The sequence below is a fragment of the Natator depressus genome, chromosome 1, assembly GCF_965152275.1.
Source record: "Natator depressus isolate rNatDep1 chromosome 1, rNatDep2.hap1, whole genome shotgun sequence".
Lineage (NCBI taxonomy): Eukaryota > Metazoa > Chordata > Testudines > Cheloniidae > Natator > Natator depressus.
In genome coordinates, this window is record NC_134234.1 from 288,390,590 (window position 1) to 288,462,678 (window position 72,089).

Below are 72,089 nucleotides of genomic sequence, written 5' to 3' on the forward strand. Positions count from 1 at the left end.
ATTTGCCGCTCCTGTGATGAACAGGCCTGTGAGTTATACTATTTTTCAGAGAGGTATGAGTGCAGACAGAATAAACGGCATTCAAATACTCTGAAAAGGATTGTGCATGTGCATGGAAATGCAATTGCTTTGTGTGAATGTGACAAGAGGCAACTGAATGTAAAGTATGCTATACAAAGCCAATATAACTAGTTTCCGGTGGGTTATACATCTTTCTCTAAATCTCCCATAAGCTGGAAGAAACCCAGGTGTTTTTTAGGTCTGGGATCCATATACCTCGCCAAAATATAATACTTTTTCTTGAGGAAAAGAAAGACAAGGTTGAAAATATCTAATTAAATCACCTAGGGCTGCTACTTCTTCCTACCTGCAACACTTCCATCCTCTGCCTGAGAGAATCAAAGTCCCAACAAGTTGTTGAGGCATGCATCCTGATTAGAAACATACACCAAGGAAAGAAGCCAATACCAGGTGGCCAACTGTGACCAATTGCACAGCCTGAAAGTGAATTCCAACTATCAAATACTCCAAGCAGTCCTCTCAACCAACAGTTCTTAAGCAATCCATAGGCTGAAATTTCTCCAGAGAATATTGTTGAACACATTTGAATAATGAACAAATACATAAAAATTATGATCGGCTCACAAGCAATTTAGATATTTGTGAGGATCTGGGGAGATTTTCAAAAGTGCCCAGCATTGGCATAACTCAGCTCCCCACTGAAGTATAGGGCAAAACTCTCATTGACTTCAATAAGAGCAGTATCAGACCAACAAACCTGGGCTTGGTTTGTGCCACAGGTCAGGTTTATCAAAGCACACCTCTCTATACTATATATTTCAAGAGGGTGCCTCAGCTCTCCAAGTGAGATAAATATGCACATTATGCTGTTTATTGTTGTGAAGCCTTTAAGTTGAATTTTTTTTAAAAATGAGGTCCTTTCTGCTTTGAATAGACTCAAAGGGCTTTGTGTATATGAACACTCAGTTTGTGGTAAGCTGGAGTGTAAATCTACTCCACACTAGCCTGTTGTGCACCACATATCCATGGAGACCCTGCTGCTGTGGACTAACAGATCCATAATGTTCTTTGCTCTACCCCACATGGGGGCACAGTTAATGCACGGCATGCTAGTGCAAGGTAGATTTATACCCCAGTTTGCCATAAACTAAATGTTTGTATAGACAGATCCAAATATGCCATTGCATTTTCAGAAGAGGAGGGTTTTCATCCAGTGGATCTGGCCAAAAAATCTCCCCACCTCATTTGTTGAACTGTGAGTTGCACTCCAGTTTGTAGATACCCTGAGCCCCAGAGGTAGCCGCATTTCAGGGCTGAAGTAACTATACATTTGTGAAGTTTTTTGGAATGTTCTCTGTTGAAAGGAGCTTTATAAATGGAAAGTAATAATCTCTCTCTCTCTCTCTATGTACATTTACCCATGTTCACATGCACTTTTAAAAAATTCCAGACATCAACACTTTTGTGTTTTTATTTAATGAGAAATATTGTGCTACTTTCATTCAGCACCTGTTCTTAACTCCGAGTGTTGATAACATCATGCTGGAGGTCATAAATGACTCCAGATAGATATACTCTAGTGGCTTATGAAAATGTGAAATGGTCTCAGAATATTTGGTTCCTGCACACATCACTGAGCTGTCCTTTTAAGTTAGTAACATCCTGTGACTGAAGACCTGGCAAGAATTAGGCTTGCTCCTCCATGTACTGGGGACAGACATCAAATTGTTCCCTTGAATTTCCCTCACAATTGAACTCTGCTAGTCTGAAAGATCTGGATTAGGAGTATGTATTAGATGTTAAATAATTACTTGGACCAATCCTACTAAAATGTAACTTCCCATTCTAAGAATGCATTACCCATTGGCATGAAGAAAAATTGCATTGGACGTGTGACATGCAGTAGATCAGCAACTAGAAAGATTTACTGTGCTATCACCTGATATATATGTATTGCAGTTGTATCGGGTGGGTCACAGGTATTGGAACAGAACAGCCTCATTAAGAGGTAAATTTCACCCTCAGTACATATGCATATATCCAACGATTATTACTGTGACTTACGTGCACACAACAAGAGGACAGTACATCTATTAGTTTCCCGAAGAGAGAAGTAAGCAGTGCTGACAGGGAGCTGGAGTGAGCTTCTCTATATTATTAATGCTGTGGTGCTTCCAGGACTGATAGTAAATTCCAATATTCCAGTTTCTTTCTAACAGGAATGAATATAATTATGAACTCTCTTTCTGGCACTGTCTGTTGTAAAGATAGCTCCCTGCCTGGGCAGTGCATATGCTTTTGCATTTTGAATATTCTTTCCACAGCTGTTTTGCAAAATAAAATATTTAACAAAATCAATTTATTTTAGTTCAGATATGCCAGTCAGAAAGGCTGCAGATATCATCAACATTCTCCCCCTCCATCCCTGAACAGTGGTAATATGCTGTAGTCATCTTAAGCTAGGGCATAGCTCATTGGTGTCTGACCATTTAAGAGTGTAAGAATCTATCTTGTCTGATTCAGTACGTTTCTGAGCTCTGAAATGGAACCATACCACCACAGTATTATTACTCTCTTCCCTGAATTACCCAGTGTTCAAGCATTATGCAATATATTGTTATGATACTGGAGTTTCAATTGAGGAAATCAAATGTATATAGCAATTTAATGGGAAACCGAGGTGTTTAAAAATGCTGAAATAGGTCTATTCAGACATGGCTTAGAGTAGAATGAAACGGTAGCAGTTTTCAAAATGGGATTCTCACTCTATTAAAATGCAAATAAACAATGTTTTTTTCTTCGGACATCCCTGTCTATGTATAAAATAATAACGGTAGGAGAAACCTGTGTATTGGCATCTCTGACATTTTTGTATATACTTAATTTGTTCATGAATTAGAACATCCTACCATTGTTGTTACATGTGTGAGGTGAATCAGATATTGCTTATAAAATATACTTTTAAAGCATTAATAAATCTGGCACATGTTCAGTGGAATATGCAAGAAAAGAAATGGGTGAGGAGAGTATCATTTCATTAATGTGTGGGTGTGCATGTATTTACATATGTATATAGAGAGACTTATGTGATATAGCACTAGAACAGGTTGAAATGTTTTGAAATATAGTTTTTTGAGGAAATTCCATATTTAAACAAAAAACTGATTTTTTTCACATAAATTTTCCCTTTTTTTTACCATCTCTATAGATCATATTCACGTTTTGAGCATATATTTGTAGTTACACTTGGATGCGCTGATCCTAATTAAATTTTATAAAGGGTGCAATTTACCCATGGTGCAGAGTGGCCATTCACAAAAGCCTTTGCATCCCTGTGTACTAGAAAAGAGGCCTTGAACAGGCTGATATGGAGGGTACCTTTCAGATCCACAATTCCATGAATCTAACACCCTGCATACTGCGTATGAAGTCGCACAGGATACTATTGCACCCAGAATAGCCGCTATAAAAGGGATGTCTTCTAGAGCAGCTGCTGGCACAGGAGTTGAGGGACAAATTTGGTTTCCCCTCCTCCTGTTTAGTGCCACACACAGAGACCTTTTGTTTGGGAAGGCAGATGGATTGGCAGCCTCAAAGACTGAAATTCAATATTTATCCATAGAAGAGGTATAGCATTGATAATGGCAGGATAAGCGTTTCTAGCTCTGCCCTGTCAATGTGCTTCAACCCTCATCTGAGTGAAGCTCAACTCTTCTGCCAAGATTGCCAAAAGGGCTAACAATTAGTGCCAATGGTCATAGTGTATAGGAACTGGGTAGTATCCCTTTAAATAATTTGTGAGCCCTCTAGGGGGTTTCCTTGTCTTCTGCTGTTGTAGCCACTACAGATACATCTACACAGCAGCTGGGAATGTGCTTCCCAGCTCAAGAATCCAGATGGACTAACTCTGCTCTTGCCAACATTCTAATAAAAGCCGTGTAGCTCGGGGTGGTAAGGGTGAGCGTCAGGCTTGCCATCTAAGTACAAATCCACCCAGACCCTCTGTGTACATAACTGGGTGGCTAGCCTAAGCCGCCACCCATGCCACCGCTGACTACACTGGTATGTTTAGAGTGCTAGCTCAAGCAGATGTAGTGTGTGTCTGTCTACCTAAGCTGGGAAGCATTCAGTGTAGATATACCGTATAACCCTGCAGTGTACATATGTAGCTAGGCCGGTATATTTGTATATAGTTAGTAAACACTATTATTTAGACCCCAATGGTGTCTGTTTGGTTTATGATCATTATTAATGTGCAGAAAGCAATAACATAACAATAGAGACTGTACTTTTTGTGGATGCTTGCTCACTAAGAAATTAGAAACTGAAATGAGACTTCAAACTCCTTTCACTGAGATCAAGAAACCCATCATTTATTTTTAATAATTCAGGGCCTTTCATCAGTGTAATCATAATGAAAATAACTTCCATGAAACTCCAAGGAGGGAAGAGCAAATTACATTTACATGTGTGCATACATGGGTGGCTGGTGACCCAGCCATTGGGGGACGCTAGGCACTGGCTCCTCCCCTTCTGCCTGAGGCCCTACCCTTCCCCTGTGACTCCCCACCCCCACAGAATCCCAGAGCACCCAGCCTCAGCCCTGGTGTGCCGGGCAGCCTGGTGGCGCAGCTGCAGCATCCCCAGTCCTGGAGCTCCAGGCAGCCGGGTGGTGTGGTCCAAACGCTGGGCAGGCAGTGCAGCCCTAGCAGCAGCCAGGAAAGGGCAGGGCAGAGCATTGCGAACTGCAGGAGGGGGCCTCCTGGGGACAGAGCACGGGCAGGGTCACTCCAAGCTGTTTGGGGAGGTAGAGCCTCCCCTGGCCTATGATACCTCAAGATAGGGCTTATGTGGTGCATGGGCCTTTTTGCACAGAGGGGAATTTCACCCCTCTGCACAGAATGGAGTTGTGCTCCATGGGGCTCTATCAGCAATACTGCAAATGGCATTTGGGGAGGCCGCTCAGGAGAAAGGGGCATAGTGACTCAGTGGCACTAGCCAAACATCCCTGAGGATGAGGCTATGCAGTGGCTCACAGAGGCTAATATGTCAAGTTCATTGTCTGTAGTAACAAGCAGAGTAAGTTTGCTAGGGCTCCACAGCCTGGAGACCAGCCTCGGGCCCAGTGGAGAATCATTGCACTGAGTCTGCTTACTCCGGTTTACCACAGGGAAGGTGGATTTACCTGTCAGTTACTCTCTGTGGCCTTAACTGTTTTGATCTTTCTTACCTTGCTATAGAATGGACATATTAATACACAGTGACATATCCTTATCTTCACCCTTATCACGTGGGCACCATTTTAGACCATACTCTGTACTCTGACCTGCAGCAGAGAGGAATTGGTTTGTTCAAACTGAAGAAGAACAACTTTAATCATAGTTTTGATGTTAGTCAGTGGACAAATGTGCTAGTCTGAGTTAATTTAAAGGCCAAAGTCAATACCGAAGGTATGAATGAACTATTGATTTCAAAGATTCTGGGAAATTACATTGGTAAGATAAACCTAAATGCATCTCCCAACCTTTTGATGTTAGAGACGTGGAAGATCCAGATAAGATTTTTATTTTCTTTACATGAAAGCAAATTTAGACTAATAGGATTGACACCAAGCCTGAAATCTTAATAAAACATCTAAAGACTGCAGGTGAAATCTTGGCTCCAGTGAAATCAAAGGGACTTTGCCATTGAATTCAAACAGTCAAGGACTTCTCTCAGTGTTCCAAGCTAGGTAACAAAAATTTGGCAGCCACATTCTGACCTGAACTGTGGCCTGGGTGTCCACCTCTATAGCCCCATCAATAGTTTCAAAATATAATTTTGGATCTTTTCAGTGTGGGCATAATTGTCTATACTTCCTATCTATGCTCCATTTAAAATGTGGGCAGGATTCTCTTCTCGGATCTGAACAGTGGTGCTTGAATCCAGTATTCTGTTCTCCATTGGTAAATCTGTGCAATGTTGAGACCACCAGATGGATCTGAGAAACAAATTTTACCATGCACATTTTTAGCCCTATAAAACTTGGGTCCTGGGTATAAATTTCTCCCAGTATTATTATAACTAAGCTTTAAAATGCCATTTACAAACTAAGTATTAAATGGAGTGCTTAGGAAGATGTATATATCTTCAGTCTCCAGAAGATTAATTAATTTAGTAAGATATAAGCTTGGTTCAAGATGGTTCCTCACTTATATTCAGTTTTGAGAGACTTCAGCCCCCCCCCCCCCATCTTCTTTGGTTGAAGGATCCGTCTTTCTCAGCTTGCAAGAGCTCTGTTCCCTTGTGTCTGTATAGTGATGGAGGCCAAAGATGGCTCTTTCTTTCCTTCTATCTTCCAAAGTTCACTTACTTTGTTTCAAGAGGCAGGATGACCTCATGCTGTTCTTCTCATCCCCCTGCATGTGACTGGGACTTCTATTGTTTTTGGTCACAACTTTCTTAGGAGACAGGTAAATACAGTAACTCGTCACTTAAAGTCATCCCAGTTAACGTTGTTTCATTGTTATGTTGCTGATCAATTAGGGAACATGCTCGTTTAAGTTGCGCAATGCTTCCTTATAACGTTGTTTGGCAGCCACCTGCTTTGCCCACTGCTTGCAGGAAGAGCAGCCCGTTGCAGCTAGCTGGTGGGGGCGTGAAACTAGGGTGGATCAGCAGCCCCCCATCAGCTCCCTGCTCCCCTAAGTTCCCTGTGCAGCTGCTGCCCAACAGGCTACCAATTGCTGGCAGTTCAGCTGTCCCGCCCCTCACTGCCATGTGCTGCTCCTGCCCTCTGCCTTGGAGCTGCTCTCCAGAGCCTCCTGCTTGCTGTGCAGGGGAGGGGGGTAAGAGGGGGACTAATGTCAGGGTGTCCTCCTCCCCTGCTTATCCCATCTCTATAGAGCTGGGGGGAGAGGGATAGCTCAAGTGGTTTAAGCATTGGCCTGCTAAACCCAGGGTTGTGAGTTCAATCCTTGAGGGGGCCATTTAGAAATCTGGGGCAAAAATTGGGGATTGGTCCTGCTTTGAGCAGGGGGTTGGACTAGATGATCTCCTGAGGTCCCTTCCAACCCTGATATTCTGACAAGGTTCCTTTCCCACTCTGAACTCTAGGGTACAGATGTGGGGACCTGCATGAAAACCTCCTAAGCTTACTTTTACCAGCTTAGGTTAAAACTTCCCCAAGGTACAAACTATTTTACCCTTTTGCCCCTGGACTTCCACTGCCACCACCAAACTTTATCTGGGTTCCTGAAAAAAACGTAGTTTGGACACGTCTTTCCCCCCAAAATCCTCCCAACCCTTGCACCCCACTTCCTGGGGAAGGTTTGGTAAAAATCCTCACCAATTTGCATAGGTGACCACAGACCCAAACTCTTGGATCTTAGAACAATGAAAAAGCATTCAGTTTTCTTACAAGAAGACTTAATAGAAGTAAAAAGGAATCACTTCTGTAAAATCAGGATGGTAGATACCTTACAGGGTAATTAGATTCAAACATAGAGAATCCCTCTAGGCAAAACCTTAAGTTACAAAAAAGACACACAGACAGAAATATTCATTCTATTTAGCACAGCTATTTTCTCAGCCATTTAAAGAAATCATAATCTAACACATACCTAGCTAGATTACTTACTAAGTTCTAAGACTCCATTCCTGTTCTGTCTCCGGCAAAAGCATCACACAGACAGATACAGACCCTTTGTTTTCCTCCCTCCTCCCAGCTTTTGAAAGTATCTTGTCTCCTCATTGGTCATTTTGGTCAGGTGCCAGCGAGGTTACCTTTAGCTTCTTAACCCTTTACAGGTGAGATTACAGGATTTTTCCTCTGGCCAGGAGGGATTTTAAAGGTGTTTACCGTTCCCTTTGAGCAGGGGGTTGGACTTGATGATCTCCTGAGGTCCCTTCCAACCCTGATATTCTATGATTCTATGAGACACAACAGGGCTCAGGATGGAGAGAGTTGGCGGCAGCTGCTGTCTCAACTTCCTGATCTTTTTAAAGGCAATGTACTTAGAATGTGGTGTCAGCATACTTAAAGGGGCAATGCACATCTCTCTCTCTCTCTCCCACACACAGGGTGTGTGTGTCTGTCTCTGTCTGCCATGCTATCTCCTCTCCCTCCATTCATGCTGCCTTGTAGAGTGTGAAGCTACATTAACAACATGTGTTAACCCTTGAGGGCTCAGCCAAATGCTAGTTCATCATTTAGCAGTAAGGCATTCCCTGAGAAATATTCCACCCTCTTTCACCCTCTCACTTCACCACCTCAACCAAGCTTCACAATCATCATTTCTGTGTACAGTTTTAAATTGTTTGTTTAAAACTTAAACTGTGTGTGTGTGTGTGTATATATATATATATATATATAGTTTTTTGTCTGGTGAAAAAAATTCCCTGGAACCTAACCCACCCCCATTTACATTAATTCTTATGGGGAAATTGGATTCACTTAACATTGTTTTGCTTAAAGTCGCATTTTTCAGGAACATAACTACAACGTTAAGTGAGGAGTTACTGTAGCTGCCTTCTTTTCTGTCTGGGCGGGAACCTATTTCTCCATGTTTGGCCACAGACTTTAAAACATAATTTAATTAAATACCCATATTTCCTCATTTAGCATTAATACAAGCATTTCCCAATGATATTAATCACCAGTGTGTCGTTAGATTTCAGAAACGATCTCACTTGATATACTTTTATAATACACTAGTATTGTATACAATCAGTTGATTCATCTGGTTATTACCTGAGGTTCAGAACCCCCTGTCTTTGTATACCAGTAAATGTTTGAAAAGGTAAAGTTTATTCGAACTGTGAGGAAGATGACATGGAGTCTGGCTCTGAAGAAAACTTCATGCTCTTTCTTCTCTCATTTGTTATTTAAATGCAAATTGTTCTGTTTCCTGCCATCTCCTCCTACTGCTGTCTTGATGGTCCTGTTTACTGCTTACATGCAAATATGGGCCTTCATTGTCTTTGCCTGAAGATTGGGCTGGCCAAAGAATCAAATACACATTTCTTTGTCTAAAGCAGATGTGTTTACCAATGCCTCCTAACATAAGAATGGCCATACTGGATCAGACCAAAGGTCCATCTAGCCCAGTACTCCGTCTTCTGACAGTGGTCAATTCCAGGTGCCCCAGAGGGAATGAACAGAACAGGTAATCATCAAGGGATCCATCCCCTATCGCTCATTCTCAGCCTCTGGCAAACAGAGGCTAGGGACACCATCCCTGCCCATCCTGGCTAATAGTCATTGATCGACCTATCCTCCACAAATTTATCTAGTTCTTTTTTTAACCCCATTATAGTCTTCGGGCTTCACAACATCCTCTGGCAAGGGGTTCCACAGGTTGACTGTGTGTTGTGTGAAAAAATACTTCCTTTTGTTTAAACATACTTTAGTCATAATTCTAGTACATATCCATAACCCTTAATATCCACTGAGTACATACATCACACAAGAATGTTAATGATTAGTTATTAGTTTTCAAATGATACATTACAAGGCATATTTTGTACAAAGATTATTACAATAGTGTGTAGGGTGTGAGTACAAGGCTATTTAGTGTCACATTGGCCTCATCCATAACAATTTTACATTCCACAGCAAACATTTTTTCTAAACCATGGGAACAGGATGGCTCCCTAATATCCCAACCTCTTCATGGGCCACCTCAAGGCGGAATTTTTGGACAACTGCATCACAAAACTGATGATATTTTTATATCCTCTGGACAGATGACCTGAACTCCCTCATAAATTTCCACCACAACCATCACCACCCACCCATTAAACTCTAGACGATTCCCATACTAGCAGCTTCATCAGTGGAACCCTACAAACATCTACATACAAGAAACTAATGGATAAAATCACACCTATCTTCGCAGATCCTATAACTATGCCAAACACACCGAGAAATCCGTCATCTATAGCCAGGCACTCAGCTACCACAGAATATGCTCTGAGGAGAAAGCTAGACACTCCACCAGAGAAGCAGATTGCATCACGGAACAGGCCACGCAACTACCCCAAGAGAACCTGCTTCAATACTGATACTGAAATAAAACTGCCTCTGACCACATACCCCTAGTTGTCACCTATTACTCCATACAGGGTATCATTAAACAATTACAACTCATACTCAGGACCACATCCTGAAAAAAAACTTTCCTGAAACCCCTCTTCTGGCCCCCACCCCAATTTCACCAAACTCATCATCAGAAGGAAGCTCCCCATAGACTAGGACACACCAACTCTAAGTGGCACCAGACCCTATCAGAACAACAGATGCAAAACCTGCAAATGTACCTCCACTGCTACAATGATCAACACCCCCCCCCCCCACTTAACACCTTTCATGATGCATGATCCTACACGGGCCGATCACAACATGTGGTGGAACACATCCAGTGCACTAACTGCCCCACCAATTATGTTGGTGAAAGGAGACAATCAATACACTCTTGAATGAACTCACACAGAAAAATGTTAAAAGACAAAAACACTGTTATCACCTGTGGGTGAACACTTTTCACAAAGTAATCACTCTATATCTAACCTATCAGTCCTTGTCCTCAAGGGAAACTTGCCAACACCTTCAAAAGACAAGCTTGGAATTTTAAATTCATAACTCTGCTAGACACCAAAAATCATTGACTGAACAGAGACACTGGATTTATGGCTCATTACTACAATCTATAACCTACTGACCCCCATCCCTGCTTTTTTCTCTCTCTTCTTTCCCCCTATTATTGGAGAAGTGTTAACTGGCCACTTCACCTTGAATGGTCCCTTGAATTATGAGTTAACTACTTACGCTTAACAATCTCCTTCTTCCTTGCATTTACCCGTGCCACTCTGAGGGCAGGTCTATGCTGCAAAATTAAGTCAACTTAAGTTACGTCAACCTTCAGCCACTGGAGTAATTAAATTGGTTTTGCATGTCCATAATAGCTCCTTTTGTTGGTGGTGCATGTGCTTACCAGGAGCTCTTGAACCAATTTAATTGTGGGGCACTGACAGCCAGAGCCCTACTTCCCGGGACTGATAGCCTGAGCCCCACTGGACTGACAGTTGGAGCCCCACCACCTGGGGATGACAGCTGGAGCTCCGCTGCCTGGGGTGACAGTAGATTTCCCTGGCCTATAGAAGAGCTCTGTGAAAGCTTGTCTCTCTCACAACCCTCCCACCTCGAGGGATCCCAGAACTCAAGCCTGAACTTCTACATTACAAGTTGATAGCCCCGCAGCCTGAGCCCTGCAAGCCCAAGTCAGCTGACACAGGTTAGATGTGTATGTTTCATTACAGTGTAGATGTACTCCTAAAAAAAGAAGTTTAGGCCCTGATTCAGGAAAGCACTGAAGAATGCGTTTAACTATAAGTATGTGCTTTAGACCCAATAGGACTTATGCACATGCTTAAAGTTAAGCACATGCCTTAGTGCTGTCCAAAACAGGGATGTTTTCCTAAATCAGAGCCTTAATAGTTATGAGTATGCCCATACGCAGGCACTTTCTATTTCTTCTTTTTTTCCTGCTTCCTCTCATTCATTCTCATAATCCATTCCAACGCTTCTCTGAATTTACTTTCACTCACCAGAAACAGAATTCGAAGAGTTAGATGAATCCAGTTAGAGACGTGAAGGATACCATGTGACCAATGTGACTAATTAAAACTAACCTGTCAGCTGGGATATCAACCATCAAATACTCATAATGTACCACCTGCGATCAATCTACAGGCCAAGAATTATTTGGTGAAACTATTTTGAGTAATTAATAAATCTAAGGAAATCCTGATCTTCTGGTAGATTTTTTTTTTGCAAAGAGAAAATGGGGTGAAATTTGTTGAATAAATTATTCAGTATATTTTATGAATGTAAATCCATTCTCCACAGGCTTTGAAATAACTATCAGTACAGCTTTTTCAATAGAGCACACAGAGAACATCTTTCACCTGAGGATCTCAAAACATTTCTCAAACATCCATTAATCTTCACTATATCCTTGTGAGGTAGGTAAGTACATACACAGCAGCTAGTGTGAAGAAGGAACCTATGAGACTTGTATCACCAACTGCTAATTATGATTTAAATGGTACTGAGATTCTTCTGTCAGGAGCCCTAATTATATGGCTGCATCTTTTACACATTAGAAAAGATAATACCAGTGTTCATGACAATCATGGTGCCTGTGACACAGCTCTAAGTGTTGGTATCACAATGCTTAGCCCCAGCACCCCTGGCTTCCCACAGAAACATGCCATCATGCATGTCTACCAATCCTCCCATCTGTGCTTCCTGGGGATATCCCCTCTGGTCTCCTGGCTAAGACTTCGGAACTTTTGAAGACTTCCCCACAAAGAATTAATTCTCAGCCTTCACACTGAACCCAGTACACTCTATGGGTGAAGTCCTGGCCCCATTGACTTCAATGACAATGACATTGAGTTTCTGGAGGCCAGGAGTTCAGGGTTCTCATTCTCCGCTGCCTTGCAGCTTACATAATCATTTATGCTTTTGGAAAAGTTGGTGTAAAGCACTGCATTTCTGACTGTAGCCTTTTAAGGTTGTGTAAACAACTACACAAGGAATAAGATGGTGGAGAACCAGGTCAATACTGTATGAATTCTCATATGTAACAATATAGTGCAGCCTTGATCGATAGAGCTCTTATCTTATTATTTCCCTACTGTGTCACAGCACTTTGATTTAAGGAATTCCTCTGTAATCTGAGACACAGGACTGCCCTCCATATTAGCTCTGCTGGGATGGTCAGGACTAGCAAGTGCTCTTTGGTACCAGTGCTCGGGATTACTGCTGCAGTTTAAGATAAGGAACAGGAGGGAGTTTGAACTCCACTTAGCAGCGGTGCCAATTACAGGAGACTGGGGGAGAGGAGGGTAAATGCCCCCTCCAAGGTTTTTGCACTTACTCAAAGTTCTATAGGCTGTGGAGTCAGGGTGTGTGTATGGGGGGCGGGAGGAATGGTGGAGATGGCCTGATCATTTTAAAGCATTGTTCCCTTACTAAATCAGAACAGCTGCTTCCGGAGTGGTCCAGAGAATTACCCTGGTGGCATGATTGCAATGCCACTGAGATGTGATCTGGTCGCCCTTCGGTACCCATGGACTGGCAGCAGGACAAAATTTCAGTGAGTGGTGTTGTGACTTGGTGTACGGGGTTGTAACATCATGCAAATTAGGCCCACCTGCCCCTCTGTCCAGAGGGAGGAGTGGAGGGGCTAAATGGTATTGCGACCAGGCAAACAGGGAATCTGTTCCTGTACAGCAGACAACAGGGGAGCCAGCTGAGAACTCAACACCTGGTGGCACCAGTTCATGCACTCTGTGGGAAAGACAGAAGGGGAGACTCCCCAGACAAGGAGAGAGAGGATTGGGAAGATGAGCAGGAGTTAGATGGCGTCCCTGTTGGGGATGGGGACTCCAAGAAATACCTGAATTGGTGCCTCTGGGTCCAACCTCTTAAATGAAAATAAATGAGAGGTTGTTTACTATGTGTTTCATTGGTAACTTGCACTTTTTGATTTTGGTTAAAAGCACCGCAGGATAGTAAAGGGCCGGGGGGCAGGAAGGGGAAAGACATCTGCTATCACATCTTGCCTTTGTGTAAATATATCAAACAAAGAAAAGGAAAGAACAAAAATTACAAAGCTACCATTAAACTACAAAATAAATAATCCCTATTAGTTTAACTCTTGATCAAATTCTTTACTATTCTATATAAAACAAAATTACTTGGCAATTATGTAGGGCCTTTCATCCAGGATATTAGTGCACTTTATAAACATTCATTAAGACCCACAATATCTCTTGTATTATTATCCTCATTGTACAGATGTGGAAATGGAGGTACAGAGAGGCCAAAAGTCACATAAGCTGAAAACAGACAATCCTTGATCCCTAGCCAGTGCTCAAACTAATATAGCATGGTCCTTCCCCAGTACTACTGCTGTACTATCCTTAGCATTACCCCTCCAGAGCTCTTGCTATCCTTGTGCCTCTAGTGGATGTAGGGAATAACAGTTATGTAAGTATTTGCAGGGGCTAGGAGTTCACCACTCAAGCACCATGATGTTTATGTTCTGTGCTACTTCGTGATTAATATCTCATGCAGATTTACAGACACACATTGAACACTAGTATAATTACAAATATGATGTTAATGATCATTTCCTAATTCCAGCTGGCTATAGGCTTCCAGCTTCCCTACAAATTCAGGACTAGGAACCTTATGCTATAAAGTAGTGGCCATGTAGCAAGTAAATATTACCCTGCCAGAACATTACATAGTTTAGTAAAAAATACAAACATGGGTTATAGTGGTGGTATGCAACACACAGGACCAGCATCTTCACCAGCAGGGCCTTCCTTGATAACTGCCTGTTCCCTATAAGCCTTCCTTACTACAGATTTGCTGCCTTATACAAATTTTGTAACACATACGTTTTGGGGGCTGGCCCTTTAAATTTGGCAAAGAAGAGCAGCTGCAGCTCTAGAGTAGCCATTTTACAACTGACTGTTGCTTGCTAGATATCCTCTTTCAGTCAGTAAGAAATACTCCTCATATTTCCCCCTTATTTTCCCTGTATTATTCCTGAGGACAAAACCCTTTCTCATAGTATGGAAAGTCTGAAGTTAAAGAGGGTTTTTATCTACAGTCTACAAAACTGAGGAGCAGCACAGCTATGGTATGTGTGAAAATTTATTGAATGTAAGTCATATAAATATAGTGTTTGCTTGTGATTATTATTATTACTGATGAAAAATATGGGGGAAGGAAATGATAGAGATAAGTCAGAGTTTCATACACATATGGGCTCCCAGCAAAAAACAAAATTTGAAAAAAAAAAAGCGAGCCTAGGGGTATTGGGTCAAAGTTGTTCCCACATTCAGCTGCATTGTTTCAATTAATATTCTCTGATTCTTCCCAGTACTTTTATATGAAATGCTGTAAGTGATACTAATGCCGACAATGGCCTTTTTGTTTTAATGTGTTCCTTGTTGGTATGTCCTGCAGAGGTGGATTATTTCCCTGTAGAGCTTGTTACCCTCCTTGTCTTGTATTTGTATTGACTGTGCTAATATTCTTTTGCTATTGTTTTCTTTCTACTGGTGTATTATTTTACTTTATAAGCAAAAAAGATATAAAAAGTACCTAACTGTGGTTCTAGGTGTCCCTCACCATGATTAAAATATATTTTTATATGGTAATTTACAACTCCATGCATTCACCAGACCACTCTGTGACCAACAATGGCTAGATAAGAAAAGACCACATCACTCACTGCTTTCATTATTTTCTCCTTTTATAAATACAGTATAAATTAGGAATAATATCACACAAGTGATTCCACCAGAGCAGAAGTTGCTGTAATTGAGAAGTTAATGGGAATACCAATGTGAGGAAGCATTTTATAGGATCAGACTTGTCTTTAGATAAGCAACCTCTGGAATTCAGACCTAAAAACGAAGTTTGTCACCTCCGTAATATGCACATGCAAAGGCAGTTTGCATGACAAATTTGGCTGTTTGTATATGCAGAACCTTGGAACTGAAAACTTGTAGAAGCACAATTTTGAATGTGAAGTTTTAGAGATTGCATTTGACTATATGACAGATTTAATAGAATAGAAAAAGTGCCCACACAAAAGTCACTGTTTCAATTCTACTACCATAAATTCCCTCTATTTGCTCACATATCCATCTCTGTTTTATTTCCCTGAAAAACAGAAACAGCTGGAAACACCTGGGTGAAATTATCTGCACGTTATCAGTTTCCTGATCTTTACTTTTGTCACTGGGGTTGCCATATCACTTGGTCTTTGTGACAGACACTTCCCTTTTGTCACTGTCAGCATTGGTACTGGTGCCAGAAACTCTAATGCAGTGCAGCGAGGGAGTGGCATTGCTGTTCAGATAAGAAACTTTTAAATCCTGAGCTGTCAAGTACGTCTTGTTTTCCCCCTATACAGTTTCACTCCCTATGAAATATAACGTTTAGTTCCTTGGCACGTACCTAGAATCATTGACGCCAATGCAGTTCACTATAAAAACACAAGAAATAAATCAGTGCAACTCATTCATATTATAAACACAAAATAAAAGTGTTTCCTAACTTTTTGCTTCCTGCCTTTAACACTTCTTAGTCTTCCACTTCTGTCACTCCTAACATTTCGGTTTTTGTTATTCATTCTTGTATCCATCTTTTTCTAGGCTTCCCTCCATCTTTTTAACATTCTATTTCTCTCTTTTACATTAACTTACTTTAGTCTGTTCTGTTCTTTGCTTGTATACTGCATTCTGAATTTGCCCAACTTTCCCCTGTTAAATCCACAGCAATGCAGAAAAATACCGCTCTCCAGTGAGAAAAAATAATTAATACTCAGTGTAAATTAATAAGAAAAAACAAACAAATGAGGTCTCTTTTATGAGCAGGGAAATAGCTTTCCTTGTGAGGGTGCTCACAACCTGTTCTTAGATGCTGACAACTCGGAGTCTTTTGGAAGCACTGTAAGCCCAACAAAATGGGAGTAAGTGGTAGTATACTAAAAATGAATTGAAATGCAAATTTCTTTTAGTGCATGATAAAAATGTAATAAGCAGACATAAACATGAAAAAGACTAAGTTATATTTTTATGCTATTACAGTAGGAATGGTATTTAGCATACACCAAGAGGCAGATTTTGCTATTGGTTTTATCAGTTATGGCCTTTCTGTTTAACTTTACTTTTCCTTTTTCTGCTTTTCATTATTTTACCTCTTACATTATCTGATTTCTATTTTTTGTTTAATTTTCTCTCTCTCACTTTCTCTAGCTTTTTTGTTTGTTCATTTCTCTATTGCGTCTCTGTTCTTTCTGTCTGTATGGTGTCTGGTCTGGTCTCAAAAAATGCATACTTGATCTGTGCAAATCTCCTGTTGCCTTCAGTGGCAATTTTGTGTGAGTAACAGGAGCAGGATTTGCCACGGTAGTTGTTCAATTTCTTATTTCAGGAACATAACCGCATGCTTATTTTAACATAACAAGGTAGGGAGAAATGAAAGAAAGGCGATCCTGATTTTAATCAGAATTGTGCCCTCGCCCCTAGTTTACAGTATAGACACATTTGTGATGAGGACAAGGTGACCTCTCCCATTTCTGAGAGGGTTAATGTTTCAGAAGGATGTATGGCCCCCAAGTAGACATAGAAATAAAATTTCCATAACTCCACCTTGATGCTTATATGCTGGAGATCTGTGAGTACAGAATACATTTTCTATGTATATTCAGAGACCTTTGACAGCCAGTTTGGCTGGTACATAAATCTGAGCCCGGTGAAAGGCCCACATCTATGTTTCTAGCTACCCTTCATCCCAGGAGAAGGGACCTGCATTTTTGGTTACTGCAAACAACTCTCCTCACTTGTGTATGCCCTTAATCTAGTCAGCAATGACTCCCAATGACATTTTAGGTGGAGCGCAATAAATGGTATATATGCTCTTTGATGGCATGATCCTCTGAAGTGCTGTGCACCCTCAGCTACTGCTAAAGTCAATGCAAGTTGAGAGCATGCACTGACTTGCAGGATTGCACCCAATGCAGGGCACTTATTCATAACTATCAATGCATCTTGCATGACATACTAGCAGCCCTTTATCTAGTGTTTCCAGCACTCATGATTTTATTGTGAGAATCATGAAATTCAGTGGTTTTCTCTGGGAGTCAAGTGGTTTTATGACTATCTCGGCATTCCTTTTCAAAAAAAGCAGATTTCTAGCAAGCATGGCTGTGGAGAAAAAATTGATTAATGTGACGTGGGAGAACCTTGAAACCAGAAGCCAAATAAAAAGAACCCATAATTGATTATTTTTATAAAAGCTCATAGAGTTTTAAGACAACCTCCTGATTTGGATTTATGAATGGTTGGGTTAGCAATACTGCCTATCACACCTCCTGTCTGGATTTTCATACAGTTAATGGGGCTGCAGGGAAATTTTCCCCACAGAGTTGTCTTTCAGCCATCAGGGGCTGCTATGATGGGAACTGTGGGAAAGCACAGTCTACCTCTGCTCTTACAGTACTGTAGAGGTGCAAACTGGAGAGAGCTGGAAGTCATAGGAGACCAGGGGTCAGCAATGTGTCCATAAATGGACAGAAGTCTCCATGGTAAAAATGTTGAGGTCCGTGGTCATTTTAAAAAAAAACATTGAATGACATAACACCCTTGCCCCCAATGCCTAAACGATACTTTTCTTAAGTGTCTGTCGTGCAACATGGTGAGTGCCGACGCCCATAGGAGACAGTCAGCTTACCCAGAGCACTACTTCTCTGATGAGGAGAGAGAGATATGCCTGAGATAGTACTGGGAAATGAAAGGGACAGGAACTGAAGGGGGAAAAAAGCAGCGGGCAGAACATAGAAGGCTGCTACAGGCTCTCCTCAAGGCTTCTACATATAAGTCCCTGCCTCTAGTAACTGTCCCACACTAGTCCCCACTAGTTACTCCCTCAAGCTTCTTGGTGGTCCATGGCTTCCTTACTTCTTCCACCTTCTTTTAAAGCAGTGCAGACTAAAAGGCACCTCCCTCCCCCACCCCCTAGTTCCCATTGTATGAGGGACACAGAAATACTGGCAAGAAATGCCACATTCAGAGCTGCACCAGCCAGAGCAGTTATGCTTCTGAAAGTTGTTAGAGAGCTTATTCCTTCACTCTCCCACTTCCCTGGTCCTTCTCGCATGAACAGAGAGCAACAATACCCGAAGTCCGAAGGTGCAAACAATTCGATGTTTATTGGGGTGAACTTCCAGCAAGCTTAAATACAAGTTCCTTTTTCCTTATTTTCGAATCCCAACTTACTTCCTGTTTGCCCCTAATTTATATAGTAATATTCTTAGCTATACCTTAACCAAACATTCTACTGAAATTTAACTAACCAATCCTAACATATTGTAACATGATTAGCTAACCAATTATATCCCACCACCTTAATTAGATTACACCCAGCAAAAATTAATTATACAGCAGACAGAAGCAATCACAGAACCAGACAGAGATTATACAGACAAACAATAGCAAAGTGGGAACTATAATGACAAAACAATACAGAAGTGAGGATTTCACATCCCAGCTATTGATAAGTGAGTTCTTGCCAGAGAGGATGCTATCAAACTAAGTTTCCTTTTACATTTTCTAGGCACTTCCCTTTCTCTGGAGGTGATAGGAATTATCAGGACAGGATTGTATTCAGGACAGGATTGTATTCCTAACAGCCCAATAGCACCTTCTTTCAATGTGACTAGTTTGGAATGTGAGGATGTGACTGTTCGCTTCCTGGCTTATGGCTGCCTCTGCTGCTTAGCCAAAGGCCTTAGCCTAAGCACAGGGCCTCAAACTGTCACAGTAAGAGAAGGCCCTTACACCAGCAGACAGTGATTTTGATTCTTTCTTTTATACCTCTAACTAGCCAAGTAATAAGAATACCCCTAAATTCTTAAAGTACAGGCCTTTACAGACAGGCCTGAATATCTATATCCTAACAAAAGTGTCTCTTAGCCTTTGCTGAGGCTGCCATGTCAATGCTGCTGCAGGTTTGGAACCCCCTGGTGAGATATGGATGAAATAATTTGGAGACCTGGAATCTAGGACCAATTCAGCCCTGGTACAAGAGGTCACATCACAATAAGGCCGGTTGGGAAATGATGGTTATACATGCCAGAAGTTTAATCTAAAGCAATTATTTGTCTTCAATATTTTGTCTTAATTTGGTGGCATTTGTTGGAAAACTGGAATAAAAACCCAGCAAAACCAAAATATTTCTTTTTAAAATCAGCAAGATGTCCTAGTAAAAAGTTGAACTGTGAGATGAAAAGAAAAACAACTAAAACCCTGTAACCCATAAAGATGAACAAGCAGTGAAGAACCAGAGCAAACAAATTAGTTTAGCTTGGTGTATAATAGCAATAATATTAATAGCATCGAGTGTACTTGCAATTAACAGCTTTTGTAATTCATCAAAAACCTCAGCTTTGCGCTGGCATTTAACGAAATCAAAGAGCCATTTACTGCTATGTATGCTCTAATACCATGAGCATTATCCCTTACATAATTCTCTTATTAAATCTAAATGGGTATCTGGGAAACTGAATTTAAAGCATTAATGAAAAAGATATTACATTTTTGCTATACAAGTACTTAATTTAATGGGTCTGTAGATTATACTCAGTGGGTTATCTATACTACTTAATCGAGATGTTCCATGGGTATGTTAATAAATTGCTAGGTGCTATGTTGTTCTGCCTCAGACACTGGTGGCAAGATCCTTCACCCCATCCTGCAGAAAGAACTGATGGGGTTCTGAGTAATGGGGAAAAGTCTATGACATTCCTCACTGTGAAGTTTTTCTCGGATCAATCTTGTTGAGGGTGTTGAGCTTGCATCCACGCTTGGAAACTTGAGTGGTGGGGCCTTGAAACATGTGACCCTTTAGATCCCAAGATCTGTGTGGGGCTCAATACTTCAGTGCCCGAGGGGGCACCGACTCCTCCACTCCATCAGCAATGTGCTTCCAAAAAGATGCTGCTGCCAGGCAGCCATTCACTGCTTGATGTCCCTGGAAAACATCTCTATAACGATGGAAGGATCCATGGTAAAGAATAAGATGGGTGCTATGCAAAAGGTGAATGGCACTAGGCTCCCAAAAGGCACTGGAAGTAATAGAGTGAGGATGGACCCATCACTCCAGTCCTGCTCTTACAAGCAATGCTGGCTGAGAGCAGGGTAGTGTGTGCTGCCGCTCTAGCATGTGCTCTTTCATTGCCCCAAGGGCTCAGTCAGCAAATTGCTTACTCTTTTGGCTCTTGTTACATCACGGACTTTCTGTGCACCTATTAACCCTCCAAATACAGGAGTGTGACTTGAAGGGTATGTCTACACTACGGAATAAGGTCAAATTTATAGAAGTCGGTTTTTTAGAAATCGGTTTTATATATTTGAGTGTGTCCCCCCACAGAAAATGCTCTAAGTGCATTAAGTGAATTAACTTGGCGGAGTGCTTCCACAGTACCGAGGCTAGCGTCAACTTCCGGAGCGTTGCACTGTGGGTAGCTATCCCACAGTTCCCGCAGTCTCCGCTGCCCATTGGAATTCTGGGTTGAGATCCCAATGCCTGATGGAGCTAAAACATTTTCGCAGGTGGTTCTGGGTACATATCGTCAGGCCCCCCTTACCTCCCTCCCTCTGTGAAAGCAAGGGCAGACAATCGTTTCGCGCCTTTTTTCCTGAGTTACCTGTGCAGAAGCCATACCACCGCAAGCATGGAGCCCGCTCAGGTAACCGTCACCGTATGTCTCCTGGATGCTGGCAGACGCGGTACTGCATTGCTACACAGTAGCAGCAACCCCTTGCCTTGTGGCAGCAGACGGTACAGTACGACTGGTAGCCGTCATCGTCATGTCCGAGGTGCTCCTGGCCGCGTCGGCTGGGAGCGCCTGGGCAGACATGGGCGCAGGGACTAAATTTGGAGTGACTTTACCAGGTCATTCTCTTTAGTCCTGCAGTCAGTCCTATTGAACCGTCTTATGGTGAGCAGGCAGGCAATACGGATTGCTAGCAGTCGTACTGTACCATCTTCTGCCGGGCAGGCAAGAGATGACGATGGCTAGCAGTCGTATTGTACCATCTTCTGCCGGGCAGGCAAGAGATGTGGATGGCATGCAGTCCTTCTGCACCGTCTGCTGCCAGCCAAAGATGTAAAAGATAGATGGAGTGGATCAAAACAAGAAATAGACCAGATTTGTTTTGTACTCATTTGCAAACCCCACCCACCGCCCCCCATCTAGGGGACTCATTCCTCTAGGTCACACTGCAGTCACTCACAGAGAAGGTGCAGCGAGGTAAATCTAGCCATGTATCAATCAGAGGCCAGGCTAACCTCCTTGTTCCAATAAGAACAATAACTTAGGTGCACCATTTCTTATTGGAACCCTCCGTGAAGTCCTGCCTGAAATACTCCTTGATGTAAAGCCACCCCCTTTGTGGATTTTAGCCCCCTGAAGCCAACCCTGTAAGCCGTGTCGTCAGTCGCTCCTCCCTCCGTCAGAGCAATGGCAGACAATCATTCCGCGCCTTTTTTCTGTGCGGACGTCATACCAAGGCAAGCATGGAGGCCGCTCAGCTCACTTTGGCAATTAGGAGCACATTAAACACCACACGCATTATCCAGCAGTATATGCAGCACCAGAACCTGGCAAAGCGATACCGGGCGAGGAGGCGATGTCAGTGCGGTCACGTGAGTGATCAGGACATGGACACAGATTTCTCTGAAAGCATGGGCCCTGCCAATGCATGCATCATGGTGCTAATGGGGCAGGTTCATGCTGTGGAACGCCGATTCTGGGCTCGGGAAACAAGCACAGACTGGTGGGACCGCATAGTGTTGCAGGTCTGGGACGATTCCCAGTGGCTGCGAAACTTTTGCATGCGTAAGGGCACTTTCATGGAACTTTGTGACTTGCTTTCCCCTGCCCTGAAGCGCATGAATACCAAGATGAGAGCAGCCCTCACAGTTGAGAAGTGAGTGGCGATAGCCCTGTGGAAGCTTGCAACGTCAGACAGCTACCGGTCAGTTGGAAATCAATTTGGAGTGGGCAAATCTACTGCTGGGGCTGCTGTGATGCAAGTAGCCCACGCAATCAAAGATCTGCTGATATCAAGGGTAGTGACCCTGGGAAATGTGCAGGTCATAGTGGATGGCTTTGCTGCAATGGGATTCCCTAACTGTGGTGGGGCCATAGACGGAACCCATATCCCTATCTTGGCACCGGAGCACCAAGCCGGCGAGTACATAAACCGCAAGGGGTACTTTTCAATAGTGCTGCAAGCTCTGGTGGATCACAAGGGACGTTTCACCAACTTCATCGTGGGATGGCCGGGAAAGGTACATGACGCTCACATCTTCAGGAACTCTGGTCTGTTTCAAAAGCTGCAAGAAGGGACTTTATTCCCAGACCAGAAAATAACTGTTGGGGATGTTGAAATGCCTATATGTATCCTTGGGGACCCAGCCTACCCCTTAATGCCATGGCTCATGAAGCCGTACACAGGCAGCCTGGACAGTAGTCAGGAGCTGTTCAACTACAGGCTGAGCAAGTGCAGAATGGTGGTAGAATGTGCATTTGGATGTTTAAAGGTGCGCTGGCGCAGTTTACTGACTCGCTTAGACCTCAGCGAAACCAATATTCCCACTGTTATTACTGCTTGCTGTGTGCTCCACAATATCTGTGAGAGTAAGGGGGAGACGTTTATGGCGGGGTGGGAGGTTGAGGCAAATCGCCTGGCTGCTGGTTACGCGCAGCCAGACACCAGGGCGGTTAGAAGAGCACAGGAGGGCGCGGTACGCATCAGAGAAGCTTTGAAAACCAGTTTCATGACTGGCCAGGCTACGGTGTGAAAGTTCTTTGTTTCTCCTTGATGAAACCCCCCGCCCCTTGGTTCTCTCTACTTCCCTGTAAGCTAACCACCCTCTCCTCCTCCCTTCGATCACCGCTTGCAGAGGAAATAAAGTCATGTTGCTTCACATTCATGCATTCTTTATTCATTCATCACGCAAATAGGGGGATGACTACCAAGGTAGCCCAGGAGGGGTGGTGGAGGAGGGAAGGAAAATGCCACACAGCACTTTAAAAGTTTACAACTTTAAAATTTATTGAATGACAGCCTTCTTTTTTTTGGGCAATCCTCTGTGGCGGAGTGGCTGGTTGGCCGGTGGCCACCCCACCGCGTTCTTGGGCGTCTGGGTGTGGAGGCTATGGAACTTGGGGAGGAGGGTGGTTGGTTACACAGGGGCTGTAGTGGCAGTCTGTGCTCCAGCTGCCTTTCCTGCAGCTCAACCATACACTGGAGCATACTGGTTTGATCCTCCAGCAGCCTCAGCATTGAATCCTGCCTCCTCTCATCACGCTGCCGCCACCTTTCAGCTTCAGCCCTCTCTTCAGCCCGCCACTTACTCTCTTCAGCCCGCCACCTCTCCTCCCGGTCATTTTGTGCTTTCCTGCAGTCTGACATTATTTGCCTCCACGCATTCGTCTGTGCTCTGTCAGTGTGGGAGGACAGCATGAGCTCGGAGAACATTTCATCTAGAGTGCGTTTTTTTTTCTTTCTAATCTTCACTAGCCTCTGGGAAGGAGAAGATCCTGTGATCATTGAAACACATGCAGCTGGTGGAGAAAAAAAAAAGGGACAGCGGTATTTAAAAAGACACATTTTATAAAACACTGGCTACACTCTTTCAGGGTAAACCTTGCTGTTAACATTACATACATAGCACATGTGCTTTTGTTACAAGGTCGCATTTTGCCTCCCCCCACCGCGTGGCTACCCCCTCAACCCTCCCCCCTCCCTGTGGCTAACAGCGGGGAACATTTCTGTTCAGCCGCAGGCAAACAGCCAAGCAGGCATGGGCTCCTCTGAGTGTCCCCTGAGGAAAAGCACCCTATTTCAACCAGGTGACCATGGATTATATCTCACTCTCCTGAGGATAACACAGAGAGATAAAGAACGGATGTTGTTTGAACGCCAGCAAACATACACTGCAATGCTTTGTTGTACAATGATTCCCGAGTACGTGTTACTGGCCTGGAGTGGTAAAGTGTCCTACCATGAAGGACGCAATAAGTCTGCCCTCCCCAGAAACCTTTTGCAAAGGCTTTGGGAGTATATCCAGGAGAGCCGCGAATGCCAGGGCAAAGTAATCCTTTCACATGCTTGCTTTTAAACCATGTATAGTATTTTAAAAGGTACACTCACCGGAGGTCCCTTCTCCGCCTGCTGGGTCCAGGAGGCAGCCTTGGGTGGGTTCAGGGGGTACTGGCTCCAGGTCCAGGGTGAGAAACAGTTCCTGGCTGTCAGGAAAACCGGTTTCTCCGCTTGCTTGCTGTGAGCTATCTACAACATCATCATCATCTTCTTCATCCCCAAAACCTGCTTCCGTATTGCCTCCATCTCCATTGAAGGAGTCAAACAACACGGCTGGGGTAGTGGTGGCTGAACCCCCTAAAATGGCATGCAGCTCATCATAGAAGCGGCATGTTTGGGGCTCTGACCCGGAGCGGCCGTTCGCCTCTCTGGTTTTCTGGTAGGCTTGCCTCAGCTCTTTCAGTTTCACACGGCACTGCTTCGGGTCCCTGTTATGGCCTCTGTCCTTCATGCCCTGGGAGATTTTGACAAAGGTTTTGGCATTTCGAAAACTGGAACGGAGTTCTGATAGCACGGATTCCTCTCCCCATACAGCGATCAGATCCCGTACCTCCCGTTCGGTCCATGCTGGAGCTCTTTTGCGATTCTGAGACTCCATCATGGTCACCTCTGCTGATGAGCTCTGCATGGTCACCTGCAGCTTGCCACGCTGGCCAAACAGGAAATGAGATTCAAAAGTTCGCGGTTCTTTTCTTGTCTACCTGGCCAGTGCATCTGAGTTGAGAGTGCTGTCCAGAGCGGTCAAAATGGAGCACTCTGGGATAGCTCCCGGAGGCCAATACCGTCGAATTGTGTCCACAGTACCCCAAATTCGACCCGGCAAGGCCGATTTAAGCGCTAATCCACTTGTCAGGGGTGGAGTAAGAAAATCGATTTTAAGAGCCCTTTAATTCGAAATAAAGGGCTTCATCGTGTGGACGGGTGCAGGTTTACATCGATTTAATGCTGCTAAATTCGACCTAAAGTCCTAGTGTAGACCAGGGCCAAGACACAATTTAGCCCCATTATAATTAAATTCTCTCTCTGAAATGCACCTTTATATATAGTCCTTCTGTTTGTAATCTATGTCCTTGGTTCTTTTTACTACTGAAGCAGTAAGGAGTGTCATTATTGCTCTTGTTGGAGGAGAGGACAAGTCCTGGTGCTCAGCTCTTGTAATTTTAGTCTGTTTACACAGCATGCAAATGCGCTATAAATAAAACTCTTGTAATACATAGTATTTATTAATACCGACAGAAAATAGTGAAAACATTCTGGCTCGTTGGAGTCCATATTAATTGCCTAATATAATAATCCAAGTTTACATGAAAAAACTCCTACTCTGTTCTATAGCATTTTGGGTTTAAGACTGTGGGACGCCTCATTCAAGAATTCTACAGTATGTGTTAGTGCCATTTCTTTTGTTTGAAGGTCAGATTACTCAGTGGTGCCACTTAGTCACTTAAACTGACAGACTCGTAATACTTTTTTTTCTGAAACTAGCTTAAAAACTGTGGGCAACTAATAATGCATTGCAGTCAAATTCCGTTCTGTAAATGGTGGCACATAAAGCTTTTCTCCCCTTTTGATTATAGTTACATCTTAAAATGAAATTGAATGAGCATTGTAACTAAAAATGATTTTTTGCATGGGTTTATTGTTATGGACCCATTTTTCAAAGGACCTTAATGAACCAATGTCTGCACGCACAAAAAATATCATCAGTGAAATGTCATCCAGGAATAATGTGTGAACTAAAAGGATTATGATTGAACTATACCTATGCTGTTCATATTGCTGAATTTAAGGTTGTGTCACCATTTCTATTATAAATTTCCATTTTCAGACATTTTTAACTGAGGTGTAAAGAATTCTCTGGCTATAATGTAACATACAGTATTTAAGCCAAGAGTAGTTTCTCTTTGTGATTTAAGAATTTTCTAAACTGGTTTTACAGGGAACATGTAATGGCAGCTTTCTATTCTATCATTACTGCTAAGCCTCTGCTCTGTACTTGATTATTGTTTATGTTGACTAGAGCTGGGCTTGAGTCTCCAATTTCATAACCAGATCAGAATTTGGATCTGAAATTTCCCATCGTTCAGGGATGTTTGGATTCCAAGTTTTGGTACAGTTCATAAGAAAAGTGCAAACCAAATGCAAAGGGCTCAATCCTGCAAAAACTTGTTTCTGAGCACAGTGCTTACTGCAGTCTTTGCCCAGTAGTAAGTATTTACAGGATTGGGCCTGAAGTTTGTATCTGTATCCACATGTGAACTTTCCCAGGGGAATCGGGATCATGGATTTTGATTAACATTAATCTCTAATCTAATCTATTGCAAACCCAAATTGTTTCCCTACTTTAGTCTATCAGCTATACTGTTATCAAGATCATCTCTTCTCCTGCCACTCTGACCATATCTGTCTCCTTTTTTAAATCACTTCACTGCCTTCCAATTTCCTTCCACAGAAAGTTCAATGTTGTGCTCTATCTCCATCTTCTCTTTTTGTTGCCTAACCTTCTTGTCTATCTCATACCTAATTTTAAGGCTTACCATAGCTATCACTGTAGAATCTAAGTACTTCCTGGGTAAGTAAAATCTGAATAATGAAGTCCCTAGTGTACTTCATTAAGTCCCTTACCTGGTTATACGATGTTATACTTGGGTTATATAAATATTGTGTTTGTGTCTATTTAAATAATACACATCATTTCAGTTATGTTGCAAAACCTCTTTCAAAGAGGAGGAAGTTGCAGCATGGTCTAAAAGATATACTATTCTGGATTAGGTAAATCTCTTCATCATTCTATAGCTGAAATTCCTTGATAGAGAATTATTTATCACTGACATTTATTAATTACTTAATACATTTTGTAAACTGCATTTTCTTAGAATCAGGCAGCTGTCTTGGTGGAAGATGGATGAAAATGTGTTCCTTGAGATGTTAAAGCCTTTATCAGGTCAGACTCTTACTATCAGGACTATGTGAAATGCATAGTTTCCTTGTGGGAAAAGAGATCAGGTGCTAACACATCTCTTCATGGTCTATGTAGAAGTTGGGATTGAAAAGAAAGAGCTAAATTGCGGGATTTTGACAGTAAGCTGGGCAGGTGGTCCATTAGTTGCTCAAGGATATCAGTATGATCTTCATTTGGAGGTCTGCACACCCGGGAGTCCTGGATTATTCTTGTACTCCTCAAAGGAACTGTCATCGTGTGTAGTTGTAAAACTAGTTTTATGGTGTACTCTTGGGGGATGTCTTCTCATAACATGCATAACTGGGTTTTGAGAGAGTGATCAATATTTGAGTCCTGAGTTTCTTGAAGGGGATGGGTTTCCAATTCTCCAAATACCGAGCATCTGGCTTTCATCCAGAGAGTCTGCCTGGTGTTCATGGAAAGGGAAGAGTTGTTGTAGAAAAGTGCTGAATAATTGTGGTGTGGGGGCAGAGGCAAGTGTATGTGTTTGCACACATGAAGTAAGGATCAAACGTTTGTTTCCATTTTTCCATATGGAGATGGGAAGGCAGGAGGCAACCTTCTACCTTTCTATCCATGGTTCTGGGGTGTGGACTATAGTCACTATGGTGATGGCATTTACCACGCTGTGAATGCTCAACTGCCCTGGTTTGGTTGTGGGTTAGAATCTCTTGGGGTAGATATATTCCTTTTATCTCCTTTGTTCACCCTACTTTCATGCTTTCTTTTCATTCCATCTCTCATGCTTTTAAAGTTTGAAGAGTTTAGGTACTGTATGTAACTGAAAGGGCATCTCATTCTGTTTTCTGTATACTGCACCTGAAAGAACAGCTGCCATTCTGAGATTCAATTCAGGTGCAGAATGTTACATAGTGAATCACTGTGCCTTCTCTTATGAAGGCCCCCTACTTTGATTTTCTTTATTTACTGTTTTCCTTAATCACAAAAGTCATCTAATCTGTAAATACGTTTCAATATTCGTGTATGGGAAAGTGCAACAAAGCTCTTTCCTCAGATCCTGGAAAACTCGCTGTACTGTGAAGCTTTCCAGCTGTGAGATCACACCCTGCTGTGTTGAATACAATACAAAGCAACTGTTTTACCCATTTGTGTCTTTAGACTGTAAACTCTTTAGGACATAAAATCATATCGGCTCATAGTACAGCTCTATGTACACTTTTGATGCTAAGTTCCCTTAGCATACGTTTGATGCTACCGATGTATAAATAAATAGGATGATTGTTTCCTCAGGAAACAATTGAAGCTCATATTTGTAATGAGTTGGTTGAAGTGCAAAGATGAAAATAATATATTTTGTTTAAAATATAAAGATATTCTCCCAAGGCTTCTATGCCATGAGGCAGTGTAAAGTCTCCAGGGAGTAGATGCTGCCTGAGTCAATGGTATGGACACTTAGAAGCATTTAAAGACTTGACCAGAATGATTCCTTTGGTTCCATTATTTTATATTGCATCAATAACTACATAGATACATGGTAGCACATCTGAAGTAATGCTTATGGTTATTTAGTTCAAAAATTAGTGTTTTAAAAAGTCACTAAATAAATATTTGTGATAGACGGCAATGGATCCTTTGGAGCAGTAACGTGTTATTTCTTATATATAAGTGTTAGGATAATGGTAGGAAACACTACTTAAATATTATCACAATATTTAACAGCACTGTTTTGGGTGGCTCGATAGAAAATTAAGTATGTTTAAGGTGGGGATCTGAAATCACCACCCAGATTTCTCACCTAATCCCAATTTTGTAATCCTGGATGGCTGGCTGCTTGCATGGAACTCGTGTATTTGAATCTTTTAAAGTTCATTCTTTGGTTCTGCTGAACTATATGCTATTAGTTCACGGAAGTAGTATTTGCTGGGGATTTTTTTAGCACTGTCAATTAATTGCAGTTAAATCATGCAATTAACTCAAAATTAATCACGATTAATCACAGTTTTAATTGCACTGTTAAACAATAGAATACCAATTGAAATTTATTAAATATTTTGGATATTTTTCTACATTTTCATATATTGTATTCTGTGTTGTAAATGAAATCAAAGTGTATATAATTTTTATTACAAATATTTGCACGGTAAAATGATAAACAAAAGAAATAGTATTTTTCAATTCACCTCATACAAGTATTGTAGTGAAAGAGTGCTCACATAAATTGGTTAGTCTGTAAGGTGCCACAAGTACTCCTTTTCTTTTTGCGAATACAGACTAACATGGCTGCTACTCTGAAACCAGTCTTTGTCGTGAAAGTGCAATTTACAAATGTAGATTTTTTTGTTTGTTACATAACTGCACTCAAAAGCAAAACAATGTAAAACTTCAGTGCCTACACGTCCACTCAGTCCTACTTCTTGTCCAGCCAATCACTTTGACAAACAAGTTTGTTTACATTTACAGGAGATAATGCTGCCATCTTCTTATTTACAATGTCACCAGAAAGTAAGAACAGGTATTTGCATGGCACTTTTGTAGCAGCATTGCAAGGTATTTACATACCAGATATGCTAAACATTCGTATGCCCCTTCATGCTTCGGCCAGCATTCCGGAGGACATGCTTCCATGCTGATGATGCTCGTTAAAAATAATCATGCGTTAATAAAATTTGTGACTGAACTCCTTGGGGGAGAATTGTGACTGAACTCCTTGGGGGAGAATTGTATGTTCCCTGCTCTGTTTTACCCACATTCTGCCATGTATTTCATGTTATAGCAGTCTTGGATGATGGCCCAGCACATGTTGTTTATTTTAAGAACACTTTCACTGCAGATTTCACAAAATGTAAAGAAGCTATCAATGTGAGATTTCTAAAGATAGCTACAGCACTGGAACCAAGGTTTAAGAATCTGAAGTGCCTTTCAAAACCTGAGAGCGATGAGGTGTGGAACATGCTTTCAGAAGTCTTAAAAGAGCAACATTCCAATGTGGAAGCTACAGAACCTGAACCACCAAAAAAGAAAATCAGCCTTCTGCTGGTGGCATCTAACTCAGATAATTAAAATGAACATGCGTTGGTCCGCACTACTTTGGATTGTTATCAAGTAGAACCTGTCATTAGGATGGATGCTTGTCCCCTGGAATGGTGGTTGAAGCATGAAGGGACATATGAATCTTCAGCGCATTTGGCACGTAAATACCTTGCAACTCCGGCTACAACAGTGCCATGAGAATGCCTATTCTCACTTTCAGGTGACATTGTAAACAAGAAGTGGGCAGCATTATCTCCTGCAAATGTAAACAAACTTGTTTGTCTGAACAAGAAGTAGGACTGAGTGGAATTGCAGGATCTAAAATTTTACATTTTTATTTCTGAATGCAGTTTTTTGTACATAATTTTACATTTGTAAGTTCAACTTTCATGATAGAGATTGCACTACAGTACTTATATTAGCTGAATTGAAAATACTATTTCTTTTTTTTTACAGTGCAAATACTTGTAATCAAAAATAAATATAAAGTGAGCACTGTTCACTTTATATTCTGTGTTGTAACTGAAATCAGTATATTTCAAAATGTAGAAAACATCCAAAATATTTAAATAAATGGTGTTCTGTTATTGTTTAACAGTGTGATTAATTGTTTCACTTTTTTAATCACTTGACAGCCCTAGTTTTTTCAAGTAATAGTAACTTATTAAGTTCCTGACTTAAACTAAGAGAAGCAAGAGAACTCAAAGTTAAGGCTAACACTGCATCTCCTCTTGTGTTAGGGCTTGAAGTAATCACAGATCAATGTGTGAAGTTTGCATTTTTGTGGGTCTAAATTGCAAGTGCAAAGCTGTGCATGCAATTGTTCTCAGTCACAATTTCATGCCCACAAAAATGAAGCCTAGTTTATGATCGGGATAAATATTTTGTCCTTAACAAACCAAGTGATTCTAACTAACCAAATGTGTCAACTATGATGCCAGTGATATCAGTGGTTCATTTAGTTACATATATTACTAGTAGATGAGTAATAATAAAGGTGTTGAGATAAGATAATTGGATAATTAGTATAATTGCTGGCTTTTATTTTTTGTAACAAGATTGTTGCTTTTCAGCCCAGAGTTTTACAGAAAGTTATTAATGGCCTGCGTTATTGCTAGTTATAGTATATGATGCAGTAAAGACTTAAGAAGGTTGCAGTTTCTATTATATATTCCCTTTTTTCATCAGTTTGTGACTTAGCAACGTTTTATGAGCAGAAACTTGATATACATGTACGAGGTTTCACTGATTAAACACATTTTTATTACACTTTCAGAACACTGAGTTTTTTTTTTTAAACAACAAAGTTATGCCCAGTGGATGATATTGCCTACATAAAACCTCTGGTTTCAGAGTAGCAGCCGTGTTAGTCTGTATTTGCAAAAAGAAAAGGAGTACTTGTGGCACCTTAGAGACTAATAAAAGTGCCAATTCTTCAACAAAAAAACTTCAAAAATAGACTCCAACGAGAGACTGCTGAATTGGAATTAATTTGCAAACTGGATACAATTAACTTAGGCTTGAATAGTGACTGGGAGTGGATGGGTCATTACACGAAGTAAAACTATTTCCCCATGTTTATCCCCCCCCCCCCGCCCCCGGCTGTTCCTCAGACGTTCTTGTCAACTGCTGGAAATGGCCCACCTTGATTATCACTACAAAAGGTTTCCCCCCCCCAGCCCGCTCTCCTGCTGATAATAGCTCACCTTACCTGATCATTCTCCTTACGGTGTGTATGGTAACACCCATTTTTTCATGTTCTCTGTGTATATAAATCTCCCCACTGTGTTTTCCACTGAATGCATCCGATGAAGTGAGCTGTAGTTCACAAAAGCTTATGCTCAGATAAATTTGTTAGTCTCTAAGGTGCCACAAGTACTCCTTTTCTTTTTGCGGATACAAACTAACACAGCTGCTGCTCTGAAACCTTTCAAAGTACTGTAACTCTAAAGTAACTTGTCTGATTAAATCAGCTTCTCCCCTAAATTTCTCTCCTGGCCTAAAAGGAGGCATGAGAAATTCCCAGGAAAATGGAGCTTTTATTCCAGAAACTTAGATGAGATATCAGAATCAGTATTATAGTGAAATCTGGCTGGAATCTCACAGTGGATGGAGATTAAATTGAGCTGTTGCTCAATAATGTGATAGAAACAATGTATGTTTTTAAACTTTGACATATGTATCAAAATATTTAATTAGCTTCATTTGAGTTCATAGGTTAATGTGTTTAACACATTTGTGGTGGAATATAACTGTGAACAATTAACACAAACCTGAAAAACAAAAGGGTATTAAAAGTAAATGCTAAACATACTGCTAATTGCCAATGTTGTAACTAGGCAAGATGTTCTACCCTATGAATAGTTCCATTCATTTTAATGGGACTACTCATAGTAGTAAAGTAAAGCACATGCATAATTATTTGCAGAATTAGGGCATTAGAAAAGTAGTGCAGTTCTGCCCTTATTATACCTAAGTATTGGAAGTCATTATACTAATATTACCTTGACAGTTTCCATTGCTCCAGGAAAAAATGGTTTGGGCAATCCAGGATGTTGTTCTGAGAAACAGGACAAAATTGTCAAGCTGATTCTAATTTTTACTGAAGATTTCCAGTGATCCCAGTGCCAAATGACTGGGATATGCAGATTTCTAAATATCTACACAAGATTTTTATATCTGTGAAAGTGTATCTAAACTGCTGCCATATCAAAATACTGTAACTATGTAAGTTGCGAGGTGGTTGCGATTCAGACTTTAGTCTTTTCATGAGACGATACCCATATAAAAGTATGAGAAGACTGGATTATCTGTTCAGAAATATGGGGTATAACTAATTGATTGCTCCAAATTTTTCTGCAAATTTAATAGCTGTTTAAGACTGATAAAAATAGGCTATTCTTGCCCTTCCTCTTGGCTCGCCAACACAAATCTAATCAGCATAGAAACAACCAACATATATATTTGGGACTGTGTTAGCAACTATGATTTCTGTGAAAAAAATAAAACAATTGATTCAAAACTAATAGATACAGCAAGCGAAAATGTACTTGCTTTTTGCATGTCCAAACTGTCGATGCATGGACAATGACTGTGGCTCTTTACTGTAGCTGATATTACGATAGCTGAAATGTTGTCATGATTAGGACTGCATGCTGAGATCAATGAGTCATATGTGAGGAACATGTCTTGATAATGAATCACCCATTTACTTCAAAAATGTAAAATGTGAGCAGAGTGAATGTACATTTGAATGAAAGAACAATTACAGGAATCAAAATATGGGGCACCCTCAAACTTGCAGAAGAAAACAAACTGGCAACTACAATAAACTACAAAGAGCCAAATACTGCAGACTCTTACTCAAACAAAATTCATATTGTTGGCCACGGGAGTTTTTCCTGGGTAAAGGCTGTAGGACTGGACCCAATGAAAATCTGAGCTATGAGAAGCCTTAAAAAAAATAACTCAAACACACACAAGCAAACAAAAAAGACCCAATCCAACAATATACCCTAATTTGTGTTGAGGATTAGAAGATTTAGTAAATAAACATCCCATTTTGATTTGCATTGATTTGATTTGCATTTGTTGAAAACAAGAATTCCCAGCGTAGCTTAGACAATGAGTCGGGGTTATAATGGATGTCAAGGTTCAAATAATATATTGAACCATTTTAAAATCAGAAAAAGCCATGTTCAGTACAGCCCAAATTAGAGGTCCTGTTTTGCTGACAGTTTACGTTGAGGTTTTCTCTGGATTGAGCATACGGTCTATAAATGAGAACTTACCGCTCATCCTTCTCTTTTCTTTCTTATTGATTTTTTTTTTTTAATACCACAGAGGTTTCTTATGCTTCTGCCAGTGCATTTCTGGAAAGAACCGCAGAGATCTTTTGGGTAACAAATACTAACAGTTCAACCAAAATCAGATCATGTAGTCATGAGAAACAGCTTCTAAAAGCTCATTTGTATTTCCTTTGTTTTTTAATACATTTTCTCTTTACTTTTAATTTTTAAATATGCTTGAAACTCCAGTCTATTTTCTGTTGTTGTTTTAGAACTCTACAGGCAAAACATTGCAATTGATTCACAATATTTTTCTAATGCAATGTGTCATTTGATTGGAACTATCAACATTAAACATCATCAAATCATCATTTAAACATAAGTTTAAAGATTATTTTATATTATTTTGCCCCATTTAGGTGATCTGGATAACCAGGGAGATATTTACATATGTATGTATATTGCATGTATGTAGTTTGTTTGTAGATTATATTTTGCATGTAGAGGATATGTGCCTCAGTTTACCTGCTTTATAGTATTGTGATTGACTGCTTGGAGTTAAATCAAAGAAGGCTATTACGGGAAGCAAACAGGAAATGAAACAATGACACACACACGGTATTTCCAGGGAGAATACCATGGAACTGTAAGAGTTATAGTGTGTGAGTTAGTGACTGGAAAAATCCCTGCCTGCCTGTTGCTAGAAGGCTGACAGGCCTATTCTGTGAAGACCGGAAACTATGGTCAAAAGAACTTTAAATGGGTAAGTGTGGTGGAACGAAGGCAGGGACTTTGCAGGGCATACCCGAGACAGCAAGCAGCAGCTCTATGGAACTGAGGCACCTCCACAGGATGTGCCTGAGACATCTGGGCTTGCCTAAGCTTTGAGAGAGGTGATGAGCTGCAGGTAAGCAAGCTTCAGGTGTGTGGGTCCTTTGGGGGTTTAACCCTTTCTCCCTGCTTGCTGTGTGCTTTTGGGAAAATGGTCAATATGCTGGAAGGAACTGTTCTGAGTCATTTTAAGCAGCTGCTGGTCACAAGTACTCGAAGAGGGGTGTATTGCAGGTAACTAGTTGTAGCTGGGCCTGTTGTGTTAAATGTTGGAAACATGATTCTGCTGCTTCCCCCAGAGCTTCCTCCTAGAACCACTCAGACTGCCCAGAGAGAGGTGAGGGGAGTGAAACTTGTCACCCAAGGAGGTGCACTTGTGAGAGAGTGCAAGGTCGCATAAGGCACTACTCACCTTGTAACTCTGGCAGGATGGTGGTGATAGGGGTGTTGTAGCCTGATCATACAGCCTAGAGTGGGGTGAACTGTGGCATTCCACTCTGCAAAGAGTGCATGTCAGGACAGGTAATAGTAATGGGGGATTTATCATTAGAAATATGAATATCTGGGTTTGTGATGACTGGGAGAACTACATGGTGAATTGTGGTGCGAAGGTTGCAGATCTCTTGAGACATCTAGACAGGCTTATGTGCAGTGCTGGGGATGAGATGGTGGTCATAGTACATGTAGGAGAGAGGTCCTGGAGGCCAAATTTAGGCTGTTAGGTAAGAGATTGAAGTCCAGGACCTCCATGGTAACATTCTCTGAAATGCTTGCAGTTCCACGCACATGGCCAGTTAGACAGGCAGAACTGCAGCATCTCAATCATTCCTTTTCACAGTCAGGTCTTTCCCTACAACATCAGTATTTTATATGGTTTGTTTTCCTGATATACGGTTTTGTACCAAATTGCCAAAAGGAAGATGCCCTGGTCTAGCTAATGCACTCTTAGGGGTTTCTCTTGATCCAAGGTCCTTAGAGTTACATTCCCTCTGTTATAGCGATTAAATTTGTATTAAATATTTTGTACAAAGCAGAAATTCCAATGAACATTATATCTTTTAGGCATTGCACAAAGGAACATAGTATAAAAGTTAAAACAAAGTAAATTTAAGATGCAGCTTTTCTGAGTTTGTGTAACACTCTTTGGGTAATAAATATGGTATTATAGATGAAGATGGGTTATCTTCCTAACATTTGCTTGTCTTTGGGAGACACAGCTGAAGTCTCTTGGAATTCCTTTTGTTAGCATGGATATTTCATATAATTAAACAAACAAAAATATATGCATATGAGTTACTTTCCTCCAAGCACCATATGTATGAAAGTAACAATATTACAGAGACAAGGTGGGTGAGGTAATATCTTTTATTAGACCAGCTTCTGCTGGTGAAAAAGACAAGCTTTTGAGTGACTCAGAGCTCTTTTTCAGGTCTGGGTCAGAAGTTCGTCCAATAAAATATATTACTTCACCTACCTGGGACCGACACAGCTACAACAACACTGTGAACGATAAATATATTGTAAGCTTCAGTAGATGCACAGACAAGCTTGATGACAAAAAGTTAATAATTTTATTAAAATTATTTGTGTGTTAAAATTGTGGTCACTTGGAAGAAGGGCCCATGGGAGAGTTGAGGGCAAGATCACAGGTGCAGCTCGCCTCTGAGCCAACACCAGTGGTGCAAGTAGAATCCATTCCTTACGGGGGATGTGACCTCCTCACGTGACCCTCCACATGACTTCTCCGCACCCTGTGCCCCACCCTCACGCTGTCCTCCTCGTACTGCGCCTTCAAAACTGCAGCGGCGAAAGGAGCAGAACACATGGCCACCGGGCAGCCCCACACCCAGAGCTCCCCTGGCGCGGCTGTCCTGCCTCAGCCCTTCCACGCAGGGTCTCCCCAGGCTGTACAGCAGCCCGGCTGGAGGACAGGGCTGGGGGCGCTACAGCTGCGCCGGAGGAGCTGCGGGTGTGGGGCCACCCCATGGCCCCACGTTCTGCTCCTTTCAGGGCTCTTCTGGCAACCACAGTGGGGAAAGGAGCTGTCATAAATATAAAGGGAAGGGTAAACCCCTTTAAAATCCCTCCTGGCCAGAGGAAAAATCCTCTCACCTGTAAAGGGTTAAGAAGCTAAAGGTAACCTCGCTGGCACCTGACCAAAATGACCAATGAGGAGACAAGATACTTTCAAAAGCTGGGAGGAGGGAGGAAAACAAAGGGTCTGTGTCTGTCTGTGTGATGCTTTTGCCGGAGACAGAACAGGAATGGAGTCTTAGAACTTAGTAAGTAATCTAGCTAGGTACGTGTTAGATTATGATTTCTTTAAATGGCTGAGAAAATAGCTGTGCTAAATAGAATGAATATTTCTGTCTGTGTGTCTTTTTTGTAACTTAAGGTTTTGCCTAGAGGGATTCTCTATGTTTTGAATCTAATTACCCTGTAAAAGGTATCTACAATCCTGATTTTACAGAGGTGATTCCTTTACTTCTATTAAAAGTCTTCTTGTAAGAAAACGAAATGCTTTTTCATTGTTCTCAGATCCAAGGGCTTGGGTCTGTGGTCACCTATGCAAATTGGTGAGGATTTTTACCAAACCTTCCCCAGGAAGTGGGGTGCAAGGGTTGGGAGGATTTTGGGGGGAAAGACGTGTCCAAACTACATTTCCCAGTAAACCCAATTAAAGTTTGGTGGTGGCAGTGGAAATCCAGGGTCAAAGGATAAAATTAATTTGTACCTTGGGGAAGTTTTAACCTAAGCTGGTGAAAGTAAGCTTAGGAGGTTTTCATGCAGGTCCCCACATCTGTACCCTAGAGTTCAGAGTGGGGAAGGAACCTTGACAGGAGCAGAATGCTGGCAGGTCGTCCAGTCCCGCCCCCAGCCCTGTCCTCCAGCGGGGCTGCTTGTACAGACAGAGGAGACCCTGCGTGGAAGGGCTGGCGGCGCTACAGCTGCGCCGGAAGAGCTGCCGTGGTAAGGCCACCCAGCAACCCCACATTCTGCTGCTGCTCTTTCCGGTACGCCATATCAGCTATAAATACCTTGCTGGTCCAGCGTACCGGACCGCATCGCTCTACTTGCACGGCTGGCCAACACGTGCATGAAACACAATCTATGATTTTTATCATTGTAAGAGTAGAACTGAAAAATAAACACACAAAACATGATGCTCAGAAGTGGAGTTACTTATTCTGTTCGTACTTTGTGATGGGTGTGTTTGAAGCAGTAGCATTTAAGAATCCAGAGGTGAACAAGAACAATTACAACTACTTTTTATCTAACATCTAAGCTTAAGTGAAACAGCAATAAATGAGCTGGGGGGGACTCTTTTTAGAATTCTGGCTATAGCTGGATCTGAAGCCTTGCCACAGTTCAGGGGTCTTTGGATCTGGTGTTTTGGCTTAGCCCAATACTCTTGTTTCGATGGTTCCAGCGGAACCCAAAACACACAAACCTGTCTCAGCACAATATGGAATGGCACTGAATTTAACCAGTGAGATGTAAAACAAAATTATCACATCATTTGAATGTTCTTACTGATAGAATTTACTTTGAGAGCAGGACATTGTTATGCAAAAGCTACTAAGAGCTGGCTTCACAAATTAAGTTTTCCATGAGTATTGCATATTTAGGGGTGTATTAGCCATAGTACCACTTCTTAAAAGCACATGACGACACCTTGAACTAAATCCAGTGATACTTCAATAGAAATTCAATTGAGGCTCTTAGAAATTTTAATTTTGCAAGACTAAATTCTGCAGAATTTGATATAAAAAAAGGACTGTTAAAATCTGTAAAGTTATTTTTCTTGTCTTATAAGTGTGGTGGTCCAATTGTATAAATGTGTTTTCAACCAGGGAATAAGTTTAAAGGGTCTCTTTGTTTTGTTTTTCTTCCCAATGAATTGAAAACAGTGCGTTATATACTCAAGAAATTCTTTTGAAACTGAAAATAATCTTGATACGGATTTCTGATATGTCAGAATTTCATGACAGTCTCATATTTTCACAGGCCTACCAAACTTCATCATAGTGGATCAGAAATGACTCTGAGGGGAAAATGGCTCATTTAAAACTTCCATCCAGGCAAGGATCTGCCTGTCTGTGTCACTTAGAGTCCGCTAATGAGCTCATTAATAATAAAGTAGTCTCTTTTTTATCCTCTAACAAAGAAATGAAACCACTTCATGTGTCTGAGAAAGAAAAAAAGTACAGAGGGAGTTCACCTGCTTTCCCCATGGCTATTTTTGTTCTTCAGAATAAAACATCTATATTGCTTGCATTAACTTAGATTCTTTTTTTAAACTCATTACAGATACACCAAATTAGTGCAGCAGATAGAATGAAGCTAAATAAGAATTAGTAAATGGATGAAATTTGCTTAATTAATCTACAAAGTTGTAAGTAACCTCTCCAGTGGCCCAATTAAAGTGCAGGAGATATAGTTGAAGGTATTCTTAAAATGGAACTAAAATTACTTTAAATTGCTGTTTATTCCACCAAGCAATTAGTTTCATTCCTGGTTTAACCAGCTAAATTAGAAACATCAAATATGAGGGGGGGAAATAATCAAAATATTGTGAAAGCAGCTTTGAATAGATGAAAATATGCACAAATGGCTCCAGCTGGAAGGGAGTTCCATTGCAAAGCTATTATAAAGAGATAAAAAGTACTTTAAATGAGACTATCAGCTAGTCATTCAAGTCCTTCACTGCAGCTACACTATTACCTTGTTGAGAGATACTTGGTTACAACACCACAGTCCCAAGACTATTTTTTAAATTATGGCTTGACTTGTCACAAAAGTAAACCATGTTTTAACAATGCACCTGATTTGTGCTACAGCTTTGGGTTCAAATTCTGCTCTGTGTCACTGGTGTAATCTGAAATAATTCCCGTGGAGTTATTTTGGATTTACATTAGTTTAAACAAAAATTGGCCCTTTAATTTTATCAGAGCTACAGCATGTTTTGGCAATAGAGGTAAAATAGAATTACAGAAGGTAAGACTGTAGCTGTTCTGATTGTTACATTAGTCTTGAAAAGATTAACTCCGTGTAAGTGAAGCAGAGAGTTGAAATTTGTTGAAATCAAATAGTCAGCACTTAAAGTTTCAATTTGAGCAAATTCAGATGAAAAATTATTTCATCTGAATTTTTCTGGCCATGTCTAAAGTCAACATTGTTAACAATTTTCCTATTTATCAAAGCATGTTAGCGAGGAGAAGGAGGATCATGTTATGAAGATCTGCAGAATCTTCAGTGAGTGACTGCTCTTCTGTCCCCAGAAAAGAGTGGGCCGGAGGAGTACTGCCCACAGCACCGCATCAAGAAGCAGCCAGGCTCAGGGAGCCTACCAGAGCTCAGAGTAAAGGGAAAACCAAACTCAAAAAGTGTAGCAGGCCATATGAGCTTCATGAAGGAAGCCAACCCTGAGAAGCCCAGTAGAGTCCATGAATGTATTCAGACCCCACTGAGGGAAAGCCCAGACCAAAAAGCATTTGTGATCAGGTTTTGAAAATCTGCACAAATACTGTGAATGGCATTCCATGTGTGCAGAGATTATTTTGTGAGCAGAATTTGGATGAATACCATGGTCTTTATATTTTCTTATCTGATTTTGAATGAGGAGGAGAGCAGGCAGGCTTGGTGCCTGGGGTTGGGAAGTTCTTTCTCACATAAAGGGTATCAGGTAGAAAATAGGTGTGAATGGGGTTAAGAAATAGAGGGCTTTTTAATCTAGTGGACAAAGGCATAACATCAAATGGTCCGAAGCTAGATAAATTCAGGCTAGAAATAAGGTGCACATTTTTATTGGTGAAGACATTTAACCATTGGAGTAAATTACCTGTTGATGCTGTGGATTCTCAATGACTTGATGTCATTAAATCAACATTAGATATCTTTCTAAAAGGCTTCAACTGGAAACTATGGGTTTGATGCAGGAGCTACCAGGTGAAGTTCTATGACCTGCTGTTATGCAGGTCGCTCTGGGTGATTATATTGGTCCCTTCTGACATTAACATCTATTAAAGAAATGGAGGGTCGGGGGGAGGTTAGGCTAGCATTTCTGGAGAAGAGAAGTGGTGAGATTGGAGATAAGAAATGTGATTTGAGACATAGGGGGCCAAAGTTTTCAAAAACAGAAGGTCAATGGGAGCTTCTTGGTGTTCAGAATTTCTGAAAATCAGGTCTCTAATTTATGCACCTAAATATTGATTAAGCTCCTGTTGCTGTAAATTATTGCCAGGCTGGGCAAAGTTGTTCAGGGCCTCAAAGATGAGGATGAGAAGTTTAATCTTGGCATGATGGGTGTAGTATCTTCCCGATGAGCAGACCGGTATCAAGATAAACCCTTTACTTGACACAAAACTATGTACGGAAATGAGGAAACAAACTTCCTGCTTTGTGTAGTTGCTGTCTGCTCCTGCGCTGTTTTGGGCTTCAGCAAGAAGTGTGTCTTAGAAAACCAAATTCTGAACCTAGAGTGTACAGGAAGTGTGGCATCTCTACATTTCCTGGACGATTTGTTCTATAGCACATCTTCTCTCTTTTAGATCTCTTCCCGAATTTCTTTGCTGAACTAAAACACTATAAAATTAAACCAAAAACTATTACAATACAATAACTGATTTAACTACCTTTTTAAGTTGTTCTAGCACAACATTGTGTCTCGGTCAGTCTCTTAATGTGTTTCGGCAATCTTCCTGATCTACCCTATTGCGACTCTCTTTAGGTAAAGTTCTTATCCTTTTCCCTTTTGTATTTAAGTGTCAGTGTGCACTCTCCCAACACTGGAATGGTTCCTTCATTATAGTCTTTCCCAGATACTTTTGACTTGTTGAATTGTTATGTGTGCCTTACAACTCTCTCTCTCTTTCACTTTGTTATTACATTTACTTGAGTCCCAGTATCTATCCTGTATGTCACATAAGCACCATTTGTGCACGTATTAATTAGCTGATCTTTTCGGTATTCAACCTTCTCCATTATTGTGCTTAAGAACAGCTCTTCCTCTTCACTTGAGGAATCAATTTTGGCACATAATACATGCACATTCCTACTTTGTCTGCACATTTTTGCATAATGGTTAGGTTTATGAATGTTTCTACATATTTGCCTAAATACTGGGCATTTCCTGTACTCATGATGGTTGACGCATCACTAGCATTGTTTCTTGCTTCCCATTTTTTGGTCCCTGTCCAATTTAATTTCTGTTAACGTTTCCCTCACTGATTTAGCTATAGTATTGAGTCACATGCTCTGTGCCTTTCTCTAGGCTTTTTATATGTGTTTGTTTGTTCTGCTGCTTGGCATATACATATTGCCCTTTCTAGTGTGAGATCCAGCTCCCTTAGTAACTGTTCATAGATTGTTTTATTGTTACATCCCAGGACAATCTGGTCTTTAATGACAGAATCTTTTAATATTTTGTATTTATAGGACTGACTTGTTAATTTTAAGTCTCTGACAAATTCCTCCGTCATTTCCCCTTCATTCTGTGTTCTCACCCTGAGCATATCTCTCGTAACTAACATTATTTCTACGGACTCAGTGATCCTCAAACATTTTAATTATTTCTGCAAAGCTTTCCTCTCTTTCCCCACCATCATTTGTATAGAGTACATTGTATACATCTAGGCTGTCTGTGCCTGCCACTGTTAGGAGTAGAGCAATCTTTTGCTCATCCTCTAGTTTATTTGCCCCAGTGGTTTTCATATACAGCTCAAATTGAACTGTTTCTAAGCATATTCAGTATTTTCTCAGATTCTCAGAGCTGGTGAGGGGAGTCACTTGCCGTTGCACAGGCTTTGTAGCAGCCATTGCAATCTGATCTCTCATTGGGTCTTCTGGCACATTGTGCCTTCAGCTGCTGCTATCAGGTAGTATCTTACTGATGAGGAGAACAGTGTCAAGAAAAATGTTTACTATGAACATTACTATGTATAGAAATGAGGTAACAAACTTCCTATTACTCTGTGTAGCTACAGCCTGTGACTGCCATGTCCAGGGCTTCTTTGTTTCTGCTCTCAGCAGGACATGTCGTGGGAAAACCAAAGACTACATAGAGTGTATTGGAAGTGTGGCATCTCTACACTTCCTGGAGGCCTTATGTAGTGGGCAAGGAGAAGCCAGTGAAGGGAACGGAGGGGGAAGTGATGTGTTCTGCAGTAGATAATTTGGAACCTGTGTGTTGGATGGTCTGGATGCTCCATTAATAATAGAGCTGGTTTAAAAAAAAATCTACAGAACAGTTTTCCATCAGGAATGTACTTCCACTGAAACTGAAATGTTTCATAGGAACATGCAGCTTTCAACAACATTTTCAACAGATGAAAATCCATTTTGACATTCTTATTTCAACTTTCTTGTTTTGTTTTGATAACATTTTGATAAGGTATAAAAATTTTGTTTTGACTTTACCATTTTGTTTTATTTGATTTCAATTTTTATTTTTTCATTTTAATATCATATTATGTGTATTTAATATTTTATGCTATACTATAATATTTTATGTTATCAAACCAAAGTGTTTCAATAGTTCCAAATAGACTTTTTTTTTAAAAAAAAAAAAAAACCTTTTGTCAGAAATTCTGACAGAATCCTGGTTTTTTGTTCTAATTTGGAACAAAAACACATTTCAAAATATTGAAACTTCCCATGAAAAAGAAATTCCATTTTCCAACCATCTCTAATAGTAGCCCACAATCTATCTTAATACATGCACTCACAAATCCCATTAAAGTCAATTGGAATTGTGCACATGTGTCTGAGTTAATTATTTAAATTCACACACTTTTGCTTCAAGGCCATTCCTAGTTACACTGATTTGCGGGGACATAGTGGGGCATTCTTTTATGCTTTTTACTCAGGCTTTAAATCAAGTATTTTAAAATTGAATATTAATTGTAGACTTAGAGTCATAATCTGATATAATAAAACAAATGCTTATTAAAATATACTTACATTTTAGCTAGAATGTAATGGATAATAAGTACATTACACAGATTTTTAATTTACTTTTCTATCATATAATGTAAATAATAAGATTAAATAGGATGATTTTTAAACAATGACTGTGCCATTTTCTGAATGGTTAAAACTGGTTATTCCTCATTTTTAGCATGGGGTAGATAAATCCTAAATATTCAGTTTTCTGCAATTGCAAGAGGTGGGAACAGGGTAGGCATGGTGGAACTCTATTGTTCTATCTTCTGTGTTTCTTTCTTTGTTTCATTATGTGGTGGTTTAAAACTTGAACTGTATCAAGAGAGGAAGAAGTCCTTTTCTTGTCAATGTTTTGACTGAAGCCTTTTCCTTACCCTCTTATTCTCTGCATTGCTACGGAATAGACAGCACTAATGAATATGTCAACATATGTCTCAGCAACACTATAAAATACTATTATTATCCCTGAATTATACACTTTTCTTTTTACAATATACAACAAAATTTAATTACAATACATATTATATGGTTCAGCCGTGAAGCAGTAAACAAAGAACTAATTTGTGTTCCTTCTGCACTTATCATTTGTTGACTAATTAGTTTCTCTATGAGACTCCAAGTGACTCTTATAAAGAAGAACCTCCTGAGGATACAAAGGTTAATTTTGAAGTGATTACAAATATTCTGCTAACATTATAATTAACAGTCATGCTTAAAACACAGCAGTCATATGCAGTGCCAATAAGTAGCCTCTGTTAATTAGCCCAGAGTATTGGAATCATTCAGGATTCTTTAACTTTTCAATGCTCAATCAAATGGACTTTGAAGCAGAATAATACTGGTTTAAACAATGAAGTTGACAGTTGCTTTTGTATTTGAAGAGGTTTAACCTTTCTGACTAAATACATCTTACATTTAAACAGTGCTTTTCATCCTGATAGATCCCCAAACACTTTATAAATGTCAGGCCACCTCCTGCTTTCATTTACATGGATGTAAATAGATCTTACACTGATGTACTCAAATTACTTCCTCGGCCACTGAAATGCAGGTAACTTGGGAGGGAAATGTAGGAGCTGATTAATAGGAGCAGAAAGGACAGATTACAAAGTGCAAAGTTGTATTTATATTAGGCACAATTTAATAAAAATGATACAATAGTTTAGTTTGAGGTGATATTGCAGCTGGGCTAGTTCTTGGGCAACAATTGCTGTTTTGTGTTTCGGTCTTTCACTTTTTGACTCATCTAGTAGGGTAGGGATATTCCAATTTGCAAGAAACATTTTTGTTTTTGACTACATTTGGAGTGATGTTTGGGGAACCTTTTCTAGCCCCTTCCCCATATGGGGTGAGCAGAGGGGTTCCTAAAAAGGCCTGCTCAGTCATGACTACTGCTGCAGAAAATGTCCCTCATCCCAGTCCAGGGGCACATGATGACCATCTTGCGGTCACCGCCTGCATGTGGGTCTGTGACTAGAGACTCCTGGTGATCACTTCACCTGTCCCCAACACCACTCACCTATCGCCTCAGGATTTTTATGGGTTGGTGTGGGGAAAAAGTTCTTCTTGTGAAAGAAGCCTGTGTGTGAGTAATTTAATATGGGAGAACTGTTGCGCACCAGCAGCCTCACAAATATTGGCAGAAGAGGCACCAGTGTCAAGGAGGTCCAAGATGACCCGGGTATTCTCGTTTGTTGCCACCTTCATCTGCCTTTGCAGCCACTGAGAGGTGATCCTGCTTTATCCGCCTGTCCTGCCATTGAGGTCTTATACTGGTTTGTGTTGTGCTGGGCTGCACTTTGTCTGGTACCTTGCCTTCGACCTTACTGCCATGGGTGACCCTACCAGGAATACAGGACTCCAGACGGCATCTCTCTTGGCCCTGGTCTACACTAGGGGGGGGATCAATCTAAGTTACGCAACTTCAGCTACGTGAATAACGTAGCTGAAGTTGACGTACTTAGATCAACTTACTGTGGTGTCTCCACGCTGGTGAGTCAACTGCTGCCGCTCCCCTGTCGACTCTGCCTGTGCCTCTTGTGGCGCTGGAGTACAGGAGTCAATGGGAGAGTGCTCGGTGGTTGATTTATTGTGTCTAGACTAGACGCGATAAATCAATCCCCTCTGGATCGATCGCTGTCTGCCGATCCGGCAGGTAGTGAAGACATACCCTTAGGATCTTAAGTATACGGAAGCTTCTCTACCACATCAAGGTGGCAGCCCAAGGAGAGGAAACCAAAGTGTCACAGCAAAATACAAGGTGGAACACATTCTGAAGCATAAGGAGTTCACATGTGTTGTAGGAGACCACTTAAAATGAAGTGCACAATTAATACCTCTGCTGTTATAGGACAAAGGAGGGTTAGTAGGTAGTAGGGTGTCTTACAAATTGTTGTAATGAGCCATAAAACCAATGTCTCTGTTAAATCCATGGTTTTTGGTGTCCAGTAGAATTACGAATCCCTCTAATCCTTCACCACAACTTCAACAAGTACCACCTATCCATCAGACTCTCTGTAGAATACATCAGCATCTGCTTCCTGGACATCATGATCAGCTTCAACAATGGAATACTACAAACAACTATATGGACGAAAACATGGATCACCACATTTACCTCCACAGATCCAGATATCACCCCAGACAAGCCCAAAAAAGTATCTACAGCCAGGTACTCAGACACCACAGAATATGCTCTAAAGAGAAAGTCTTAGAGACACATCTTAACACATTTTAAAAGTGCCATCACCAATAAAGTGCACTCCACTAGAGAAGCAGATCAGATTCTGCAATGGGCTAACCAAATAGAATCCAAGAGAACCTGCTTCAATACTGAAAAAAACTCCCAACAATTGCCACACCTCTAGTAGTCCCCTACCTCCTCATACTGGAATCCATATGGGATATTATGAAACAGTTACAACTCATACTTGATGGGGATCACATCCTGAAAGAAATTTTACCCAACCCACCTCTTCTGGCCTTCAAACAACCCCCCAGTCTCACCAAGCTCCTGATCAGAAGCAAGCTCCCCACAGACCAGGACACACCAACTAAGAGCAGCATTCCCAGGACAACAGATGCAAAATGTGCAGACATATCTCCACTGGAGATGTATCCATTCCAATAAAAGATCTTCCATGACCTACCTTGTCTCTCAAATAGTTTAGGACAGAAAATGAAGAATATTGCATCCAATTGAATCCGTATGGGAAACTGAAGAGGAAGAATGTAAGTATTCAAGTTGGAACGTACCCAGGATCATAGTTCTGAATCTTTTGAAAAGTATCATGGAATCTCTGATGACAAACTGTCCAGTTTTTATGTACTCTGAGTCTCAAATTCTGCTCTCAGTTATGCTCGTGTAAAACTGAAATAATTCCATTGTCTGTATTTGACAGCTTGGTTATTGTGCTTATGGAACTAAAGAAAATACACTGTGGGTTATCCAGTTTGGTTTACAATGTGAACTGAAGCTCTAATTCTGACTGTTGGATCTTAATATTGTCCTTCAGTGCCGGCTACTGAATATTCAGTTCTTGGATGGTGGGAAAAAAATCTTTGGCAATTTAAGCTGTTTCAAATTATTGTTCCTTAAACGAGCAGTGGGCATTCACCATAGTTATGCAGTTATTCAGGCCATTGTAGAGAATAGGCTTATCTTGCACCTGCATGGAATTAGAGGCACATCACAGTAAAACAGTCAGCAGATGTGTCCACGGTTTGCAGTTACTTTCTCTATTAACATCATGTGTCTATTAACGTCACGTGTGCATTTTGCTGCTCAGTTCCTCTTATTTACCGTCATCATCTAGCTAACAAGGAGGTTTGAACTGGAGAACCTTTAATGTGCCATTTTCTTAGACAGCTATAAAATCATGAGAAAAATGTGTGCCAGAGGTCACTTGCAATGATATTTTTTCCCTTTTATGTCCCTAGCAGTATAAGAAACAGGTATGGGTGGTATGCATGCAAGACTAATATGAATGTTACTGTAACCTTTGTGTGGATAGGTCCTTTTCTGATTAAAAGCAAATCAATTTGAAAAGGTAATAATCTTTTTTAATGTCACATAGAAAGATGAAACTCCTAACACACAGTATTTTTCTGTAATGTTTTAAAGTTCAACCACAAATTGTAATCAATTTCATCGATGGGCATTAGTTTCCAAATTCATTTTCAAAATCTTTTCCAAGTTTTGATCTAATATGTATATGTATTTCCAGTGTGACTATGAATGCTTGAGAAATGATTGAACACTTGTACAAATAGGAAACAGAAATCATAACAGCTACTTTTAAGAATAATGGAATAATTAAGGTACTCATATGTTAATTATTTTGGTGATTAAAAATGAATGCAAGCCATATGCCAGTAGTTGCCCTTTTTTAAATAAAATGTATTTTGTGTTGCATTTGAATCATGCTGAATTGTTTGTTAATGCTAAAAATAGAAGAGTGGCTATTTCCAGTAAGGGATTAATTATTTATTCCAGCATCAATATACATTAATTTATAATCACAGATTTATGTATCTGTTCTAGCCTTTTGGAAGTACTATGTCTTGGCATACAGGAACAGTTGTTGGGGCTGGACATTTGAGGTTTTTTTCAGGATGTCCAGCTTTGGAGAAAAAGAGTAAGATGTTCTGCAAAAGTGCATGTAGCAGGTGTTCAGCACAAGTACACAATCTGATATGGCAATAGGAAACACTTTCCTCTTCCTCACTCCCCTTGCTCTCCCCCCATCTAATAGACCTTACCAGCTTGGCGTATTTTTAACAAGTTTCATGGAAACTACAGTGCCTTCTATTATACAGAGTGAAAGGTTTGATATAAAACACCTTTATAAATCACCAGTGGGGTAGTTGCACCCCACTTTAACTGTACTGGCATAAGTTAAAGTGGTAAAACTTTTGTGTGTAGACAAGGCTTAGGCATTATGTCAGAAAGAATACTAAAGATTAGACACTCTGTTCTGATAAATGCAGATGTTGGTGACACCTGGGACAAGTTTGTAAACCTCTTATTCCCACTAGTGACCTCCTGAGTGGTCCCATTTGTTTTTATAAGACTAATTGCTCAAGAATAAAAGTAAGAGGTTCATAATCTGGTTTTGGTAAACTCAGCGTAAGGTGAATACAGGTTCTCAATTTGCTCTGAGTAGACCTATTTAGGACGCCATTATATCTGATAACTTCACAGCATGTATCTGGCCTCATGATATTTACATGAGGGCAGCATCCTGGCCCTCCATCAGTTGCATCGGGAAGGCAGAAAATGTTATGAATGTGACTCTTCAGATAACATTCAGATGATGTCCATTTAGCGATTCTGCTGCAGAAGCAGAGGACATCCATAATCAGTCAAATGGGATTAGGTTGTGGCCCTCCTTATAGGCAGTGAATCACCATCTATATTGAGGACATACATATCTCACATGAAACGATACTGCTGAACTAGTAAAGCATCCTGGAATGGTGTCCTGAAGACTAAATCTCTTATAGCTTTTGCCCAGGGAAGAGGGATGCAAGAGAAGAGTTAAGGAAAATATGGCTTCCTGCAGTATTTCTCTGTCTTGTCTTGTATAGAGGTGAAAGGGAATTTTCCAGTGTTTTTGGGTAAAAAATGATGAGTCCTCAAACCCAACACTTTTTGCAGGAATATACCAGTTCTGACAAAATTTTCATTAGGAAAGATTTCCCAATTCTAGGATGGAATTTCTAATCAAAACCAGAGAGCGAGAGAGACCAATCCACCCTCCCCAGAATATCCCAATGGTTATGGCACTCGGCTGGGACATTGGGACTCCAGATTCAAATCCCTGCTCTATCTGATTTGGAGCAGAGACTTGAACCCATATTTCCTATATTCCAGTTGAGTGCCCTAACCACTAGTCTATTGGCTATTCTGGGGTGGGTGTCTCTGTCTCTCCTGTTGGAGCTGTTCCACTTTGTATAACTAGTTAACTATTAATTGGAGCAGTGACTTGAGCTTGGTTTTCCCACATCCCAAGTGAGTACCCGAACCATTGGGCTTAGAATCAGTCTCTCTTAATGAACATTTATTTATTTATACAAAGTGGCACAACTCCAACAGGAGAGAGTGACCCACCCACACATCTAGAATAGCTAGATGCTTAGAGTACTCACCTGAGATATGGGAGGCCTGGCTTCAAGTCCCTGCTCCAGATCAGAGACTTGAACCTAGGTCTTGCACATCCCAGGGGAGGTCTCTAACCACTTGGGTGTGTGCATGTGTCCCCTTGCCCCTTCATTAAAAGATTCTGATGTAGAACAGGAAGAAATCTTGAAACTCTTCATGGGAAAAACATTTCCTGCCCTGCTATAGTCTTGTATCCTTCCTTTTCTAGCAGCCAGTAGCTTGTATATTGAAAGTCCCAGAGAAGAACTGAACAGGCTTATTAATACTGTGGCTGATGAGAGAATTAGTACATAATCTTGAAGTCATGCCACAAGAAAGGCAATGTTTGAGGGAATAGTCAAGAAAAAACTGATTTTGTTAGAGGTGCTGTTTTGGAGTAATAGGGGAGCAAAATACTGTTTTGTAGAAGTCTATGTAGCAGGGATTCTGCCCAGGGTGTGTTTTACTATGCAATGCATTTAGGGAGCCCAATAGCAACACGACAGTCAGTTCTGGTTGTCCGCTCTTCTAGTACATCTAGAGGGCAATTGTCAAAACTGATCATGAAGCAATTTATAAGAATTGGTTTAGGAGCCTGGAAGAAGACAGTGTTTTATTACTCTTTAGAAGGCTAAAATAGAAAATAATTGCCAAATTACACAAAGCTGACAACACTTTCTATGGAAATCAAGGTGTCTTCTCTCTAGTCAAGAAAACCACAGTCTTTGATAACAGTTTTACTGGAAATCTATCAAGCACTGCATGATAGAAATGTCTTAAAAACTATGACATCTGGCTGCTCACTTGCCTGTCTACATTCCTAGAAAATTAGATGTTCTTTTCAATGGTGATGAGGCATCTGATATGCCAGTACCAAACATATTTGTTTATATAGCCCTATAGTGGATCTGGATGTGAAATAGTTTTCCTGCTCCACAAACATTTTCAAGATTTAGGAAGTTTTTCCCATTCCAAATCAAGACAAAATCAAACTATTGAAGATTTTTTGAAAATTGAAAATCTGAAAAAAAAATTGAATTCAGATCCATTGAAACATTTTGACTTTGTTACTGTTTTAAAGATTTTGTAATATAATTAGCTTAAACTTCAAAAAGTCATTTTGAACTGGAAAAATTATTTTTTTGTTCTAAAAATGTCAAACAGGACATTTTGACAATTTTGAGGCTTTCTCAAAAAATTTGAATCAAGAAATTTATTAAAACTAGTCCCTTCCCACAAAAAGATTGTTCTGAGGAATCATGGTTGCTGAAAAAGTTTTATTAAAAAATTCCTCACCAGCTCTACTCAATAACCACACTGTAGATGTGAAGTAGTGAAGATATGAGTAGTAGTAATAATAAAAAACCCTACAAGAGCTGACAAAACATTCCAGTGGATACACACAGTATATACACAACAGCAGACTAACAAGTCATTTAAATTTCCTAGAGGAACACTCATTAGTGAAATATGAAAGAATGCCTTTTGTTGTGGCTTGTTGTCCAGCAGCCGCAAACTGAGGATTACTATAATTTAATAGCTAACTCAGAAAGTTTGCAAAGATCTACATGTACACACACACCTCTGAAGCTTGCTTATTTCAAACCACCGAGTTTATATTAAGTTTATTAATAATGCTAAATTAAAGCCTAGAGTTACATATCCAGAAGCACACTGTTCAGCAAGATGTCACTTGTTTCTAACTTTGTAATGCAGAAGTTGTAAAATAAAGCATCATATATGTAATGCACATTTGTCCTTTGAGGTCAGTGTACTGAATCAAAAAATAAATAAGCAAACTATTAATGATATCCATACACAATTTAGAGATGACCAATCAACTATTAACCACAAAACAACATAATCTGCCAGTAGCCAGAGATGTCATCAGATAAAACTAGTCTGACATTGAAGTTTTACCAATTGTAACTGTCAGGGTCTGAACAATTAGCAATTTGGGATAAAATTAGCTGAGGTGATATTCACAAGGGGGACTTACCTTTCAGCACCCTGCTGTCTAATGGATTTCACAACCTTGAGGTAGGCGCCCAGGCTCTCTCTACAATTAATGGGGAGAATTGTATTCCTCAGAATGGGATTCACAAAAGCCAGCAAACTGAGTGGGGAGCTGTCCCATATCCTAGTGCGCACCCCTTTCTCACCACCCATGAAGACTGCTATGAGGGGAATTCAAGCCTCTGGGCTCTGGATCCCTAGGGTGTTTCAAGCTTCTGGAGCTTGAGTGAAGTCCAGCCACTGCCCCAAACTTGGAATCCCGAGGCATAGCCTTAGGGCACAGAGCTTCTTTCTGCCCCCGCTCCCTGAGTATTGGAACCTGCTGTCCAGCCACCTAGCCCTTCTGTGTGCAGGGTTGACTCTGAACTCTCCAGTACTTAAACACACCTCTCCCCCAGAACTCCACCTCAGGCTTATAGTGTCACTCTTGCAGGGGCATGCAGCAGTTGTGAAGCAGGCAACATACACACACTTTGTACAATCTAACACCCTTATGCTATTTACTTAACAATAAAGCACAAGAGAGTACAGATCATACAAAACATCCTGAGTGCAATGTCCCTTACTAGCTCACCCTTCCTTTGGGAGTCCTTGGGGGATCCTCCGTGTTCCATCAGGGGCAGGCAGGCAGGGTCCTCCGCCCTCTTGCCTTTCCTGCTCCTGCAGAAGCCTCCCTCATCTTAATCTGGTGCAAAATGTCTGTTGCCCCCCATTCCTCAGGACTCCATTTATAGTTTCCTGCTGGGGTCACCACTTCTTAAGTTCTGCCTTTAGTAATTTTTTGTTCTTGTCAAACTGCCTCCCCTTCAGACAAGAAGAAGAAGAAGTGTCTTCTGATCACTCACCGTTCTCTCTGACTTGGCAGAGACATGACACAATTCTGCAAACTCAGTGGGGGAATCCACATACATAAACTTTCCATGACAGAATGGTTTCATGATACAATTTCATTGACAATTCTGAAATGGTACAGACAGAACTCCCAATTTATCACACAAAACTGCTGGGTTCTGTGCCTCATTCTTTTATATTGTGTGATCTTAGGCAAGTCACTTCACTGGACCTCAGTTTATATGTGTATAAAATGAGTGTAATAATACATGTGTATCTCAGAAGGCTGTGAGGATTAATGGTTTGTAAAGTGCTTTGAGATCCTCATATGAATAGTGCTTGATAAGAGCCAAGTATTATGATTCATACATTGTCTTCTGAAGGATTTAACATGAGGATATTATCATTTGATTGCTACTGGTTATATACGTTAATGGAACTTGGAACACTTGAATGTTCCATGGAAATTATAGTGCTTTCGATTCTACTGGGTGGTTTTACTTTTGTAAATTCCATCAGTTTTGCAGTCAGTTAGAAAGAGAAAAATGTAAGTGCTTTCAGAAGGGAGAAGCTAAATATGTTGTAAAATTAAAATATTCTGTATTTTACAGGTGTGTGAACCCACCTGAGTCTGACTCATCCACCATTGTGGAAAGTTTCCCATCAGACTGTATGCTGTACATTTATAAATGGCTTATGTTCATGCAAATGGAAAACTCTCTGACTTTTTCTCTTCCCTCGTCTGACCCTTTAGTCTGATGGCACAATTGAACTGAGATAATCAAGGGAATTTCTCCTTGGGTAAGCAGAGGACAATTACCTCTTGCAAAATATTAATTGATAATGCTAGGTCAACTTCCCACTGACTAGGGGATAAGCAGGCAACAGTGTGCGTTGTGGGTGGCTGTTCAGGAATAATACATCACGTTTTAGTTTGAGGGCACAAGAGAATTCAGATTCCAGTGAAACAATAAATTTCCTTTTTCAAAAGAAGGAAACATTTATGTTAGGCCAACATTAAATGGTAAGAATGCTAAGCTACTTCCCTCTGATTGGGGATTTACAGGAGGAGCTGACTGTGTGTCAGCTTCTGTCCGGGAATGATACAGTGTAATAATCAGGCTGCTGCCACAAGATAATTTAGATATCAGTGAAACAAATAAATTTATCCTTGTAAAATTGGGAGATGCTCATCTCAAGGTAAATAGAAAATAAAATAAGTTGCCAAAGGAATTGCAGAAGGTAATAAATGTAGCAGGCAATTGCCTGCTGGAGTCGGACACAATGCTTTTATTTTTTCCTAGTTTTTTCTAGCTGACCAGAGAGATCCGTTTAAATGCAGCCTGCCTCTCTTGAGAAATGATCTCTGAAAATGGCTTCCACAGAGCTGAACTGTACCGCTTCATCATAACGGTTAGACTCCCCCAGTTAGGAATATGAGAGATGCTTTGTGACTTGCCTCATTTGACACATCCCAATGAACAAGTTTCAAAGCCAAAACACACTATGAATACCAGCCTAAAAAAGTTTGTCACGACCCGAGAGAGAGAGGGAAGAGATGCAAAAAGTTTCTATAGACAGTTTGGCAAAGAAAACAATTGACTGTGTTACTTGGATGAGATTCCAGCTTGAACCTGGGCTAATTTTGAAGACTTCTGAGGTTCATATCAAACTCTTGATGCCTTGCTAGTAGATTCTTTGGTTAATCAGCTTTTGATGTGGAGGAGAGAAAGCGTATAGCATATGATACAGACAATGCAGCGTGTGTACTTTCCTGCTGTTCACCATAATCCGCAAGAAAGCAAAATGTCACTCATGCTAAAAATAACGTGAACCAGATGTACTTCACTTGGGACCACCTACAAAACATTACTGCTTAGTTGCTTAAGCCCTCCCAGGTCGTTGGTATAGAGGGGCCAGATAGGATGTTTCTGCTTATCACCAACTCTTCTATTTATAATCTGATTTTATCTCTTCTCTTTCCCCTTTTCTTTCCTTTTTATCATTTTCTTCCTCTTTATTTAGTTTTCCTTTTATGGTGTTTCTTCTTTCAGCATATTTGCCCCATGTGAATAGTTTCACGTAATTGAGAAAGAAAACTGGTATTTTATGGGGTTTTTTTTAATGTAGGCTGTTTATATAGTCAGTGTTTATACGTTATTTTTTTCTGTATTTCTAGGGCAAGAAAAGAATTCTATGTGCTCTTTGTGTTAAGCTTTACATGCAAGGATTTGCTTATGTGTATATCTATTGTACTCAGTTCTTGTAAAAATAAATGAAGCTTTGGGGGAAGGACAGAATGAAACCTTGCATCTCATGAGGTTATTCGGCTGAGCAATAAATATATTAGACTCTGCTCTTAAATTTCTCTTTTGGAGATAGGCCAATGCATTAAAATGAATTACTATGGTTTAAAGGGAAAGTGGGGTTAAAAAAGGAGAAAGAACCTGAATTGTTCCCTTCATGGCATCTTTTCCACAATAGTAGGTATTAGCCCCCAGTGTTTTGGCAAACTTAAAAAATGGATAATTACATCCTGCCTTCTCAAATTCCCCTCCAGCTTCTATTTTTCTCTTTCTGACCTGAACTATTATGCAGATGCTGATATGCAACTCACAGACTTTAAGGCCAGAAGGGACCATCATGGTCATCTAGTCTGACCTCCAGCACTTTGCAGGTCACAGAACCTCATCCACCCACTTTTGTAATAGACCTATAACCTCTGGGTGAGTTACCGAAGAGCTCAAATCATGATTTAAAGACTTCAAGTTACAAAGCATCCACCATTTACCCTAGTTTAAACCTGCAAGTGACCTTTCCTCCATGTGTCAGAAGAAGGCACTTCCCCTCCCCAGGATTTCTGACGATTTGACCTTGGGGAAAAGTCCTTTTGAACCCCAAATATGGCAATCAGTTGAACCCTGAGCATTTCAGCAAGACCCACAAGCTAGACATCAGGAAAGAATTATCTGCAGTAACTCAGAGCCCTCCCCATCTAGTGTCCCGTCTCCAGCCATTGGGGATATTTGCTACTAGCAGTCACAGATTGGCTACATGCCATTGTAGGCAGTCTCATCATATCATCTTCTCCAAAAACTTATCAAGCTCAGTCTGAAACCAGTTACATTTTTTGGCCCCACTGCTCCCCTTTGAAGGCTGTTTCAGAACTTTACTCCTCTGGTGGTTAGAAACCTTTGCCTAATTTCAAGCCTTAACTTCTTGATGGCCAGTTTATATCCATTTGTTTTTGTATTGTTTTTCCATGTATATGGCTATACTAAAATTTGCATTTAGCACAGTGTAAACCATCTGAAGTCTTCCATTGCATAGAATGCTGCAGCTGGCTGGTATTTCAGTTCCCAGCTTTTGCGTAAATCCAACTGTAAGTTTGTGAATTAACACATTGGCAGCAGGTAGTCCAAGGGCTCATGAATTAGTGCTAATGAATTTCACATGAATTTTTCAAGGAATTCCCATCCAGCTCCCAGTGCCAGATTTAAACGGGCTGCTGCATGCACTAATTCTCTTCTAGCTGTTGCTGCATGTGTGATGCTGATAAAGGAGTGGATGGAAAGAGAAGGAATGACTTGACATTTATAATAAAGTGTTCTCTACATTTATTAAAAATACTTCTGTGTGTATGCACAGGCCTGTTACCCAGTCTTTCCGTTCTCAGACTGTGCAGAAACCCAACAAGTAATAGGGAGACATGGGTTTTGTAATATCAGACAAATAAACACTTGTCTAGGGAACAAATTGTGTTAGCAAAAGCTCAGATAATCTAGAAATAATAATGATTCTGACTATGAGATTAAGACTAATGACATTTGGGATTCAGATCAATTAATTCAAGTTCCAGAGGAGACAGCGTGCCTGTAAGTATCTCCTGGGACTGAATGTTGTGCATCGCTATGTGGTACATGCAAGGTAAATGCCATCCAGGACTCCACTCACTGAAAACTGATAACCAGTTGTGAATAAGATACCATTCGGTGGCCTTTTGAAATCACTGCACAGAGGAAACAAAAGCTAAGGAGGCACAATGAAGTCAGATAATATCAGAGTATGTTGTCTACATGGGTGACTGTAGTAAATCTAAATCAATTTTAGGTACAACAGAAACATATTTAGTTAATTTTAAAATAATAAAGACGCCTATCCCAGGGCCTAGGCACCCTACCATGGGATCATAGAATAAATACAAGTAAATTAAACCTCAGCAACATTGAATTCAGTTCTACCAGAACTCAACTGGCCAGCCAGCCAGTCACCTACTTCTTCCACAATCTAGTAAACATACCCTCAGCTCTCTATCAGGTGTCTTTTTCAGCATGTCTGGTAAGTCACCAAATTCAGGCTATTTTGGACCAATGGGTCAGATGTATTGAATACCTGAAGTTATCAATTTAAATGCTCAGAGGTTTTCCCTGGTCCTGCTTTTAAGTTAGGAGGTGTTTGTATTCAGAGTGAAGCTGAATACAGGTGGAGTTGATCAAGCTGAACTTTATTAAACCTTGTGGACTTCTCTCTCTTCCTCTGATCATGATGAAGAGGCTCCATACACCACCTAGGCCTAGCAGCAGTCAGTCTGCAGCCAGACAGCCTACAGTAAGGTGGGTTGAGTTGTGCCTCTCAGTTTGAGGGAGCAGCCTGCTTTATCTCTCTCTGTGTTTGGTTCCTGTGTGGTGGTGGTCTGAATTATAAGAAATAAAGCAGTGTTACATTGCTACCTTCCAGCAAGAGTATTTATAATTCTTTTATCTAAATTCTATGTGTATATGTTATGAACATAACATGGGAGGAAGTTTCAGAATCTCAGGGCTGTCACAGGCAACACACTTCCAGCCACTCCCTCCCACCATTGTAGTGTGGAGATCCATCTTAAGTGTGTCTGCTGACTGCAGCTGTGGCAGTATGGCATGGGGAGAGAGGCAATCCCTCAGATAAACTGGTCCCAGATCATTCAGGGCTTTATAGGTCATAACCAACGCCTTAAACTTCATCCAGAGACCAATGGACAGCCAACGCAGATCCCAGAGCCCCTGGGCCATCTGCTGCCAAAGAGCTGCTGTGCTCTCAAGAAGCGAGTTACTACATTCTACACCAGCTTCAGTCTCTGAATGGTTTTTAGGTATAACCCCATGAAGAGCACATTGCAGTGTAGTCTAATATTGAGGTGATAGAATCATGGATAATGGTGGTAAGGTCCACATCCAAAAGGAAAGGTCTCGACCTCTTAGCCAGATGTAAATGACAAAAAGCTGACTAGGTTACTGCTGTAGCATCATCAAACAGAAGAGGTTTAAAATCAAATAAGTTGTGGCAAACACATTTCCTCAACTGAAGGGGCTTGTACTATTTCTACCACCTCCTCTGACTGCCTCCAGCCACCGTTGTCACCTCAGTTTTATCTAGGCTGGGCCTCGGCCAGCTGAGATGCTGAACTGCTTCATCCAAATCCGATGAGATAGAGACGTGCTCTTGGGTGTCATCAGCATCCTGAAAAGACCTCCTCCCATGCCTGCGTAATAACTCTTCTAATGACCCCATACACATGTTGAACAGGAGTGGTGACAAAATGCGACACTTTACAGCTCTTTGGGAAGAGGAGCAATTTCCTACAACTACCCATTGAGATCTCTGAGAAAAATAACAATAGCTAAAAACAGCTGACAGGCTGGCTATGATGTCTGAAATAAGTAGAATTTTCAGACAGTTCTTATTCTGGCATATGATAGATCAACATACAAGACACTGATTTATGAATTAACAAATGATGCCTTCAGTTACATCCAATATGGGTTCAGTTGTGACCTCGGTAAGGAGTGGCGCAAAGACACACTAGTGGCTGAGCAGAAGTTTCTGCCTAAGGTATAGAACTTGAATCAGGCAGGCACAATGAGTCTGGGGGTGAAATCCTGGTCTCGCTGGAGTCAGTGATAATCCCATAAGCTTCGTGGTCCCAGGATTTTACTTTCAGAATTCAAAGGGAGCATAGTCGCTTTGTCTTCCTGGGAGAGAAGATGTAGTATCCCCTGTTTCTGCAGTGGGCCAGATGTGCTTGCTTTTTTGTGGAGATGGGACAGGACCATTCTATCTAACATAACTTTATCTAGATTATAATACTGCACCCATCACCATAGCATCTGAGCAGCTCACACGTTCCATAAAAATATTCATATCTTACTTGTTACCTTTCTCCATAAAGGGAGCAATCTGCATGTTATATTTGGATTTTTAAATATTATTTATAATAGAGCCAGAAGGATTATTTAGGTTCTAGACTTTGTACCAGAAATGAGAGCACAATAACGAGGCCTGTATTCTAACAACTGTACAAGCATTAATTAGTTATAAATCTTCCTGGTTTTACCTCTTGTGGTGTCTTTGTTTTGGTTTAATATACATATACAGTCGAACCCCGTTTGTCTGTTCTAATTGGGTCTGGGGCCAGATCAGATCATTAAAAACCCGGATAATCCAGAGAATGGGCAAAGAGCTGTCAGCCCTGAGCTGCGGGGCTTGGGCTTCATCTGAACTCCAAGCCCCACTGCCTGGGTCTGACAATGGCAGCCCCACTGCCCAGGGCTGACAGCCTGAGCTCCAGTTCAGTTAATTGGGAAAGCCAGATAATGGAGGCTCAGATAAACGGGGTCTACTGTATCTTTAACATCTAGGCTAGTATTCACTGCTGTTGTGTAAAGTAATGGCTGTACAGATGGCAGGCCAATGTTTTCTACAGCAGGGATAATTGTCTAACTGTTACAAAAGATGGAAAGAACACAAAGTAACAGTTCGTGTCTCATTATATACTTAGATTGTAAGTTCTTTGGGGCAGGGACCATCTTTCAAGGACCATGACAGGGCCTCTAGGTTATAACACACTACTACTACTACTAAGTACTCTTCTGTCACATGATGAATGGGAAGGTAATGCCCCTTGGAAGGCACTTGGGTATTACAATGGCATGGCAGTGTCACTATAGTTAAGGTTGCATCACGACTTCTGTTTAAAGGTTGATCTTTCTAAATCCTCTCAAATTGACATGCTAAGTCAGATTCCTTTGAAATTTAGTGTGCCTCAGGAAGTGCAGCGTAGGGTTAGTGACCCAAATGTGGGGTCATTTGAGCCAGGAGTTCCAGAGATATAAGTCCTGAAATAATAGCCATTTTCCAAAATGTTTTTAGATGAATTTTGTGTGTGTGTGTGTGTGTGTGTGTGTGTGCAGAGCTAGAGATCAAACTATTGCTGTGATGCAGGTCAAAATGGTCTCAATCAGTCAATTTTTATCCAGGGTAGTGCATGACACCCACCAAGTATTTGGAGGACCAAAATTGTGAACACTATTTAAGAAAATAGTCACTTCTTTGGTTGCATAGATGTGCAGTTTGGAAGGAATGCAGTGAAGATGTGCCAATAAAGAAGAAATCCATGAGAGGGTTCTGTGCAGCCCCTTATGCTTATCTGTGTTGTTTTAGGGAATGTGCCAACACCCCGCCACTGACTTTTCTAGTCCAACACTTTGAACACCTGCACAATAGATTTAATAACCAATGTCAGTTGGTTTCTGTTATAACGTGTTTTTATTTTATGGGGAGCTTTACTGTAGACACAGCAGAATAGTCAGTAGGCAGTCTAACCAAATGTGTTGTATTGGGTGGGGAGGAGCTGGAGATAGAGGGTGGTGTGTGTGTGTGTGTGTGTGTTGAGAGGTGAGGACAGGGGAACAAGGAGAAGGGCTATGGCTGTGGAAGGGGTGGGTAATGAAGATGGGTGGTAGGCAACCGTTGGTTTGGTTTTTAAGAAAATCTGTATTTTAATCTGAATTCTCAGGGAGCGGTGCAGGGTTGCAGCAAGTGGTTCCTTCCTGATCTCAGTGCACATTAATGTGGCATTTCCAAAGACCCAGAGTGTGCAGCTCATGTACCTTGACCACTGAAGGAAAAGAAATATGCGCACTGCCAAGGTGGTTAGGGTCGCATTATAAGGTGTTGCCAATGTGTGGATTCTGGATGATTCCTGGCACAAGGTTACAGGACAGCAAAGAGTACACCATGACCTGGGGATTGCTGACTACAGGCTAATTTGGATTGAGAAGATGGCCTGTACTGGCATTACGTTGTGCACACTTTGCAAAGTCTAACTAGTGACTACGGTACATTGTGGTGATTCACTTGGGTAGAAATGATCTGGCCTCATTCCTGGTTTACACCTCATGCAACGTATGAGAGCAGATTTGAACTACCTCAGAGATTTATGTCCAGGAGCTGTGATTAGTTTTCTTTGATTTGGCTGGGTGTCTAAATAATTGCTACAGTGACCACATGAATGCTATTAATAAGAGCCAGAAGAACATTAATGAGAAAATTGGAAGGTTCATGGCTGACCAGGAAATGCGTATTGTATGGCAAGCTGACACCTTGCTGTCTTTCAGAGATGGGGTACATGTGTTAGACAGGGGTAAGAGGATCTTTCTCTCAAACATAAAGCAATCAGTAATTTGGAACAGAAATCTTGCCTGTGATTTGTCTTGTTGGCCCTGCCACAAACTCCACCTGCCAACCATTCTGAAACATGGTCCAGGTATTGCATGTGAGTTGGGTTATAGCACGGGGGGTGGGAAGTAACTGCAATAGAAACATTTATATGTCAGAGCATGAAGACTTCAGGGAGATACACTTCCTGCTTGTGATGAATGGGGGTGGAGATAGGGTTGGGTACAGTAGTGGCGATGTGACCAGGTTGGAGTGGGGAATGCAGTGAATGGGTCGGGGTGGTATGGCTGGAGAGGTGTGCCAAAGCAGGGGTGATTGGGGAGAGGAGAGCTGGCTGGCCTGATATGCAAACTGTGGGACAGGATCTGTACAACTGCCTAAATGATTGCTAACCTCCTACCAACAACATATTTTTTCCTGTTATAAAAAAAATAGGAAATCCAATGGCAAAAACTACATTAATGCAGAGTTAAGGTTGCTTATTGGTGTGTCATCCCCTTGCACAATGCTGAGTGGAGTAAAACTGAAATTTGTGAAAGCCAGGAAATGACCAGTTAACTGCTATTTTCCAGCAATGCCCCAGTATCTCCCATTAGCACACATACCTTTACTCTGCCCATCCTACGGATGCTGAAATGTACAAGCTCTTCACCACCTTTTACAACCCATTCACTCTCATTCTCAGAATTTCATCTAACACTCTTAAAGGACAAAAGGGAGAGCAAGAAAGGTTGCCCATGCCACCTTCCCTGTACTCTTTTTTCAAGCTATGCCTCACTATGCACATAGCACACACTCGCTCTGGCCCTTGGCACCAGGGCTTTGGAGCTTTGCTCCGGCTCCGCTCCAGCTCCAGCTCCCGGCAAAAACCTGCAGCTCCACTGCTCCGGAGCTGCTCCGCGCTCCAGTTCCAGGCTCCGCTCCAAAGCCCTGCTTGGCACTATAAGATTCAAGAGATTCCAGATCCTGGCATATAGTCACAAATTTATCCAACTCTTCAGAAAGAATATCAGACATGTATAACTTCAGAATCACTGCACACCCTTTTATAACCCCTTACCCTTCCTCACAGAATACCATCTCAACCTACACTTAACCATCATTAAAGTATTAGAATATTGTTGTATCCCAGCTCCCTACTGACAATACCCTTTGTAATAAAACCCGGTGCCGACCAAATATATATTGTATACAGTTCTTCATTGAAATGATGCATACTGTATCCTGAACCTTCAGCACATGCAACAATTCCCTTTGGTGTCTCACATCAGAGGGTGCAAAACATAGATCTCCTCATCTTCATCCTCCTCTCCTTTACCAAGAGGGCCCAACTTCTGCCTCCATCTTTTAGTGTAAGTCACCTACCACACTGACTGCACCTGGAGTGTATGCAAATATTTCCCATTGGCTACTGCCAGCTTCAGTGGAACAGATAGAAGATGGCATGGGTAACCTTTTTTCTTCTCCTCCTTTTCATCCTGTAATAGTGTTGGATGGAATCCTGTAGGTTAGAATAAATGGGTTTTAAAAGGAGGAGAACAACTTGTACATTTCAGAAACCGTGGGGTTGGTTGACTAAAGGTATGTGTGTTAATGGATCATATTGGGACACTGCTGAAGGAGGTCAGAGTTAAGGTTGCATCAACTTTAACTGTGTGTTTCCTAGTTTTCAGATGTTTGAATTTTGCTCAACTCAGCGTTCTGCAATGGGACAACATACCAGCAAGCAACCTTAACTCTATGTTAACATAGGTTTTACACCATTGCTTTTCCTGTGTAGTTTTGAACCTGCAGAGCTTCTCCCCATGACAATGCAACCCTAACTACCTCGTTTTCCAAAATATGTCATCAATTGCCTTTTAAACAACCATGTCAAAAAGTTTTATGAAACAGTGAAATAATTTGAAGTATTCTGTGTCCTATTTTAATAGGATTTTTAGGTTTGTTTAGTTGATGGGGCACAGTTTGGAAAAGGGAACATCTTGTTAAGGCCTGTCAACATTTGGAACACAAACGTTAGCACCTGTTCACATCTTTTTGTAAACATGTTGGATATAATTACAATACCATATGTTACCAATGGTTGACATAATATGATTAATATACAGTACTAGTGCCAGTCTTATCGCACCACTCAAGTGTTATGTAGCACTTAGCAACATTTCACTAAACATTGACAGTCTGCTTATTGCCTCTAGGACATTTAAAACTGACAAAGAAAATATATGATCATTTGGTAAAATGATCTTTTTACTATTTTTTATTTTTTACATAACTGGGGTCAAGAACTGCAATTATTTTCCCACTACTGAATTCCCCCACCCTGTTTTTAGAGTCCAAGAATAAGTAAGCTCAAACTGTCAATGATTTGATGCTCACAAATCACTTCTGTCTGGTATCAGTCAGGCTACCAGCTCCTAGTTACTATTTGATCACTAAAACTACTCGTGTAAATGTACTTATCTTTATGATTGCCTTTCCCTCACGCCACCTGTGTGTGTGTTTATCCACCTGTGGCATCTTGCCAGAATCCTAGACTGTGAACTCTCTGGGGGCAGGGACTATCTTTGTTTAACTCCCACCTAACATAATGGTGCCCTGATCGTGTTGGGGCCTCTGCATTGCCATAGATTATAAATAAGTTTCTAAGCACAGTGGATGGTGTGAAAAAGGCATGAAGATGAGACTAACATGATTTAAAAGGAGCAATTAAGATAGATAAAGAGTACAGGAAGAAGCATGTGGGAAAGGAAGGTACAACACAATTCCGAGAGTCATCTGATGGACCAAGAAATCCATGTACGGTCAAGTGATTCTTTTGTGACTGTATGATTCATTTGGAATGCATGTATCTCATGGAAAACCTGTGGTTGTTGCTAGGCATGTATGGAAATTTATGAGAGTTGGGTCAGATATGAATTAAAGGCTCTGTGGATATTATTTTTGAAGCTGACGCTTTGCCCTATTTCTTATTCTATGCTGGAAATAGCACTTCTTCTTGGAATGATTTTATGATTTCAGTAGAACTAATTGGATGGTACCGTGCAACAGCTGTTAAGTGTATCTGCAAGGATACACATAGCATTGGGTTGTGTTAAGGCCTGGAAAGGTAGTGACTATTTCATGCCTGCAACATCGCTAATCATAAATCCAGATTAATGTGAATATCCTGAGTGAGAATACTGATACGAAAATAAAAACTCTCCTAGCTTTTATCTTGACATAAAACTCAAGTTTTCACTGAAAGCTTTTTATCTGACTGTCATCTTTTTCTCATTCATAGCAGTGATCTTTGAAGAACTGTCTCTGTAGTGAAATGCTAGAGCACAGAGTGAGAGTTATCAAAAAGCAATGTTTGTTTGTTGAAATCCCTATCAACAGAACTTTGGAGAATGAAACATTTTCACTCTGAATTCTATGACTGAGCAAACAATTCATATTAGATTTGGAAATGATGAATAATGTCTACTATAATATGTATTCATTTACACACTTCTCCCCCACCCCAACTCCCTAAAGGATAGGGAACTCCACCTAAACCAGAAAATAAAACTGCCAAACTACATCTAGCCACCAAGTCTCATTGTTTAAGAAAATATCTCGTACATAGTTAAGTCCCATTTGTTTTTGCTGGGGAGGAAGATATCTTTAGCCTATTCAAATGAACATTATTTAAACAAGTGGTCATCCCCTAGACTAGTGGTTCTCAAACTAGGGCCGCCACATGTTCAGAGAGCCCCTGGTGGGCTGGGCTGGTTTGTTTACCTGTCGTGTCCGCAGGTTTGGCTGATCGTGGCTCCCACTGGCTGTGGTTCACCACTCCAGCCCAGTGGGGGCTGTGGGAAGCGTCTTGGGCCAAGGGATGTGCTGGCCACCCTTCCTGCAGCTCCCATTGGCCTGGAACAGTGAACTGCGACCAGTGGGAGCTGCGATTGGCCGAACCTGCAGACATAGCAGGTAAACAAACTGGCCCAGCCAGCCAGGGGCTTTCCCTGAACAAGCAGTGGCCCTAGTTTGAGAACCACTGCCCTAGACCATGTTAAGATCACACATTAAGAGTCACACAAGCATGAAACATTGTTGCTAAGAGGAATCATCTCATTTTAGCTGTCGCTCAGCAGATAAAATGTCTCACCATCTGTTTGCTTTTTTTGTAAACTGTCTCTATACAAATGCTTGCAGGAGGTGTCAATGTTTGGAATGTTTTCACTTGACAGAAGCTGCTTATGGACACAAACAACTGGAACTAGCTTTGCCACCTTGACAAGCAAAAAAAAGTTTGATTTTTATGTGAAGAACATTTGATGAAATAGTCATTTATTTTGACATACATCTTAGGTCAAGGATAACAATTTTCTCATAGCACTGGAAAATCAAGGACATCTAAGAATAAAACACACAATGCCCATTTTTATTCCTCTGTCTAATTTCAGTATTAGTAGCTCTTCTTGCTTACTGATGTGAGTGATCTTACTGACTTCTACTGGCTACGCATGTGAGCTACTCTCCTGGGGATACCCAGGCAGATGGAGACCTTGTATTGGGAAGATCTTCCTAAAAGTCCTTTAAATTATAATCTCTGCTCAGTAGGCAGTTGTTGTAAAGTTGTCCCCACAGAGCTTTGAAGCAAGTGGTCTGTTCAGAGCTTGTACAACAAGCTTCAATTAGAAAAGAAAGACAATTTCAGGAGCCTTTGGAAATTATTTACCATACACAAAATTCTCGTTCCAGTGTCAGAACTAAGTAAGAAGCACCTCCAGGTAACAAATGGTGTTTCTGAATCAGTTTCAATTGATTCCTTGAGCAATAATGAGGGCTTTCAGCTGTTGACGATATCTTCATTTTTCTAGAACACTGCTAAATCTTTTGCTACAAAAATGGATAATTTTGGCTTAGCACTCATTAAAGTGTATCACACTGGTGCTGTGACTAGTTTGTCCAGAGTCTTTTGTAATGGAGGAAAAAGAAAAGAGCTACTCAGGATAAATACATTTGATAAATTTCATTTTTTACTACGCTGTATAATATATACTAAAGCATCAGGGTATCAATGTCCATCTTTCCTGTTAAAACTCATTAATTGTACTAAGCAAATTGTCCCACTACAACTCTTTTGTTTATGGCTTTTAACATTCTTTCCGACTTTTAATTTGTTGTTTTTGCTTTCCAAATATAAAACATAGTCCTGAAGTTAGTAGGAATTTTACATAAGTAGGAAGGGCTAAGAAAAGATTTCAGGACTGGGACCATAGAATGTACTGCATTAATAATTCCTTAGCATCCACAATTTTGTACAGCAGGAAGTAGCACAGATTTCAAAATGTAAAGACAAAGGAAACTCCCAGAATAAAGTTGAGTTGCATGAATTGGCTCAAATAAAAGCAAAACAGATTCAGATCTATTCCCCAAGCTGAAATTAAAATTGTGTTTGAACTTTACTAACATCAAAAAAGACTGGCTTCCATGTTTTTAAAAGGTTTATTTTAGGTTGTCCAATTTCTGGTCATGTGGGTAAAACACTGGACTAGGTCTTAGGAGCTCTGGGTTCAGTTCCTGGCTCTGCTACTTGACCTACTATGTGATCTGCGGCAAGATGCTTAATTTCCAAATATCACAGTTCCTCATTTCACACATCTGGAACACAAAATAAACACGGATCACATATTTTATATGGGTAATTCATTAGTGTTTATGAAATGCTCAGATGCCAAGGGGATGGGGACCATAGAAGCATGTAGAGATTCATTGGTTCCAGCTGGGACGGGAAGCAGAAAAGTAAAGATATGGTGTGAAATATTTTGCAGGATTTTAAGTGCAACTACAGCAAATCTCCCAGACCTTTGAGGTTCTCCCACCAGTAAAATAATGCACCACAACCGAAAATGCTGAACCCTGAAAGCGGAGCTTAACCATAACCAGAAGAAATGGTAGGTCTGTATTTGCAACCTATTTGTTTCAAGAAATCATTCTGGAGTCATTGACACTATTGTAATTTCTGAGAAATGTAGTTCAACTCTGACCTGAATAATAGACCCTTGGCCTAAATGATCTTCTTGGATGCTTCACTAGCCCAAATTGAGAAACCTCTTGAAAGACAAGTTAGGGCCTGAGACATGGAAGAATACAACCCTAAAGTTGAATGACTTCATGAAGTATAATTGAGAAAGGTTTTGTAGGTCTGGTTCAAAAACATAAGTCCCACTAAGCCCATATTTTCATATTTTGTCATGCGTGAGAAAATGTGGAGGAGTGGGGAGAAGGGAGAGTATGTGCAAAATTGCAACATTTTCAATGCAAATATGTGGTGTTCTATGGAAGGTGGTGAAAATTGATGGTTCATTTTAATTTCCATGTAATTCTACATTTTTAAAATATAGGTATTCTTGACCATCCTAAGCAATCTTCATCTGTTCTGGGGCAGAAGTCGGGGACATGGGTGGGGCGGGTGGGAAATGAGAACATATTAGTTCATTGTCTTTTGTTTTTACCTGTATATAAGTTGCAGTCTCTGTCCCAGGAATCTTATGGGATCATGAGGATCCTAAGGATCATGAATAAATACCAGAATATTTTGTGTAGAAAATACTGTGATTAGACACTATAAACACAGAGATAGATCATTAATCTTTTTGGCTCAGTTTTGTCTTCTCTTTCTGTGGGGTTCTATATACGTATTTTCCCAGTACATCTACCTGCATTTTTTTAATGGTAAAATGTCTTTTTGAGGCATGTGAACTTTTTTCTGGAAAAATCTTTGATGGAAACTTTTGTGTATTGGTTTCTTTCTGTTAAACTATTATTGATTTATGAAAACCAAAAATCATCAAAAGCAGGCATTTTATCAAATTGTTATGAAAAACAGGGATCATTGTCGGGGGGAGTTCTTAATTCTGGAAATACAATTATGAAATTTTCCATGAAAAATACTTGACAATTTTCTACCAGCATTAATCCCCAAAAAACTAATTTTACTATCTTTTAATGACAGCACTGTATTTCCTTCAAGTCAACAACATGATAAATCTAGTTCCCAAGGCATTTGTGTTTCTGATTTTCCAGTTATCTGGTCACCTTCTTAAGTCACCTCAAGTCACCTTCTTGATACTTGAATACTTTGATATGGACATGGCGGTGAAATGCAGACAGACACGTGCGTGGAATCAAGTGGCAGGCCGCAACTTTTATTAAACTTTAGCACAGCCCAGGGGCACTACCTGGCCATCACCCATACTCGCTTATATCAGCCATTTAATTGATTCCAGTGAGTGGGTTACAAGGCTCGTTACCATATAACCCATAACTCGATGTAGGCTGTCCTCAGCCTACCCATTCCCCACCCCCACAGGACTCTGTGGTGTCTGACCCCTAGCTTCCTCCCTGCTGCAAGGGGGACAGAGGGTGCAGAAGGGTGAGGACCTCAACCTGCGAGGGCCACAAGGTCTGACCTCGGCCTGTGAAGGCCATATGGTTTTACCTATCTCATGGGCCTAAGGCCCATCACCATACTTTTGGAGAGCAGTCTCAGTATCTTCCTGTTACTTTATTTAATTGCTTAATTCACTGCTTTAGATTAGTTCTGCTGCCATGTTACACTGTGCTTACCTCTGTTTCCTCCTGTTCCTATTCTCCACCCTTTCTTCTCCCCTTCCTTTTTCTCTTTGGGACTTTAAAAGCCATCACATCAAACCATGTCACTTGGGACTAGATGGGGTGCTCTCTGCCTTCGCAGGCTGAGGAGATGCCACATTTTCCACGTCCTGCACACCCAAAGCAACAAATTTACAAAACTCTGGCTTTTCAGTGTTGTTTTTTAGCCTTGAGAGTTTCTCAACAATCCCACTGCTTAAGAACTTCGTCAACATTAGTCTTTAAAAGACTTGCAGACAACGGAATATAAAAATAGAATTAAGCTCAGGAAGTTCCACAGAATGCATTTTCCCCTCAGGTTGGTGGGAAAAGTTCATTTTTTTTCATAATATTTATCTTTCTTTTTCTAGTTTTATGTTCAGTTGGCATTGAGCTTTCATTGGGCATTAGCTAATTCTTGCCTTTTGGAGTGCCTTGACATCTTGACTGATGAACCATTTGTCAGTCAAAATAAACAGTCATTTTTTTTATTTGACAAATCAGGCTACTCCATGTCCATTTGCTGACACATTGTGATAGTTTTCCCTAGCCTTCAGTCTTTCATTGTCAGCTAATTTCAGAACTGTATCTCTTCTATTATTTCTCTGCTATTGGTTGAGGCAATCTATTGTTTTTTCTTCTCTAGCTTTTAAGTTTCCTGTGATGTTTATTTGAAGTAAGCTCTTTCATCATGAATTTTCTTTCTGTCTAAAAGTTATTTTTGTTATTAAAAAAAGTTTATAATCTTACCTTTTCCTTCACATTTTAGAACACTGATCAGTGTGCTCATCTTTAATAAACCTACCTAGAAATACCAAAAATTAATAACAGAACTGGTCAAAAATTTTCCTGATTTTTTTAAATCGAATTTGAAATGCAAAACAGTTTTTGAATTTTTTTGTTAAACTTGCCCCCCATTTTCAACCCTCTATAAAGCTGGTAGAAAATTTTCAAACTTCAGAATTTTGTTTAAATTTTTTAAAAATGGAATTTTGCCCTTCCCCCACCCAGTGGAATAGCTCCCTCCACAAGTGCTCAACTTCCCCCTCCCTCCACAATCCGAGCTGCTTAAACTTCTTGTAATTCCTCATACACCTCAACCACTCACTCAGCTGCTCACCCATTTCAGGGTGAAGCAGAGTGAGGGCTGGAGGGAGGGGGGAAAGTTGGAGGAGTTTGGTAAGGGAATGGGGCGTGACAGTGCTGTGGCTTCAGCACTGCAGTTTAAACACACAGACTAGCAATGCATGGCACGTTATCTAGGGAGCAAAAGTCAGTGCACACTACTTCACATGCTCTGGATCTTCAAAGGAGCAATTTAACACCAGAGCAAGAGGGGATGTTGGCGAGGAGGGAGTGGGTCCATTGTAACTTTCCAGACTTGGGTTTTGGTTCCTGCCTCGGCTCAGAGTCATCTTTGGGTTCATTGGCAAGGGGCAGAGGCGGCTTCCTCAGCTGGCTTCTCTGGGTAGAGGTGCAGAATCACATACTCCTCATCCTCCAGGTCTTCTTCCTGCTGCCTGCTCACCCTGGCCCTCATCAGCATCCTGTCAGACAATGAGGCCAGCTCATGAGCCCCTTCAGGCAGCCCCCATTCAAGCACTTTATAGAAGGGGCGTGTCCCAGAGCGACTGTTGGAGTCTTTTGTACTCCCAGTACAGGAGCTTCAGGTGCTTGATGCATTCCTAACACTGGGCCAAAGTCTGCTGAATGCCCAGATGCTCCTGCCTGTGTGAAATTTCCCAGTACAGGTGAATGTTTCTGCCACTCCAGGAGAAGTGGTGGAGGGTGGTGTATGCCGATCACACATTGATCATCACCTGGGTGTGGTCAACTGGACACGTTGCTGCTCTTGGTGCAGGTGTTGGGGGGCTTATTCCTTCACCCTCTCACTTCCCTGGCCCTTCTCGAATGAACAGAGAGCAACAATACCCAAAGTCCAAAGGTGCAAACAATCCAATGTTTATTAGGGTGAACTTCCAGCAAGCTTAAATCCAAGTTTCTTTTTCCTTATTTTTGAATCCCAACTTACTTCCTGTTTGCCCCTAACTTATATAGTAATATTCTTAGCTATACCTTAACCAATCATTTTACTGAAATTTAACTAACCAATCCTAACATATTGTAATATGATTATTTAACCAATTATATCCCACCACCTTAATTTGTTTCTGTCTGCTGTATAATTAATTTTGCTGGGTGTAAACTATCACAGAACCAGAGAGAGACCATGCAAATAAACAATAGTAAAGGGGGAACTATAATAACAAAACAATACAGAAGTGAGGATTTTACAACTACATCTGTAAAGATATGAGGGTTTCCCAGCTGTGTCTATTGATAAGTGAGTTCTTACCAAACAGAAAACTATCAAACTAAATTTCCTTTTACATCTTCTAGGTTCTTCCCTTTCTCTGGAGCGTATAGATCAGATCCCCTTTCCAACAGCCCCAGATTACCTTATTTCAATATGACTAGTTTGGAATGTGAGGATGTGACCATATGTTTCCCAGCTTATGGCTGCCTCTGCTGCTTAGCCAAAGGCCTTAGCCTAAGAACAGGGCCTCAGACTGTCACAGTGAGAGAAGGCCCTTACATAGATTCTTTCTTTTATACCTCTATAACTAGGTAAATGATAAACATATACCTAAATTCTTAAAGTATAGGTTTTTACAGACAGGCTTGAATATCTATATCCTAA